The sequence below is a fragment of the Oncorhynchus gorbuscha genome, linkage group LG09 (genome assembly GCF_021184085.1).
Source record: "Oncorhynchus gorbuscha isolate QuinsamMale2020 ecotype Even-year linkage group LG09, OgorEven_v1.0, whole genome shotgun sequence".
NCBI classification, from domain to species: domain Eukaryota; kingdom Metazoa; phylum Chordata; class Actinopteri; order Salmoniformes; family Salmonidae; genus Oncorhynchus; species Oncorhynchus gorbuscha.
Genome location: NC_060181.1, coordinates 26,598,719 through 26,670,807, shown reverse-complemented (window position 1 = coordinate 26,670,807; position 72,089 = coordinate 26,598,719). Strand labels below are relative to the sequence as shown.

At 43.9% G+C, this 72,089-nt stretch overlaps 3 protein-coding genes across 7 annotated transcripts in view; all 3 read left to right on the top strand.

Moving 5' to 3' along the window:
- LOC124043337 (transmembrane protein 106B-like) overlaps positions 1 to 10,813 on the top strand; it is an 11,858-nt gene extending 1,045 nt beyond the window's left edge. The window contains exons 1-8 of one of the 3 annotated variants that reach the window (XM_046361854.1): positions 1 to 155; positions 2,814 to 3,005; positions 5,570 to 5,633; positions 5,754 to 5,913; positions 6,196 to 6,336; positions 7,620 to 7,669; positions 8,274 to 8,327; positions 8,637 to 10,813. The exon at positions 1 to 155 is cut by the window's left edge and continues 112 nt beyond it. In XM_046361854.1, coding sequence (XP_046217810.1) covers positions 2,822 to 3,005; positions 5,570 to 5,633; positions 5,754 to 5,913; positions 6,196 to 6,336; positions 7,620 to 7,669; positions 8,274 to 8,327; positions 8,637 to 8,778 — 795 coding nt within the window. In that variant the 5' untranslated portion in view covers positions 1 to 155; positions 2,814 to 2,821 and the 3' untranslated portion in view covers positions 8,779 to 10,813. Of the gene's footprint in view, positions 156 to 2,526; positions 3,006 to 5,569; positions 5,634 to 5,753; positions 5,914 to 6,195; positions 6,337 to 7,619; positions 7,670 to 8,273; positions 8,328 to 8,636 lie in introns of those variants that run through there. The other 2 variants (XM_046361852.1, XM_046361851.1) reach the window with 2 other exon arrangements.
- Positions 10,814 to 20,999: 10,186 nt separating this feature from the next.
- LOC124043335 (adseverin-like) lies at positions 21,000 to 37,751 on the top strand. Of its 3 annotated transcripts, XM_046361848.1 has the most exons (17): positions 21,000 to 21,306; positions 25,359 to 25,513; positions 26,646 to 26,807; positions 27,430 to 27,579; positions 27,775 to 27,867; positions 28,088 to 28,220; positions 28,340 to 28,428; positions 28,605 to 28,820; positions 29,088 to 29,209; positions 29,326 to 29,416; positions 33,806 to 33,976; positions 34,220 to 34,397; positions 34,737 to 34,855; positions 34,979 to 35,056; positions 35,152 to 35,212; positions 36,327 to 36,516; positions 36,623 to 36,794. In XM_046361848.1, exons 1-17 carry the CDS (start codon positions 21,114 to 21,116, stop codon positions 36,660 to 36,662), a joined length of 2,241 nt encoding a protein of 746 aa, XP_046217804.1. In that variant the 5' UTR covers positions 21,000 to 21,113; the 3' UTR covers positions 36,663 to 36,794. The 3 variants fall into 3 exon arrangements, with proteins under 3 accessions (XP_046217804.1, XP_046217805.1, XP_046217806.1); XM_046361849.1 differs by lacking the exon at positions 36,327 to 36,516 and having other exon boundaries at positions 36,623 to 37,751; XM_046361850.1 differs by lacking the exons at positions 34,979 to 35,056; positions 35,152 to 35,212; positions 36,327 to 36,516 and having other exon boundaries at positions 36,623 to 36,773.
- A 3,616-nt stretch (positions 37,752 to 41,367) lies between these two features.
- On the top strand, positions 41,368 to 44,674 carry LOC124042751 (ADP-ribosylation factor-like protein 4A). Its single transcript, XM_046360855.1, has 2 exons — positions 41,368 to 41,523; positions 42,333 to 44,674. Exon 2 carries the CDS (start codon positions 42,443 to 42,445, stop codon positions 43,049 to 43,051), a length of 609 nt encoding a protein of 202 aa, XP_046216811.1. The 5' UTR covers positions 41,368 to 41,523; positions 42,333 to 42,442; the 3' UTR covers positions 43,052 to 44,674.
- The last annotated feature ends 27,415 nt before the right edge of the window (positions 44,675 to 72,089 follow it).

Sequence of the window (72,089 nt, the reverse complement as noted above, 5' to 3'; positions counted from 1 at the left end):
ACAGTAAAGGCTTTCTTTTATCTAGCCCTGTTCTAATACGCATCCAGTAAGACAACATGTAGGGATGAAGGCCGTCACTTAGTTAACGAACACTTTTGAAAACATTTATTGTGGGACTTACCTTTCCCAACAAGGTACTCTTGAAGAAAACAAAGGTAAAGTATATGATTTAAAATGCTTTTATTATCGTGGCATTTCGGTATGTGTATGTACAATTGAAGTTGGAAGTTTACATACACTTATGTTGGAGTCGTTAAAACTCGTTTTTCAACCACTCCACAAATTTCTTGTTAAACTATAGTTTTGGCAAGTCGGTTAGTACATCTACATTGTGTATGGCACAATCATTTTTCCAACAATTGTTTACAGACAGATTATTTCACTTATAATTCACTATCACAATTCCAGTGGGTCAGAAGTTTACATACACTAAGTTGTGCCTTTAAACAGCTTGGTAAATTCCAGAAAATTATGTCATGGCTTTAGAAGCTTCTGAGAGGCTAATTGAGATAATTTGAGTCAATTAGGGGTGTACCTGTGGATGTATTTCAAGGCCTACCTTCAAATTCATTGCCTATTGCTTGACATCATGGGAAAATCAAAAGAAATCAGCCAAGACTTCAGAAAAAAATTGCACACCTTCACAAGTCTGGTTCATCCTTGGGAGCAATTTCCAAATGCCTGAAGGTACCATGTTCATCGGTACAAACAATAGTCCCCTGGTCTGATGGAACAAAAATAGAACTGTTTGGCCATAATGACCATCGTTATGGTTGGAGGAAAAAGGGGGAGTCTTGCAAGCAGAGGAACACCATCCCAACTGTGAAGCACAGGGGTGCTTTGCTGCAGGAGGGACTGCAGGCGGCACATCACAAAATGGATGGCATCAGGAAGGAAAATTATGTGGATATATTGAAGCAACACCTCAAGACATCAGCCAGAAAGTTAAAGCTTGGTTGCAAATGGGTCTTCCAAATTGACAATGACCCCCAAGAAAAGTTGTGGCAAAATGGCTTAAGGACCATAAAGTCAAGGTATTGGAGTTACCATAACAAAGCACTGACGTCAATCCTATAGAACATTTTTGGGCAGAACTGAAAAAGCGTGTGCCTGACTGAGTTACACCAGCTCTGTCAGGTGGAATGGGCCAAAATTCACCCAACTTATTGTGGGAAGCTTGTGGAAGGCTACCCAAAACGTTTGACCCAAGTTAATCAATTTTTAAAGGCAATGCTACCAAATACACTCAATTAGTATGTAAACTTCTGACCCAGTAGGAATTTGATGAAAGAAATATATCAAATAAATCAGTCTCTACTATTATTCTGGCATTTCACATTCTTAAAATGAAGTGGTGACCTAAAACGGAATGTGTGGTGACCTAACTGACCTAAACAAGGATTTTTTTACTAGGATTAAATGTCAGGAATTGTGAAACTGAGTTTTAAATGTATTTGGCTAAGGTGTATGTAAACCTCCGACTTCAACTGTATGTGTTTATATAAACGCAGCAAAAAAAGAAACGTCCCATTTTCAGGACCCTGTTTCAAAGATAATTAGTAAAAATCCAATAACTTCACAGATCTTAATTGTAAAGGGTTTAAACATGGTTTCCCATGCTTGTTCAAAAAACCATAAACAATTAATGAACATGCACCTGTGGAACGGTCGTTAAGACACTAATGGCTTACAGACGGTAGGCAATTCAAGTCACTGTTATGAAAAAATTAGGACACTAAAGAGGCCTTTCTACTGACTCTGGAAAAACACCAAAAGATACCCAGGGTCCCTGCTCATCTGTCTGAATGTGCCTTAGGCATGCTGCAAGGAGGCATGGGGACTGCAGATGTGGCCAGGGCAATATATTGCAACGGCTGTACTGTGAAACGCCTGAGACAAGACGGACAGCTGAGCTTCCTCGCAGTGGCAGACCATGTATAACAACACCTGCACAGGATCGGTACATCCAAACATCACACCTGTGGGACAGGTACAGGATGGCAACAACTGCCTGAGTTACACCAGGAACGCACAATCCCTCCATCAGTTCTCAGACTGTCCGGAATAGGTTGAGAGAGGCTGGACTGAGGGCTTGTAGGTCTGTTAAGGCATGTCCTCACCAGACATCACCGGCACAAACCAACCGTCACTGGATCAGACAGAAAAAAAGGCAAAAAGTGCTCTTCACTAACGAGTGAATTGTCAGATTGTCAGATTAATGTTTATCATCGAAGGAATGAGCGTTACACCGAGGCCTGTACTCTGGAGCTGGATCGAGGTGGAGTGTCCATCATCGTCTGTGGCGGTGTGTCACAGCATCATTGGACTGAGCCTGTTGTCATTCCAGGCCATCTCAACACTGTGCATTACAGGGAAGACAACGTCCTCCCTTGTGGTATCCTTCCTGCAGGCTCACCCCCCCCAGAAATGTCTGAGAACTTACAGGTGCCTTGGTAGAAGAGTGGGGTAACATCATCTCACAGCAAAAACTGGCAAATCTGATGCAGTCCATGAGGAGGAGATGCACTGCAGTACTTAATGCAGCTGGTGGCCACACCAGATAATGACTGTTAATTTTGATTTTTACTCCCCCTTTGTTCAGGGACACATTATTCCATTTCTGTTGGTCACATGTCTGTGGAACTTGTTCATTTTGTCTCGGTTGTTGAATTTTGTTATGTTCATACAAATATTTACATGTTAAGTTTTCTGAAAATACCACTGTTGACAGTGAGAGGACTTTTCTTTTTTTTGCTGTGTGTTTGTCTCAAACATGACAAACAAATGCGAACCGGTAACCTCTGACCCTCCAGCTGTCACCATGGGGAAAGCCCTCTCCCTCCTGCCCAAGCAGACATGCCATGAAGACTCCCAGGACAGCCTGACCACCACCCAGGAGGATGATGGGAAGAGAGAGGATGTGTCCCAGTTCCCCTACGTCGAGTTCACAGGCCGCGACAGCGTCACATGTCCCAGCTGCCAGGGCACTGGGAGGATACCTAGAGGTGAGTAACACACACCTATGTAGAGTTCACTGGCAGAGACAGCATCACATGTCCCAGCTGTCAGGGTACAGACCGAATACCTGGAGGTAAACAGGATTTAAGATGCTATACCATTTGAATGAATATGACTGGGTAAGAGTTTTGTTCTGGTCAGTGTCACAGTCAGACTGCACTTGATGATGTGTGTGATAAAACCACAAAGGTGCTCTCTTGTGGATAATGGATAGTGTGACTGAATCACACTGTGAGCTTGAGGGAACCAATGACTGAATTTGGCCTGTAAACTCACTGTAATCAAGCTGTGTTTGTGGTTCATGATTTTTTTTATTCCCGGTGCCTGGTGAATTTCCCCTCTGAGGGATAATGTTGTACAGTATTGCCTAGGGATGTGAATCTCTTCTTTCAAGCACGACTCAATAAGTATCTAGATAAATACATTAGCTCTGTCACAATACAGGAACGACACTTTTAGTCTGAAACGATTCGGTTTGATACGTGGAACGAATCGATTCAGTCAAATTAAAATCTGATCCTGATCAAGTTGGACCTCCTTGAGCTGGATCTGTCTGAGATAACTTCTCTGAGGTGTGTGTGTGTCAGCGAATGAGTTATATGGTGTGCAGGCAGTTGAGCTGAGCCATAGGGCAGACTGAGCATTTAGGCCTTTTGTCCTCCACTTTGTATCTGAAATCCCCATCGACTGATTAACTTGTCATTTTATCAGATCAAAAATGTGTTGAGAAAGTAATATGTTTATATTTGTGTAGAACTTAGCTATGACTAGCTACAATTTTTTGGTAGGACAAAATGTCCCGATATCAATACATATCTGCCCATTATAGCCTACTGTTTTTACAGTGAGGAAAAAGTGAAATTTTCCCACACTAAGTTCTCATAAATTGCCATTGTGCTCCAAATGTTAATTTGTGACATTGTGACAATAATGAGATCATTAGATGTGCTGCAAGTATTTCGGTGCAATTTTCGGGCCGATATATCTATCTTTCAGTAAAAGGCCAATATCAACCGATGATATCGGTGAAACTACATATCGATCGAGCCCTAAGTGTATAGTCTATCATTTGGTGGTTCAAACCAACTGCTAAAACAGGCTGTCTCCACTGGTGGGTGTGATGTGACATGCCGTAATATCCTCAAACAAGTGTATGAATATCTTGTTCCAAAGTTCAAATACTTTTCTGTTTTGTGTGACACAACTATGGTTACCGCGTGGGGTTTTGTAGCCTAGGGAGAAACTGTCAGGCAGTAAGGCTGTTGGAACTTGTACTCCCTTTGACTGTCATAATGCCAAGAATCATTATATACCTATATTCACAACAGTCATAAATTATTTCACAATTTAATGAAACCAATCTTATGGATAATAAACTATTTGAGATTTTATTTTCCCTCCCTAGGCGACACGGGTGCCAATAGCATAGGAGAAAAATCGACCAACACCTAGGAACACCACATGATGAAACACCGACCAAAACCCACACACATATTCTGGCACAACATGAACACAAACATGCACAATTATTAATAACCCCTGGGTTTTATAGGAAAAACACTGCAGCTTTGAAGTCACGCCTTCATGTCTGCATGACAAATAACTTGACTGTGCTACTTCACAGCTCTTTTCTCCTCCCTGAAGCACATGCATATTTGGAACCAGGCTAGCTCTGAGGTTTTGCTGTGTGTTTTCCTGCTGTCCTGTAATTACCTCATCTTTAAGCCTCCAAACCTTAATTATCAAGTAAACAGTTTTTAATTTATTTATCGAATATCGGTGGAATTATAGGCCGGTTTCGAACAATTGGTAAAATAGCCTTATTTGCCAATAATATCTGTGAAGTGATTTATCAGTCAGGTTCTTGCTATGAATGAATATAGCACAGCTTCAGATTTCATTAGAACTTTACAGAAGAGAGCTGCTCTTCTCCCGCTCTGACTATAGGCCTACAGTACAGCTCACAAAAATGGTTGGTGTCCTTGTTATGAAATTACAACTTCATGTAAAAATGACCAAATGCACTGACTGTTAAAAGCAATACAATTGTATGGTGAACCTGGCAATTGAAAATGTCACCCAACTAATAAAGACTATGATTTTACATTGCCATGGCCATTTTACAATATTTTGAATGCTGAAGGTGCTGCGCAGATATTAGAGGCTCTCGTTGGTGCGAGCAGCTGAGCTCTGTACAGTTATCTGACTTGGAGGTCAATGACTGACATGCTTATTTAAATAGCTACTGAAGGAGAGGCCGCATCAATTAAGGCACAAAAGATTTAGGTAATTTCGTATAGGGAAATAATATGTTATGAATTGCCGGTTCACTGTTTTTTTTACTCATAACATTTTTAACGATTTTCTGACTGATTCACGCCACATTTGGATCAGTTTAGGGTCCTGCGAACCCGATGCACTCGTATCTTAGGCATCGGTCCCTGGTTCAATGGTTTATCAGTCAATTGTTACATCCCTAGTGTTGCTGTTGTGCTGTAGTTGTGTCCGATGATTAGCCTAAGTGTTGTAAATGTTTCCTTGCATTATGCAGGCCAAGAGAACCAGCTTGTAGCATTGATCCCATACAGTGACCAGAGACTCAGGCCCAGGAGAACGTAAGTGGAATGTCGTGGTTGGGTTGGTATCTCTAGGCTAAACGTAGCTGTTCCTTTCTTGTTATGTTTGTCGTACCCTGCCATTCTGACCCTGCCTTTTGTTCTCCTGCCTCTCCACAGAAAGCTGTATGTGATGTCCTCGGTGGCTGTGTGTCTGCTGCTGTCCAGCCTGGCTGTCTTCTTCCTGTTCCCTCGTACCATAGACGTCTCCTACGTGGGCGTCAAGTCGATCTTCGTCAGCTATGACGAGGACAAGAGGATTGTCTATCTCAACGTGACGGTGAGCCTCTCCTCTGGTCTAACCACATGATGATTTGGGTCACGTTGTGGACAGTCACATGAGGAGACGGCTTTTCCTTATCAAACTGTACTATCCTAAAGTTGGGCAAATGAGTTTGGTCACAAATGTTGCAGGACTCTAGGTATTCTGCCATCCCCTGTCATTTTGTATTAACTTCTAAACTTCCCTGGTTTGCCACACTGGCTAACTCTGGCTTCAAACTGCTGTGTGTGTGTTGCTCTGAGGGTAAAATTATAAGGTATTCTTTCTTCTTCCTTCCAGAACACTCTGAACATCACCAATAACAACTATTACAGTGTAGAGGTGTCCAACGTCACAGCCCAGGTCCAGTTCTCCAAGACAGTGATTGGGAAGTCCCGCATCAATAACATCACTGCTATCAGTCCTCTGGGCATGGAGCAGGTACACAACTCTGTAATAGCATGGCAAAAGGGCGTTAACGGCGCACTAGCAACAATGTAAAAGTTGTGGTAACAACTCTGTAATAGCATGGCAACAGGGTGTTAACGGCGCACTAGCAACAATGTAAAAGTTGTGGTAACAACTCTGTAATAGCATGGCAACAGGGCGTTAACGGCGCACTAGCAACAATGTAAAAGTTGTGGTAACAACTCTGTAATAGCATGGCAACAGGGCGTTAACGGCGCACTAGCAACAATGTAAAAGTTGTGGTAACAACTCTGTAATAGCATGGCAACAGGGCGTTAACGGCGCACTAGCAACAATGTAAAAGTTGTGGTAACAACTCTGTAATAGCATGGCAACAGGGCGTTAACAGCGCACTAGCAACAATGTAAAAGTTGTGGTAACAACTCTGTAATAGCATGGCAACAGGGCGTTAACGGCGCACTAGCAACAATGTAAAAGTTGTGGTAACAACTCTGTAATAGCATGGCAACAGGGCGTTAACGGCGCACTAGCAACAATGTAAAAGTTGTGGTAACAACTCTGTAATAGCATGGCAACAGGGCATTAACAGTGCACTAGCAACAATGTAAAAGTTGTGGTAACAACTCTGTAATAGCATGGCAACAGGGCGTTAACGGCGCACTAGCAACAATGTAAAAGTTGTGGTAACAACTCTGTAATAGCATGGCAACAGGGCGTTAACAGCGCACTAGCAACAATGTAAAAGTTGTGGTAACAACTCTGTAATAGCATGGCAACAGGGCGTTAACGGCGCACTAGCAACAATGTAAAAGTTGTGGTAACAACTCTGTAATAGCATGGCAACAGGGCGTTAACGGCGCACTAGCAACAATGTAAAAGTTGTGGTAACAACTCTGTAATAGCATGGCAACAGGGCGTTATCGGCGCACTAGCAACAATGTAAAAGTTGTGGTAACAACTCTGTAATAGCATGGCAACAGGGCGTTAACAGCACACTAGCAACAATGTAAAAGTTGTGGTAACAACTCTGTAATAGCATGGCAACAGGGCGTTAACAGCACACTAGCAACAATGTAAAAGTTGTGGTAACAACTCTCATCATTATTGGACATGCAGCAGAAAGTCCTGTTTCACTAAATTCAAGAGCCAACAAGCCATAGCTGTTTTTAGTGGACTCAGACCCCTATTCCTGGTCCTGGTCCTAAGTTGCTCAACTTGTCACATTATGTATTTTGTCACTTCAAATACTTCCTCCTAGTCACCTTTTTGATCATAACCCTGTGTGTTGTTCCCAGGTTGACTACATGGTTCCCACCATTCTAGCAGATGATATGAGCTACATGTAGTAAGTACAGCACACCCCAGCACAGCACATAGCTTTTTGAGAACACGGAACCTGATAAAGACCTCATGGTCGAGACTTTGTTTCAATAAATCCTATGTGAGTACAGATTGCAGCCTGCTTTTAGTTTTTGCTTAACCTTGTCCCCAGGCTCATATAGAGCCTGAAAACAGTGTGGAACAAAGTCAGACTTGAAAGGGGCATGTTGTAGTTGAGGCGGGAGAGGGACAGCCTGCCATAGCTGGATTAAATTAATTTGGGTATATATAAACTGTATATGTGAAAATAAATTCTTAGATGCATACTTTCTGATTTCCCCAACTCCTTCATTGTTCATTGTTTAGCCTCACTTGTGCTGCTCCTGCTTTAAAATCCACAACATGGAGGGGAGGTTCAAGGGTTACGCTAGATGGTGATGGACTGAGTCATCAGCCAATGAAAATCCAGCGGGACCTTTTCCCGCTCTTGCCATAGTCTCCATTCAAGTCCATTTCTGAAACCCAATGAAACCAGACGGTTGGACAGAGTAAAAGCCGGCTGGTGGACAAATGTAACTTTTTGCTCATCACATGAAACTGACTGATGTGTCTGTTCCTCTGTGTCCTAGTGATTACTGCAGCCTGCAGACCATAAAGGTGCACAACATCGTTGTCATGATGCAGTAAGTACCTCCCTTTTATCATTCTCACAGGACCACGAAGACTGGCTCCCATGTCATACGTATTAATGTACTCGGAACAGTTAGTCAACCTTGTTCTGTGTGGTTAATGACCTCCCTTTATTAATAAGGAACTTTTCTGATACCGTCCTCTATTCATACAGAATGGAAATTGACCTAATCCCATATCCAACCAATATCCTCTTGTATTTTTCTATATTAACTGGATGTGATCACTTCCCTGCTTGTTATTGTCCTAAAGGGTACAAAAAAAGACATTTGCATTAAATGAAATCCTCTTGTTGTTTTCAGGGTGACGGTAACGACGATGTACTTTGGCCACATGGAGCAGGTCACGCAGGAGATGTACCAGTATGTAGACTGTGGAGGTAACACCACCACTCTGAGGGGGGCGCAGCCCAAGGTGTCTAATGCCCCAATACCCCCAGAGTAACCCCCTTGCCCTACCTGACCTGGAGAAGTTCCTTGGAAGCTAGTCTAACATCAGAGATCTTGCAGAACTACTGGTTGTTTAGGCTTGTGCTCCAACCCTTCTCTAACACAGCTGGTCAATTGAAGGTGGTATGTTCGAGCAGGGATACGTGTTTGCACCCAGTAGTTCTCCAGGAGGAGAGTTGGCCACCCCAGCCATAGATGGATCACTGTGTTTCTCCCTCCACCACCCCTCTACCGATGAAGACCCCACTGTAGATGTCATGTAATTCTGTGTTCGCTCACCATTGTGTTGGGAGTATATGCCAGGTGTGTGGTGGGGGGGGGGGATGTGTCTACTGACAAAAATATTTGTTTTTAATGTCTAAACACTAAGTACCATACTATTTCAGTACCAAACCATTATGCACTTTATTAATGCATTTAACATTCAACTTCTCATTGTGTTCATGGAAAATGTTACAAAGCCACTCCACACTCCTCCAAACCACTTGAACTGTAGATGTCTGAACTAATAATCCTCAAACTGTGGATGAGGATGACCTCAGACTTCTCTCACTAAGCTGGTCTCAAGTCTGTATCTCTATGATAGTCGAAGGAGTTGAACAAACAGATCTGGGACCAGTCGACTATTCTCAAAGCCGGACCTCACGTAACACATTAATAATGTGTATTATTATGACAGGTGAATCTAGTGTATTATTTAATTCTGCTGAAAAGTCAGAGGCACAGTGAGCCAAGTCTGAAATGACACCTATGACTATAGAACACACTACAAGGCCTCTGGCCAAAGGTAGTGCGCTATATAGGTTTCTCAAACTAATCTCCGGACATCGAAGCCCGTTCCGCTGCGCTTTGTTCATGGTTCCCTTCTAATCTGGGACTGATTTTAGACCTGGAACACCAGGTGTGTGCAATTGAATGATCAGGTAGAACAGAAAAGTAGCAGGCTCCGGACCTCGTAGAGAGAGTTTAATACCCCTGGTATAGGGGATAGGGTGCTGTTTGGGGGTGATGTCAGAATGTGCCATTTCTCATATGTATAATCTTGTAATGACCGGGCTCTCCTCTAGAGGGCTCTCTGTACAATCTTGATTTGGACCAGTTGTTTACTAATATTACCCTCTGTTGGGTGATCCAACTGTGTTAATGTGTGATCCATTGATTGAATTAAAAGGCTTATGTCCCTAAAATGGAGTCATTTAAAGAAATGAAGATGTTAAAAGTTCCTTCTACCACTCTGTTCCCAATTGTTACAACAACCAGATTGATTGATAGTGATTGATTATCAGTAATTGACCTCTTCCTTCTGAGTTCGTGCCTACGAGGGACTCGCATAATGTTTTGTGATACCAACCTACTGCTGACTTGAATTTGACCAACTTGGTTTTTACACGCATGAAGAGGATAACCTGCAAGGGACTTTGTACATTTTGATAAATGACTTCCCTGCGTATCAAACTCAGTTGGAGAGTTTAGAACTACCTAGATTTAATACCACGTTTGTAATATGATTCCTACCCACATTGCGGGAAACCTTTTTGAAATGTACAACTCAAATAGAAACGACCCTCTGTCATAGAAATATACCTTGAATTTCTTTATGAATTATCATACTTAGTAGTTTGCCGTTATCTAATTTGCAGTTTCCTGAGTTATCGTAGAGCACAACATTTAACATGTGTACAGTCGTTTGTTCCTAATCAATTAATATTGTACGGAAGAGTGGATCAGCTTTTGAATGAATGGTAAGATTGAGTGAAGACTTGCAGTACTACTGACACATCAACTAGAAAAGTGGTTGATCTGATTTAGGTTGTTCTTTCCTAATGTCTACTTCTGCTGTGGGGTACTGACATTTATTTTGATTAATGGTATTTGACAATGTAAATACAAGCACTTTTTTTAATGTAGTTGATGTTTTTATTATTTGCTTTTCATCGTGATACATTCAAAATGGGTGATCATGATTTGTCCTACCTAGTTTAATTGCGTGGTCACCCTTTCTGAAAGCGTGAATAAAGTTTGACATCTCATTTGTCTGTCTTGTATTTCCTTCTCTTTGTTCATGGCTTTTTAATTTAACCAACCTCAGAGGAACTGGTAAGAAATGGAACACTCACATGCAAATTAGCACATGAATCAGTGTGACATCACAATGCACTCATGAACCCATAGATTTGTTGTAATACTGGAATTCTGACTGCATGTTTGCAAAACTTGTCTCCTGAGCAGAAGTGAACTCTCACAATGTTACCATGGGGACAGTTGACAGCCAGTGGGGACAGTTTTTACATCATAAACACCATATGTGACGTCAAACACCTGTCTGCATAAATAGCCTGTTTCGGCGGCATTTGGTACATTTAATTTCCCTAGGTGGCTGAAGGTACGTTGGTAACCATGCACTTTCAGCCCAATTTGGAAGAGGATCTTTCTTTTGCCTTACAGCTAGATCATGGTAAGTTGATATTACTGATGACATGTTGATGCAAACTTGTATTGTAAATTACTTGTACACTGTCAGATGAGCTGTAACATGGCTGTAGCCTCAAGGTTGTTTGGCTTGACAGCAATGGAGCAAGAGTACCAATAGATCCTGGACCAGGCTAGTAACCAGGGTTTGAATCACCGGGCAAACAGGGAAATCTGGAGGAATTTGCATCTAGAGAGTAGCTGGCTTCAATTTAATATGTTCTATACCCAGGACTATTGTGCCCTGGGGCAAAGCACTTACCACCAGCTGACCCTATGCTGCTCCCAGCCTGTGGTGCGTGTGTCAGGTTGGGTCCTTTGCTTTGACAGCGAATATGAAAATAATGTTTCTGCGAATAGTATTGTATGTTACACATATTGTAGTTTATTTTTGCATTTTGTGTATGCAGGATCAGCAGTGACATTACTTGTGAACAATGCTGCCCCTTACAGTGCAGGTGGGGTATACCAGATGTACCACGCAGCACCATCGGCCTCCTGGCACGGTCTTCCTGTGTACCAAGGTTCCCCACCTCACCAGCTGGCCTTGATCACTTCAGAGACACACGGGGAGACTATTCCTATGGGTCCTGTTGAAACACCTGAGACAAGCCAGCATCAGGACGTTTTAGACTTGAGCCAGAGTTCAGAGTCTCCTGAGCCACTCAAGAGGAAGAGAAAGAAGAAGAAGAAGCATGCTGCACCTAAACAGAGGAACCCACATGGCAGATTTGATTGGACCAGCCAAGAACACAGCACTACAGAGAAGTACAAGAGGATAATGTCACTGCTGAGGAAAGACGGGGTAGAGGTGGTGGATGAGACAGGGACGAAGGGACTAACAGACACTGACAGTGAGTCTGACCAACATGTGCATCAAATGAGGAGAAAGAGAGCAGTGAGTAAAGGAAAAAAACAGAGCATCAAAGTGAAAAAAGCAACAGTGAAAAGTAGGAGCCAAAACCAGGCTAACCGACTAAACCGAGACAATGGCAATTTTCAGCAATCTGACATATTTTCATCTCTGCTGGAGACACATGCCGTTGGGCCTGCACTGGAGCGGTTATTCTACCTACCAGCAGAGGGCAATGATGAGGAAGACCTGCTCGCCGAAGTGTTGGAAGAGCTCTCAGGGGTTCCAAGATACCCAGACCTCTCAGAGGAAGCTTTGAGCAACCTGACCCTTTCAGAATATGCCACTCTCATGAACGTGTTCCCCCATCCGCAGCTTCCGCCCTTACCCGTACCCTTACCCGTACCCGTACCCGTACCCTTACACGTACCCTTACCCGTACCCTCCTTCCTCCTTCTGCGACCTGACGTCGGACCAGTCTATAGAAAGACTCCAGAGTTACTCACACCATCTACCCACTGCGACTGGGTCACCCATGGCAACCCCAGTGATGCCAGCTACACCAGTACAGTTGGCCATTTTGAGGCCCACCATCCTGCCTCTCCAGAACCTCAGCAGCCAGGTGATTCCGACTACACCAATACCTACAGCCGTTTTGGCAACCCTTTAGCTATAACTCCAGAACCCCTGCAGCCAGGGGACTACACCAATACAGGCAACCATTTGGAAGACCAATACATTGCCTTGCCTGACAATGTGGTTAGCCAATTTTTGGAGTCTGACTATATTTCCCCTGAGCCTGCCTCCTCCCCAGAGCCAGAGCTTCAGCCTTTAGTGCTGAGTGTAGAGAGGGAGCCAATGAAGAGAGAGGCCCAGAGACTGAGGCAGCAGACAGCCAGGATGACGTTATATTGCCTGGAGCACAACCCACTGGCCGACAGAGAGGACTTCACACTGGAGCGCTACCTGGACATGTTCACTGACGGAAACACAGTGACTGTGACTACGGAACAATAACCCCAGGAAATTGTATTGGGATTTTTCACCAATAAACATTTTGAATAAAGGCAACGCTCTGCTGTTGTTAATTCTAATCTAACGTACATTTGTTTGCACTTTATATAATCTGTTGTAGAGAATATAATAGAATATCATCATAATAGATTAGCTAGTGTACATACCGTCACACTGTTAGTCATTTTGATATCTCCATGTCTCAGGGAGATGAAATGTAGTTGGTGGATTTACGATTGATATCAGGCAGCAATGATGATAACATATCAAGATAAGATATCAGTGCTTGACATGGACTGAAATAGGTGCCGGTACTCATTTTGCTTGCTGCTACTGTTTATATTTAGGTGCAGGAGCTCCACAATACTTTTAAACTAATATTCTAGAAGAGGAATAGGGGCTCAAGCATTAGAAAATGTGAAATGTAGGAACTCCGGTAAGCTCCTACCCAAGTCGAGCACCGAGTGTTATGCCTATTCAATGGGTAAGATTCAGTATGGTGATGTTTGGAATTTAGCTGGTATTTATGATGTCGTAGCTGTTCTTTACAAAAGAAGGAATTAAACCTCTCAAAGATCCAATTCCCAGCAGATGTTGATGTTCCTCTCTACGTTGAAACAGTGCCAGAAAGAAGTTATTGAATTCCAGTACATGATTGATTAATAATGAGCCATCTAAGATACTTGTAATAGATGACACGACTGAGAACTTGTTTGTTTAACTGCACGTAATCACTAACTAGTGGAGTGGTCACAGCCTGTCTTTGTCTCTAACACAGACTTTAACTGTGTGTAATATCTGTCGTTAAATGAAGACCAAGGTGCAGCGTGGTAGGCGTACATTTTCCTTTTAATTATAAATGTTCCACTAAAAACAATAAACAACTCAACGAACATAAAGCTATGGAGTGCAAACACATGCAACAACCAAAGACAAGATCCCACATCTGAAGGTGGGAAAAAAGGGCTGCCTAAGTATGATCCCCAATCAGAGTCAACGATAGACAGCTGCCTCTAATTGGGAACCATACTCGGCCAACAAAGAAATATAAACATAGATTTCCCACCCTAGTCACACCCTGACCGACCAAATAGAGAATTTAAAGGATCTCTAAGGTCAGGGCATGACACTGCGCTACATTTGAAGGTACTACTTCTTGTAAACTTCCCCTAAATGGCCTACCTTGACATAAACATTGTAGCCTACCCCACCATTGTAAAGAACATGCTATGAGAAAATAACAATGTAAAGCTGAAGAGCAAATTGTTAAGTGACACTGATGTTTGAAATATTGTTTATGGTCCTAAGCAACAGCACTGTTTGCTCTATTTATTTTCTGAGATAGCTAGTATATTTTCCCTGTCCATCTTTGATATACCCGTAGAGAATGTTATGTTCAACAATACATAGAAAAATTGGCCAAATAACATATGTTAATGTGTATATTTTTCAATATTCATAAATTAATGTATGAACATTGTTATTGAAATCAAAATGCTACTCTTAGAGCAAGCGATAAATCTTCATGTGACACCAAATTTTGATTTGTAGCACTTACATATCAAATATTATGGAGACTTAAAGGAGGCCAAAATGTCATAAATATGCCAACTTTGATTATTTCTCAACTATGCTTTTAGATACAAATATCAACTATATGTCAACAATCCTTCCTCCAAAGGACCATTCTACACATGACCAAAAGTATGTGGACAACTGATCGTCGAATATCTCATTCCAAAATAATGGGCATTGGTCCCCCCTTTGCTGTTGAAACAGCCTCCATGTTTCTGGGAAGGCTTTCCACTAGATGTTGGAACATTGCTGCGGGCATTTGCTTCCATTCAGCCACAAGACCATTAATGAGGTCGGGCACTGATGTTGAGCGATGAGGCCTGGCTCACAGTCGGCGTTCCAATTCATCCCAAAGATGTCCAATGGGGTTGAGGTCAGTGCTCTGTGCAGGCCATTCAAGTTCTTCCACACCTAACTCGACAAATAATTTCTGTATGGACCTTGCTTTGTGCACTGGGGCATTGTCATGCTGAAACAGGAAAGGGCTGTCCCCAAACTGTTGCCACAAAGTTGGAAGCACAGAATCGTCTAGAATGTCATTGTATGCTGTAGCGTTAAGATTTCCCTTCAAGGGCCTAGCCTGAACCATGAAAAACAGCCCCAGACCATTATTCCTCCTCCACCAAACTTTATAGTTGGCTCAATCGATTCGGGCAGGTAGTGATTTCCTGTCATCGTCCAAATCCAGGTTTGTCTTTTGGACTGCCAGATAGTGAGGCGTGATCCATCACTCCAGAGAACACGTTTCCACTGCTCCAGAGTCCAATGGCGCCGAGCTTTACACCACCTCAGCTGACGCTTGGCATTGCGCATTGTGATCTTGGGCTTGTGTGTGGCTGCTTGGCCATGGAAACCCATTTTATAGAGCTTCCAACGAACAGTTATTGTGCTGATGTTGCTTCCAGAGGCAGTTTGGAACTCAGTAGTGAGTGTTGCAGCTGAGGACAGATGATTTTGACGAGCTTCAGCACTCGGCAAGAAGTTGACAAACAGCCTAGTTGGAAAGGTGGCAACCTGTGACGGTGCCACGTTGAAAGTCACTGAGTTCTTCAGTAAGGCCGCTCTACTGCCAATGTGTGTCTATGGAGATTATATGGCTGTGTGTTCAATTTAATAAACCTGTCATCAACGGGTGTGGCTGAAATAGCCAAATCCACTCATTTGAAAGGGTGTCCACATACTTTTGTATAATGTATTTATTAAGTGTTGTAAACTCCCCCAAATCATGATTTTTTAATCCTGGTTTTGTGAGCAATCACACTACGGCATCCACCCTCACAGCTGGCCATGTCCCTTAGTTGATGATGTGGTTGTTACTGACAAGAAGCACATGGCTGAGCTTTTTAATCACCACTTCATTAAGTCAGGATTTCTATTTGACTCAGCCATGCCTCCTTGCCCATCCAACATTTCAAGCTGATCCTAAATGTTATAGACCTATTTCTGTTTTTCCCTGTTTATCAAAAGTGTTGGAAAAACGTGTCAATAATCAACTGACTGGCTTTCTTGATGTCTATAGTATTCTCGCTGGTATTCAATCTGGTTTCCGCTCAGGTTATGGATGTGTCACTGCAACCTTAAAGATCCTCAATTATGTCACTATTGTCTTTGATTGTAAGCAATGTTGTGCTGCTATTTTTATTGACTTGGCCAAAGCTTTTGACACGGTAGACCATTCCATTCTTGTGATGGGCTTAAGGAGTATTGGTGTCCCTGAGCCTGCTTGGCCTGGTTTGCTAACCACCTCTCTCAAAGAGTGCAGTGTATAATGTCAGAAAATATACTGTCTCTGCCACTGCCAATCACCAAGGGAGTACCCCAAGGCTCGGCCCTAGGCCCCACGCTCCTCTCAATTTACATGAACAACATAGCTCAGGCAGTAGGAAGCTCTCTCATTCATTTATCTGCAGATGATACAGTCTTATACTCAGCTGGTCCCTCCCCAGATTTTGTGTTAAATGCTCTACAACAAAGCTTTCTTCGTGTCCAAAAAGCTTTCTCGACCCTTAACCTTGTTCTGAACACTCCAAAACAAAGGTTATGTGGTTTGGTAAGAAGAATGCCCCTCTCCCCACAGGTGTGATTACTACATCTGAAGGTTTAAAGCTTGAGGTAGTCACCTTATACAAGTACTTGAGAGTATGGCACATATCAAAGCTGCAGGCTAACGTAAAATCTAGACTTGGTTTCCTCTATCGTAATTGCTCCTCTTTCACCCCAGCTGCAAAACAAACCCTGATTCATATGACCATCCTACCCATGCTAGATTACGTAATTTATAGATTGCAGGTAAGGTTACTCTCTAGTGGCTAGATGCTCTTTACCATTCGTCCATCAGATTTGCCACCAAATCCTCTGTAAACTCTCTGTATACATGTCGCAAGACCCGTTCTGCCAGTCGCATTCTGTTAATGGTCCCCAAAGCACACACATCCCTGGGTTGCTCCCCTTTTCAGTTAGCTGCAGCTCGCGACTGGAACGAGCTGCAACAAACACTCAAACTGGACAGTTTTATCTCAATCTTTGCGATCAATGACTCGATCATGGACTCTCTTACTGACAGTTGTATCTGCTTTGCGTTATGTATTGTTGTCTCTTGCTTCTTGTCCTTTGTGTTGTTGTCTGTGCCCAATAATGTCTGTACCATGTTTTGTGCTGCTACCATGTTGTGGTACTACCATGTTGTTGTCATGTTGTGTTGCTACCATGCTGTGTTGTCATGTGTTGCTGACTTGCTAAGTTGTTGTCTTAGGTCTCTCTTTATGTAGTGTTGTGTTGTCTCTCTTGTCGTGATGTGTTTTGTCCTATATTTATATATATATTTTATTTTTAATCCCAGCCCCCATCCCCGCTGGAGGCTTTTTTGCCTTTTGGTAGTTTATTTTGGTAATGTATTTTTTTTTAAAGGTTAAATAAAATAAAAAAATCTAAATAAATCCATGATAAAGGATCCCTGACAGTCTCTTCTATCGCTCACCATCTCTTGACAGTCTCCTCCTCTTCTATCACTCACCATCTCTTGACTGTCTCCTCCTCTTCTATCACTCACCATCTCTTGACTGTCTCCTCCTCTTCTATCGCTCACTGTCAGGACCCGGTTACGAACCCGGGTCTCCGGAGTGAGAAACAGTCACTAAACCAACTAAGCCACGAATAGTCAGCAGAACCCAGAAGATGAGGCAGACACAGCAGTACTTGAGACGGTGTATTTAATGAAGTAAAAAGTGAAGTTCTTCAGGAAAACATGTAACTCCACAACCTCAAAAGGAATTCCAAAAGAACAAAGGCAATCCTCCATGACAAAAAGGCAAATCCACAAGGTGGAAGGCACAGCACAAAAAGCCTCAAAAGATACTCAAAAACAAACACACAAGAACAAAAAACAGAACTCCACAAGAGAGTCCACCGGGATCAACAAGAGCTCACAGAGTACTAGGGCTGGGTGCTAACATACAAACACAGAGCACAGAACTGAGTAAAACAAAGGGTTTAAATACAGTCAGGGGAAACGAGGCACAGGTGCAAATAATAATGGGGATCAAGGGAAAACAAAAGGTCAAAAGGCACAATGGGGGAATCTAGTGACCAAAAACCGGAACAACCCTGGCCAAATCCTGACAGCTCACCATCTCGACTCTCTCCTCTTCTATCGCTCACCATCTCTTGACTGTCTCCTCCTCTTCTATCGCTCACCATCTCTTGACTGTCTCCTCCTCTTCTATCGCTCACATTAATAGACACTAAGTGGAAACTGGTCACAAGCTTCACCGACATGAAAATAAAATTACTTTTAGGGGAAAAAAACAATACTCGAAACAGATTTGTTACACAACATTAACAGATCGGTCTTGTAATCGAACACTTACGTAGTAGTTAGTAGTGAGTAGTTGTACTACATACTATCATAGTATTTCAAGACTTGTGAGGAAAATGCTTGCGAAATGTGTTGGAATGGAGCAGGTATGGCTGGTAAATCTAAACGTTACGAAAACCATTGCAAACACCTTGAACTCCCCTAAGCCATAACCTTCAGAGACCAGTCTAATATTAAACAACTGATCCAATTGTGGGGATTTTTTTTCTGGTTCTCTATATTCATAAGTGCAGCGACAAATAACCACACACTGCTGAGCAGTGTTGAAACTACAAGATACACATCTTGTCACACACTGACCATAGTTTGCTTTGTATGTTTCTATATTTTGTTTGGTCAGGGTGTGATCTGAGTGGGCATTCTATGTTGGATGTCTAGTTTGTCTGTTTCTGTGTTTGGCCTGATATGGTTCTCAATCAGAGGCAGGTGTTAGTCATTGTCTCTGATTGGGAGCCATATTTAGGTAGCCTGTTTTGTCATTGTGGGTTGTGGGTGATTGTCTATGTTAGTTGCTTGTGTTAGCGCAGGTCTCATTATAGCTTCACGGTCGTTAGTTGTTTATTGTGTTGTATAGTTTGTATTCAGTGTTCAGTGCTTTCTTTAATTAAAAAAATCATCATGAACACATACCACGCCGCATTTGGTCCGCTCCTTACGACGATCATGACAGAATCACCCACCACAACAGGACCAAGCGGTGTGGCGGACAGGCAGGAGCAGCGCACGGAGGACTGGACATGGGAGGACGAGTTGGACGGTAAAGGACCCTGGGCACAGCCAGGAGAATATCGCCGCCCCAAAGAAGATCTGGAGGAAGCGAAGGCGGAGAGGCGCTGGTATGAGGAGGCAGCACGGTGACGCGGATGGAAGCCCGAGAGTCAGCCCCAAAAATGTATTGGGGGGGGGGGGGGGGGGGGGAACAGGAAGTGTGGTGAAGCCAGGTAGGAGTCCTGCGCCAACTTCCTGTGCTTACCGGAGGGCGAGAGAGACCGGGCAGGCACCGTGTTATGCTGTGGAGCACATGGTGTTCCCAGTGCGGGCATCGAGCCAGGTGCCATGAAGCCGGCTCTACGCATCTGGTCTCCAGTGCGTCTCCTTGGGCCGGCGTACATGGCACCAGCCTTACGCATGGTGTCCCCGGAACGCCAGCGCAGCCCAGTGCGAGCTATTCCACCTTGCCGCACTGGCAGGGCGACCGGGAGCATTCAACCAGGTAAGGTTGGGCAGGCTCGGTGCTCAAGAGCTCTGATGCGCCTGCACGGTCCGGTCTATCCAGTACCACCTCCACGCACCCGCCACCAGGGGTAGCCCCCCGCACCAGGCTGTCTCTCCGTCTCATCCCTACAGGTGCTCCCGCCTGTCCGGGCGCTGCCAGAGCTTCCGCCCCTCAGTCCAGAGGCACCAGAGCTCCTCCGTCCAGCGCTGCCAGAGCCTTCCTCTCCAGCGCCGCCGGAGTCTCCAGTCTGCCTGGCGCCACCTGAGCTGGCCGTCTGACTGGAGACTCCGGCGGCGCCGCCTGAGCAGGCTGTCTACCCGGCGTCGCCTGAGCTGGCCGCCGGAGTCTCCAGTCTGCCCGGTGCCGCCTGAGCTGGCCGTCTGCCCGGCGCCGCATGAGCTGGTCTCCCAGTCCAGAGCTGCGAGGGTCGCCGCTCAAAGGACGCTACTAAAGTGGACTAAGACTATGGTGAAGTGGGGGCCTCGTCCAGCGCCAGAGCCGCCACCGTGGACAGATGCCCACCCAGACCCTCCCCAATAGGTTCAGGTTTTGCGGGGGTACTGTCACGCCCTGACCATAGTTTGCTTTGTATGTTTCTATGTTTTGTTTTGTCAGGGTGTGATCTGAGTGGGCATTCTATGTTGGATGTCTAGTTTGTCTGTTTCTATGTTTGGCCTGATATGGTTCTCAGAGTCAGGTGTTAGTCATTGTCTCTGCTTGGGAGCCATATTTAGGTAGCCTGTTTTGTCATTGTCGGTTGTGGGTCATTGTGAGTTGTGGGTGATTGTCTATGTTAGTTGCTTGTGTCAGCACAGTTCTCATTATAGCTTCACGGTTGTTATTCGTTTATTGTTTTTGTATAGTTTGTATTCAGTGTTCAGTGCTTTCTTTAATTAAAAAATCATCATGAACACATACCACGCCGCATTTGGTCCGCTCCTTACGACGATCTCTATCGATCTGAATGCAAGTTATTTAAAGCCTAATATAACATTATGATGTGATACATTTATTAGAGCAGCACCTTAACTTGAAACACTGAGTATGAATAGAGACAGTAATATGCATGTACAGTAAAAACAAGTGTAAAAACCACACACATACTGTGTTTGTGTGTGAGTGTACTTTGGCAGCATCTAAGACACACCCACCCCTTCTCAGCCTCCAACTTATAGCCCTGCACACTGCTGCTATTGACTCACTCCTCCCCATGACCAAACAGAGAACAGAGCAGCACTCCGAGCTCCTCTCTCACCCTACGCTCATCTCACCACACCTGAGATCCACATCCAGCCGTCCCTCTTCTGCTATCAGACAACCAGAGGAACCATGGTGCTCTACCACAGGGAGTTTGACAAGGCAGGCAAGGCAGCCGGTCTCCAGATATGGAGGATAGAGAAGATGGAGCTGGTCCCTGTGCCTGAGAACCTGCACGGCAACTTCTATGTTGGGGACGCGTATGTGGTCCTCCACACTGTCAAACAGCGGGATAGCTGCTTCTACGATCTGCACTACTGGCTGGGTGAGAGAGAGTGTGTGTGTGTGTGTGTGTGTGTGTGTGTGTGTGTGTGTGTGTGTGTGTGTGTGTGTGTGTGTGTGTGTGTGTGTGTGTGTGTGTGTGTGTGTGTGTGTGTGTGTGTGTGTGTGTGTGCGCATTAGTGCGTGTTTCCTCAGGCTGTTCAGCAGGATGTCACATGCTGGATGATTTGTTTACTGACGGAGGCTTATCAAACATTGGAGATGAATGTGAACATATTTTAGGGAGTGCCTCATAGATGTTAACGTTTTATATCTACAGGCTGAAATCAACGGCATCATTTTATAATATTGTCATTAACATGAATAAATACATTGGCAAAAGAAAACAACTTAGCATCAAAGGCCATATGGTTCTAACAGTGTTATAACACAGTTCGTCATAGGATCATATCTGTGTCGATGTATTCATATAGGAGAAGAACAGGTTGCACATACAAGACAGAACAAGAGAGATGGTTTGGCTTGTATTGGAGAAGGAATGGTGACACCACAAATTCAGATATAGGATGCTAACGATGTTGAGAAAGATGGTTGAGAAATGGATACAATAATCACTATTATGTGGTTTTCAGTTAAATGTTTCAGTTAATACTCCGTGCCCATTCACACTCTGAATGGCACACATACGTAATCCATATCTCAATTGTCTCGAGGCTAAAATATCCTTCTTTAACCTGTCTCCCCCCCTTCATCTACACTGATTGAAGTGGATTTAACAAGTGACATCAATAAGGGATCATAGCTTTCATTTGGATTCACCTGGCCTGTCTATGTCAAGGAAGAAGAGGTGTTCCTAATGTTTCATACACTCAGTGTATGTGTTGTATGTGTTATTGTCCCCCATAGTAGTGCCACTGTCATTTCACAACTGTGTGAGCCCTCAAGGTGCTGTTGTCTGTTACTGTAGACAGAAGAAAGTCAACAAATTTTGTCATCAGCTGAGCTAAAAACAAAAAAAAAGGTTTAGCCTGAAGTAGGAAACAAAAGTTATTATCTGGTTAAAGGCCAGGCGAGTTGCCATATCCTGACGCTTCCTGGACAATTCTCCGATTTGAAGATTCTGAGATAAGGACATTCCAGGTAGAGGTCGTAAACTATATCAGTCATCTTTGCACACATCATGGGACGGTGATGTTTTCCCTTCCTATCAGGACTATAGCCACTGGAAAACAATCAAGGCGTTTCATGAACCTTTGAGTAAGTACTCTGTTCAGCTGTCTCAGAGGACACACTACCTGAAAGTACTGTCAGATTAAGGTAGATTATTGTAGAAACATGGTGTTGTACAGCTGTTGTGGTGGAGCTATGGAACCATGCAAGTCAAGTCTACTGATCTGTAACACTAGCTTCCTTCCTTGACACATCTCTCTCTCTTTCTCTCTCTCTCCTCCTCTCTCTTTCCCCACTCACCAACTCCCATCTGAATACGAACATCAATAGCACCACTAAAATGTTAGGTTGTCCTTCCTCTCCTCCCGCATCCCCCCATCATCATCATCATGAATCATTAACCAGTAACGATAGGTTTCCCTGCCATTTTGCTTGCTGCTATGGGCTTTAATTTCTTCCTCATTATGACTTGGTATGACATGGACTGTTAACCAGGAGGCATTCAAGGTATCCCGAACAGGATGCCAGATCCTGGGATTAAACATCTGTAGTGGTGTTTATTTTGTATTTAACCTTTATTTAACTAGTCAGTTAAGAACAAATTCTTATTTACAATGACGGGCTACCAAAAGGCAAAAGGCCTCCTGCAAGGACGGGGCTGGGATTCATAATAAAAAATATAGGACTAAACACACATCACGACAAGAGAGACACCACAACACTACATAAAGAGAGACACCACAACACTACATAAAGAGATACACCACAACACTACATAAAGAGAGACACCACAACACTACATAAAGAGAGACACCACAACACTACATAAAGAGAGACACCACAAAAACTACATAAAGAGAGACACCACAACACTACATAAAGAGAGACCTGACAGCGCATGCAACACATGACAACACAACATGGTACAGTAGCAACGCCACATGACAACAACTTGGTAGCAACACAACATGGCAGCAGCACAACATGGTACAGTAGCAACACCACATGACAACAACTTGGTAGCAACACAACATGGCAGCAGCACAACATGGTACAGTAGCAACACCACATGACAACAACTTGGTAGCAACACAACATGGCAGCAGCACAACGTGGTACAGTAGCAACACCACATGACAACAACTTGGTAGCAACACAACATGGCAGCAGCACAACGTGGTACAGTAGCAACACCACATGACAACAACTTGGTAGCAACACAACATGGCAGCAGCACAACATGGTACAGTAGCAACACCACATGACAACAACTTGGTAGCAACACAACATGGCAGCAGCACAACATGGTACAGTAGCAACACCACATGACAACAACTTGGTAGCAACACAACATGGCAGCAGCACAACATGGTACAGTAGCAACACCACATGACAACAACTTGGTAGCAACACAACATGGCAGCAGCACAACGTGGTACAGTAGCAACACCACATGACAACAACTTGGTAGCAACACAACATGGCAGCAGCACAACATGGTACAGTAGCAACACCACATGACAACAACTTGGTAGCAACACAACATGGCAGCAGCACAACATGGTACAGTAGCAACACCACATGACAACAACTTGGTAGCAACACAACATGGCAGCAGCACAACATGGTACAGTAGCAGCACAAAATATGGTACAAACATTATTGGGCACAGACAACAGCACAAAGGTCAAGAAGGTAGAGACAATAATACATAACGCGAAGCAGATACAACTGTCGGTAAGAGTGTCCATGATTGAGTCTTTGAATGAAGAAAGTGTTTGTTGCAGCTCGTTCCAGTCGCTAGCTGCAGTGAACTGAAAAGAGGAACGACCCAAGGATGTGTGTGGGTTTTGAATGTGGAGGATGAGGGTTGCAGTAGATATCTCAGATAGGGGGGAGTGAGGCATAAGAGGGTTTTATAAATGCGCATCAACCAGTGGGTCTTGCGACAGGTATACAGAGATGACCAGTTTACAGAGTGCAGTGATGTGTCCTATAAGGAGCATTGGTGGCAAATCTGTTGGACGAATGGTAAAGAACATCTAGCCACTAGAGAGTAACCTTACCTGCAATCTATAAATTACGTAATCTAGCATGGGTAGGATGGTCATATGAATCAGGGTTTGTTTTGCAGCTGGGGTGAAAGAGGAGCAATTACGATAGAGTAAACCAAGTCTAGATTTAACTTTAGCCTGCAGCTTTGATATGTTTTTATTTTACCTTTATTTTATTACTACTAAGAACAAATTATTATGTTCAAAGACGGCCTAGGAACAGTGGGTTAACTGCCTGTTCAGGGGGATTTGAACTTGCAACCTTTCGGTTACTAGTCCGATGCTCTAACCACTAGGCTACCCTGCCGCCCCAGTGTACCATCTAGCCATACTCCCAAGTACTTGTATGAGGTGACTACTCAAGCTTTAAACCCTCAGATGTAATAATCACACCTGTGGGGCATTCTTCTTACCAAACCACATTACCTTATTTTTGGAAGTGTTCAGAACAAGGTTAAGGTCAGAGAAAGCTTTTTGGACACTGAGAAAGCTTTGTTGTAGAGTGTTTCACACAAAATCCTGGGAGGGGCCAGCTGAGTATAATACTGTATCGTCTGCATATAAATGGATGAGAGAGCATCCTACTGCCTGAACTACAGTATGTTGTTGTAATGTATGGGTGGTGTGCAGCCATCCATACATTTACAATGGCAACATGCAAAGCTGGTAGACTCTGTTGCAGAGTGAAAATGCATTAAAGTACTAAAATAGAGCATACTATGAGCATTAGAGTCATAACATCAACCAGGCAGTTTTGTGCTGAAGTTGTGCTAAATTTCCTTTCCAAGTCTAAACTTGAATAGTCTCTCATTTCATACTAACATTTATCACATTGTATTTAAGTGCTGTACCACTCATGCTCTCTCCTCAGGTAAGGAGTGCAGCCAGGACGAGAGCACGGCGGCGGCCATCTTTACTGTTCAGCTGGATGATTTCCTAGGAGGGAAGCCTGTCCAGTACCGAGAACTGCAGGGGTTCGAGTCCACTGCCTTCACACGATACTTCAAGGGAGGCATCACATACAAAGTACGATATTGTTTTACTGATGCATTTTATTTCAATAATATTAGATTTGTTCCTTTATCTGTGTTACTGCTATTTACTACTAGAATATATGGTGTTATACTGAACCAGAACGCACACTTATTTTTTAGCAGTGAACATTCATTCCATTTGCCACATTTTACATTGACCCTGACCATGGGCAGCAACAGTGACTCGTGGGATGGAAAAGGAGCTTGGTGTAGAGGGAAAAGGAGCTTGGTGTAGAGGGAAAAGGAGCTTGGTGTAGAGGGAAAAGGAGCTTGGTGTAGAGGGAAAAGGAGCTTGGTGTAGAGGGAAAAGGAGCTTGGTGTAGAGGGAAAAGGAGCTTGGTGTAGAGGGAAAGGGAGCTTGGTGTAGAGGGAAAAGGAACTTGGTGTAGAGGGAAAGAGCTTGGGTAGAAAGGGAGCTTGGTGTAGAGGGAAAAGAGGGAAAAGGAGCTTGGTGTAGAGGGAAAAGGAGCTTGGTGTAGAGGGAAAAGGAGCTTGGTGTAGAGGGAAAAGGAGCTTGGTGTAGAGGGAAAAGGAGCTTGGTGTAGAGGGAAAAGGAGCTTGGTGTAGAGGGAAAAGGAGCTTGGTGTAGAGGGAAAAGGAGCTTGGTGTAGAGGGAAAAGGAGCTTGGTGTAGAGGGAAAAGGAGCTTGGTGTAGAGGGAAAAGGAGCTTGGTGTAGAGGGAAAAGGAGCTTGGTGTAGAGGGAAAAGGAGCTTGGTGTAGAGGGAAAAGGAGCTTGGTGTAGAGGGAAAAGGAAAACAGTTCTGTGTTCCACACATTGTTTGTTTTCTTGGTCCTGAACATTTCGTGGTTTTCCGTAATATTGCCTAATCGCTAGAAGGAAAATACTTGACACACTACCCTTGTTCAACCTCATTGGGTACTTATAGGCCCTGCCATTTCCTTTTGTATGTTGTTTCAGGGATGTTTGTGTTGGGTACTACGTAACTGTGTACCTTGTTTTGTATGTGATGTATAATACGTATGTACATCTGCGTCTTGAACTGCTTGCTTTTAAAATGAGCAAGACAAATTCCCTCGAGGGCAATAAAGTATTCTATCCTAATCTACTCTTTTCTATTCTACTCTATTTTATTCTATTCTATTCTATCCTGTTCTATTCTAGGCCGGAGGCGTGGCCTCTGGGTTCCATCACGTGGTCACCAACGACCTGTCAGCTCTGAGACTATTCCACATCAAAGGTCGCCGTGTCGTCAGGGCAACCGAGGTCACCCTCAACTGGTCCAGCTTCAACAGAGGGGACTGCTTCATCGTGGACCTGGGAGCAGTATGTTTTGATTGATTGATCTACCGATTGACTGATTAAGTCGTTGATGGATCGGTAGATTGTACTCTGGCCTTCCTCTATGTGAGAGTTTACCATATAGACATAGAACATGTATCAATGATATAGTGTCTATGGTAGTAACACTGCCTCTGCCAAGAGGTCCAGACTTTCATGGCACATATGGTAGTGCCCTCAGTGGCCCTGTAACAACAGTTAATTTGTTTGACTGTCACTATTCTGAGAAATCTGACTCATTGCCTAGACTTCACTGTGTAAGCAAACTTCAAATTCTGCTGAAACACAAACATTGTCCGTTCGGCTTGAGTTCTTATTAAATCCCAAACATATGAAGGCCTGTGGTATGTTGACTTAAGGTGGGTATCAAGATCATTTGATATACAAGGTATTCTACCTAATTAAATTCGAAAGCTATTCTCTTCTGTTTGAATATTGCCAGAAGCAGTGACCCAACAGTGACCCACTGGTTTTGAACCGGGGTTGTCTGATTGCCACAAGATTGTGTTAGTTAGCCCTCGAAGCTAAAGCCTTTATGCACCTGGAACTTCATAAAGTGTGCAACAGCCCTCTTTCCAACTGAACCATATCTGTTACCTGTCTCTAGGTTATATACCAGTGGTGCGGTTCAGAGTGCAACAAGTTTGAGCTCCTGAAGGCAGCACAGGTGGCTGCCGGTATCCGTGACAATGAGAGGAATGGCCGAGCAAAACTGGTTGTCGTGGAGGAAGGGAGAGAGCCGTCTACGTTAACTGAGGTGACAGATGTTCATTCAACACAACATTTAACTTTCATTCCCTAGTCTAGTGTTTGCACTCTTGAATTGAAATTAGCTGCAAAACTGTATGACAGTTAAGTAATCTACTTTTGTGTGCCATCATTTCGCTATCTCCATTGTCAATGTTATCTTCGTGGTTTCTGTCTTTGTGTTTTTACCTGTCAACCCTAACAGGTACTCGGCAACAAGCCAAATCTACCAGAAGGTGATGACAATGACGATATGGTGGCAGATATCTCCAACAGGAAGATGGCCAAACTCTACATGGTATGGTCACACTCTTACACACACACACACACACACACACACACACACACACACACACACACACACACACACACACACACACACACACACACACACACACACACACACACACACACACACACACACACACACACACACACACACACACACACACACACACACACACACACACACACACACACACACACATTCAAACTCATCTCGTTGTTGTTCCTTCCAGGTATCTGATGCATCCGGAGCGATGCAGGTGACCCTGGTCTCAGAGGAGAACCCGTTCTCTCAGAGCCATCTGCTGTCGGACGAGTGCTTCATCCTGGACCACGGGAAGAGCAGGATGATCTTCATCTGGAAAGGTACGTATTTAAACTGCTGAACATCTTTATATTGACAAATCATCTATATTCATCCCTCATCCCTCCCACCTTTTATGTACCTCTTCTTCTGCATGAATCATCCAACATCTCCCATAAAGGCCGTAACGCCAACCCCAGCGAGAGGAAGACTGCCATGAAGACTGCTGAGGGCTTCATCAAGCAGATGGGCTACCCACCTAACACACAGGTTCATGCTCGTTATCATCCATCTCGCATCAGTCATAAATGCTATGTTTGAATCATTTGGTTGAATCAACTCGTGACTCAAATATCATGTCAGTTCACGTCCTGCTAAACTGATCGGGACTGAAGGGGAGTTGATCCCCAACCCTGACGTTCATAGGAACAACTCTTTATCTCCAGATCCAGGTACTTCCAGAGGGTGGGGAGACTCCTATCTTCAAACAGTTCTTCCAGGGGTGGAGGGATAAGAACCAGAGTGAGGGGTTCGGGAAAGTATTTGTGACCGAGAGGATTGCTAAGATACATCAGGTGGAGTTCGATGCCTCCAAGCTCCATGAGTCCCAAAGCATGGCAGCCCAGCATAACATGGTGGACGACGGCACAGGGGACACTCAGGTACAGGACCAAGTGTTACCACCCCAAGACGTGGTTAGCCCACTGAGCTAAGGTCTAAGCTATAGGTCGGGACACTAACACAGGCCTTCAGGTATCAGGCAAGCTTCCTCATTACGCAAGTGTTACAAGGAGTGAATAAGCATATATCCTAATACATGCTAATGTACAAATGAGTCAGGTGTTTTATTCCACTGACAATCCCAATCACATAGAATGTTAAACAAATGATAGTAGAATAACCAGCCAGATGCATGTTTCATGTTCCAGATCTGCAGAGTGGAGAGCAGTGGTCGAGTCCCAGTTGACCCAAAGACGTATGGTCAGTTCTATGGAGGAGACTGTTACATCATCCTCTATACATATAAGAGAGGACAGATCATCTACACCTGGTGAGTCTGGTAGACCTGTACTTATATTTCCAATTAGATTGATTGGTTGGTTGATTGGTTGATTGGTTGGATGGGTGGGTGGATGGATGGATTGATCCCAATACTTCCTGTGGCAGGCAGGGGGCTAGCACCACTCTAGATGAGCTCACAGCTTCAGCCTTCCTAACTGTGGAGCTGGATCGCTCTCTGGGAGGGAACGCAGTTCAGGTAGGACTAACCCAAATTAAGATGAGCATCTCTTATTGTTCAATGTCTATGAATGTCCAATGGAAATGTGTGTTCTGCTTTATCCCAACCCCTCTGAAAGACACCCACACACACACTGAGGCTGAAGAGGTTGGAGCAGATTGCCTCGTTGGAAATGTGTCAAAACTGTATAAAGTTTGTAAATGGATGTATTTTATATCACAGTAGTAAAGTGTGATACTAGAGGATGTTGTTCTCTCCAGTCTACTGTGTAATAAATCCCCTAATTTGACTGCTGTTTCAGGGTTTACTTTCCATGCCTTCGGGGCAGAACGGAATCTTTTCTTTGTATCCCTTAATCTGATTCAATGATTTATGACCAACAGGTAGCACAGGGTGCTGCTTGTAGAGAGACACTGGGAGATTCTCAATTGGTTTTACTAACTCCCTTGTCCCCTCCATTTTTTGAAAAAGTTGAAAGGTAATCAAGAGGAGGGGAGGAAAGGAAATGTGGAAACAAATTCACTTGTATGAAATGAGACTCTCCTTCTCCACTCGTGCATCATCAAGCAAACCAAGAGAGTAGGACTGTAAGGTTCTATCTGCAAAAAGATGATTCTGAGATGTTTGGTTTTAAAGTTCCAACCACTCATTGGTTTGCATGGTATCAGCTATTTCTATCGTGGATTATTTTAAACTTAATTACATGAATTGGGGGAATTTACAGTGCTACTGTTGAAGTCGGAAGTTTACATAAACCTTAGCCAAATACATTTCAACTCAGTTTTTCAAAATTCCTGACATTAAATCAGAGTAAAAATTCCGTCTTAGGTCAGTTAAGATCACAACTTTATTTTAAGAATGTGAAATGCCAGAATAATAGTAGAGAGAATGATTTATTTCAGCTTTTATTTATTTCATCACATTCCCAGTGGATCAGAAGTTTACATACACTCAATTCATATTTGGTAGCATTGCCTTTAAATTGTTTAACTTGGGTCAAACGTTTCGGGTAGCCTTCCACAATAAGTTGGGTGAATTTTGTCCCCTTCCTCCTGACAGAGTTGGTGTAACTAAGTCAGGTTTGTAGGCCTCCCTGCTCGCACACGCTTTTTCAGTTCTGCCCACAAATTTTCTATAGGATTGAGGTCAGGGATTTGTGATTGTCACTCCAATACCTTGAATTTGTTGTCCTTAAGCCATTTTGCCACAACTTTGCTTGCAAGTATGCTTGGGGTCCATTTGGAAGACTCATTTGCGACCAAGCTTTAACTTCCTGACTGATGTCTTGAGATGTTGCTTCAATATATCCACTTCCATTTTCCTACCTTATGATGCCATCTATTTTGTGAAGTGCCTCCTGCAGTCCCTCCTGCAGCAAAGCACCACCACAACATGATGCTGACACCCCCGTGCTTCACGGTTGGGATGGTGTTTTTCGGCTTGCAAGCCTCCCCCTTTTTCCACCAAACATAACGATGGTCATTATGGCCAAACAGTTCTAATTCAATTTCATCCGACCAGAGGACATTTCCCCAAAAAGTACGATCTTTGTCCACATATGCAGTTGCAAACTGTAGTCTGGCTTTTTTATGGCGGTTTTGGAGCAGTGGCTTCTTCCTTGCTAAGCAGCCTTTCAGGTTATGTCGATATAGGACTCGTTTTACTGTGGATAATAGATGCTTTTGTACCTGTTTCCTCTAACATCTTCACAAGGTCCTTTGCTGTTGTTCTGGGATTGATTTGCACTTTTCACACCAAAGTATGTTCACCTCTAGGAGACAGAATACATCTCCTTCCTGAGCAGTATGATGGTTGCGTGGTCCCATGGTGTTTATACTTGCGTATTATTGTTTGTACAGATGAACGTGGTACCTTCAGGTGTTTGGAAATTGCTCCCAAGGATGAACCAGACTTGCAGAGGTCTACAATTATTTTTCTGTGGTCTTGGCTGATTTTTTATTTATTTTACATTTACATTTACATTTAAGTCATTTAGCAGACGCTCTTATCCAGAGCGACTTACAAATTGGTGCATTCACCTTATGACATCCAGTGGGACAGTCACTTAACAATAGTGCATCTAAAACTTAGGGGGGGTGGGGTGAGAGGGATTACTTAACCTATCCTAGGTATTCCTTAAAGAGGTGGGGTTTCAGGTGTCTCCGGAAGGTGGTGATTGACTCCGCTGTCCTGGCGTCGTGAGGGAGTTTGTTCCACCATTGGGGGGCCAGGGCAGCGAACAGTTTTGACTGGGCTGAGCGGGAGCTGTACTTCCTCAGTGGTAGGGAGGCGAGCAGGCCAGAGGTGGATGAACGCAGTGCCCTTGTTTGGGTGTAGGGCCTGATCAGAGCCTGGAGGTACTGAGGTGCCGTTCCCCTCACAGCTCCGTAGGCAAGCACCATGGTCTTGTAGCGGATGCGAGCTTCAACTGGAAGCCAGTGGAGAGAACGGAGGAGCGGGGTGACGTGAGAGAACTTGGGAAGGTTGAACACCAGACGGGCTGCGGCGTTCTGGATAAGTTGAAGGGGTTTAATGGCACAGGCAGGGATCCCAGCCAACAGCGAGTTGCAGTAATCCAGACGGGAGATGACAAGTGCCTGGATTAGGACCTGCGCCGCTTCCTGTGTGAGGCAGGGTCGTACTCTGCGGATGTTGTAGAGCATGAACCTACAGGAACGGGCCACCGCCTTGATGTTAGTTGAGAACGACAGGGTGTTGTCCAGGATCACGCCAAGGTTCTTGGCGCTCTGGGAGGAGGACACAATGGAGTTGTCGACCGTGATGGCGAGATCATGGAACGGGCAGTCCTTCCCCGGGAGGAAGAGCAGCTCCGTCTTGCCGAGGTTCAGCTTGAGGTGGTGATCCGTCATCCACACTGATATGTCTGCCAGACATGCAGAGATGCGATTCGCCACCTGGTCATCAGAAGGGGGAAAGGAGAAGATTAATTGTGTGTCGTCTGCATAGCAATGATAAGAGAGACCATGTGAGGTTATGACAGAGCCAAGTGACTTGGTGTATAGCGAGAATAGGAGAGGGCCAAGAACAGAGCCCTGGGGGACACCAGTGGTGAGAGCGCGTGGTGAGGAGACAGATTCTCGCCACGCCACCTGGTAGGAGCGACCTGTCAGGTAGGACGCAATCCAAGCGTGGGCCGCGCCGGAGATGCCCAACTCGGAGAGGGTGGAGAGGAGGATCTGATGGTTCACAGTATCGAAGGCAGCCGATAGATCTAGAAGGATGAGAGCAGAGGAGAGAGAGTTAGCTTTAGCAGTGCGGAGCGCCTCCGTGATACAGAGGAGAGCAGTCTCAGTTGAATGACTAGTCTTGAAACCTGACTGATTTGGATCAAGAAGGTCATTCAGAGAGAGATAGCAGGAGAGCTGGCCAAGGACGGCACGTTCAAGAGTTTTGGAGAGAAAAGAAAGAAGATTTTCCCATGATGTCAAGCAAAGAGGCACTGAGTTTGAAGGTTGTGCTTGAAATACATCCACAGGTACACCTCCTATTGACTCAAATTATGTCAATTAGCCTATCAGAAGCTTCTAAATCCATGACATCATATTCTGGAATTTTCCAAGCTGTTTAAAGGCACAGTCAACTTAGTGTATGTAAACTGGAATTGTGATACACAGTAGATTATAAGTGAAATAATCTGTCTGCAAACAATTGTCGGAAACATTACTTGTGTCATGCACAAAGTAGATTTGCCAAAACTATAGTTTTTTAACAAGAAATTTGTTGAGTGGTTGAAAAACGAGTTCTAGTGACTACAACCTAAGTGTATGTAAACTTCCGACTTCAACTGTATATTCTGTAGATAAACATTGAACAGAACCAGGCTATGTCAATAGCTGAATTTGGACAAAAATACAGATGGAACCTTTTAGCCCAAACTTTCAAAATTATGTTTACAGGGGAGGATTCCCAAAATAAATGTGTAAAGTGATACAACAAATGTAGCTAGTTGTGGCAGACATTGTATAGATAAACATTAAGTAGAGTATTGTTTTTAAATGTCTGCATGCTTTTCTCCACCAAGAAAACAACAGCTGATTCAAAGGGGTGTGGCATATTGTAAAACACTGTGCTAGATGCCGTGAGGATGCTCTTGTGCATCCTCTGTCAAAGAAGGTAATTGAGGAGTGGAGCAGACGCCTTCGTTTGCCTACTAACGAATTGACCACTTATCAGTTTCTGGGTCATGGAGGAGAGAGGACGGAGGAGTCCAGGAGAGGACGTTCTTTTTGGCCAAATGAGAATCTCCCACTGTATATGTGTTATAGTGCCCCCTAATGACTGTCTGTACAACATGGGTCTCTACCTTGCCCTCCAGCTATGGCTTCGCTATCCATGACCTCCTGTACCAAATTGCATATGCGTTAATAATCTATTTTGGTTTCCTAGGTGAGAGTGTCCCAAGGTAAAGAGCCTGCCCATCTCCTGAGTCTGTTCAAAGACAAGCCCCTCATCGTGTACAAGAGTGGTACCTCACGCATCGGAGGCCAGGCACCTGCGGCCCCCACACGCCTGTTCCAGGTCCGACGTAACCTGGGCACCATCACACGCATCGCAGAGGTTAGAATGTTCTCCCACACAGACACACACCTCTGGTTGTTTCATTGGCAGTGATGGAAGGTAAACACACATACATGGAGTTTACACACATGTTTCTGAAAAGGGTTTATGCACCGATCATGCTAAATGACATTTATGATGCTCGTTTGTCGTTTCCTGTCATCTAGATGGCGGTCAGCATTTCCTCAGCTTTTATTCTCGCCACTAGATCCCAGTTGCCTTGTCTGTTGTGTGTTGTGGTAGGTGGAGGCGGAGGCTGGCAGCCTGAACTCTAACGATGCCTACCTGCTGAAGATGCCCGCGGGGCAGAGCTACCTGTGGGTGGGTAAGGGCGCCATCGAGGACGAGGAGCGGGGAGCCCGGTACCTGAGTCAGGTGCTGAAGTGTCAGACACAACGCATCGTAGAGGGACAGGAACCAGGTGAGAACACAGATTCCTTGGCCTGGGCCCATATTCAGAAAGCGTCTCAGGGGAGGAGTACTAATCCAGTACCAGTTTTCCTTTTAACTCATAATAAGTAAGAGTATATGGACAGGGTCCTGCTATTGGATCAGAACTGCTGCTCTGAGAAGCTTTATGAATATGGGCCCTGATATGGCACCATGATAATGATGTGGGATGTAGTACTCAGGAGAGTCACCAGGGGGAACACTGAGACAAGGAAAGTTTTGAGGCAGATTGAGGATTTTAGTCCTAAAATGAATATCACCAGTTCAAGATGCACAGAAACTCAAGCAGATGTGTTATGTTTGGTTGTAGCGGACCTCTGGGCAGCGTTAGGGGGGAAGAAGGAGTACCAGACATCAGAGAGACTGGAGAGTAGCCGCACTCAACAACCTCGCCTGTTCGCCTGCTCCAACAAGACTGGCAGGTTCATAGTGAGTACCACACACACATGCTCACCCACACACACACGCACGCACACACACAAACACACAAACACACACACACACACACGCAAATAGATAGCTAGCTAGATAGATTATAAATGCTGTCTACAGATTGATGAGGTTCCAGGAGAGTTCAGTCAGGAGGACCTGGCGGAGGATGACGTGATGCTGTTGGACGTCTGGGATCAGGTATGGAGCTTGTTACCCTTCCCCAAATTAAAATGTTCAGCCCATTTTTACCTCTATGGAGGTTGAATTATATTGATGTTAATGTTTTGTGATAGGTGTTTATCTGGATTGGCAAAGATGCCAATGAAGTTGAGAAAACTGAATCTGTAAAATCTGGTGAGTTTTGGTCTTTGTCTTATGTGTGTATATGGTAGTTAATTTTTTGTATAGTAAGTTTAATGTGTAGTTTAATATGTCGCCTCTTCACTGTTGACGTTGAGACTGGTGTTTTGCGGGTACTATTTCATGAAGCTGCCAGTTGAGGACTTGTGAGGCATCTGTTTCTCAAACTAGACACTCTAATGTACTTGTCCTCTTGCTCAGTTGTGAACCGGGGCTTCCTGCTCCTCTTTCTATTCTGGTTAGAGCCAGTTCTGTTCTGTGAAGGGAGTAGTACACAACGTTGTACGAGATCTTCAGTTTCTTGGCAATTTCTCACATGGAATAGCCTTCATTTCTCAGAACAAGAATAGACTGACGAGTTTCAGAAGAAAGTTCTTTGTTTCTGGCCATTTTGAGCCTGCAATCGAACCCACAAATGCTGATGCTCCAGATACTCAACTAGTGTAAAGAAGGACAGTTTTATTGCTTCTTTAATCAGAACAACAGTTTTCAGCTGTGCTAACATAATTGCAAAAGGGTTTTCTAATGATTAAATTAGCCTTTTCAAATGATAAACATGGATTAGCTAACACCACGTGTCATTGGAACACAGGAGTGATGGTTGCTGATAATGGGCCTCTGTTTGCCTATGTAGATATTCCATTAAGAATCAGCGGTTTCCAGCTACAATAGTCATTTACAACATTAACAATGTCTACACTGTATTTCTGATCAATTTGATGTTATTTTAATGGACAAAAAAAACGTGTTTTTCTTTCAAAAGCAAGGATATTTCTAAGTGACCCCAAACTTTTGAACGGTAGTGTATATATATATATATATCAGTATTTCCCTTTTAATATACACTGAGTGTACAAAACATTAATGCTCTTTCCATGATAAAGACTGATCAAGTAAATCCAGGTGAAAGCTATGATCCCTTATTGATATCACTTGTTAAATCTTCTTCAATCAGTGGAGATGAGCATTGAGATATGGATTGTTTATGTGTGACATTCAGAGTGGCAAGACATAAGATTTAATTGCCTTTGAACTTGATATAGTAGTAGGCACGCACATTGGTTTGTGTCGAGAACTGCAATGCTGCTGGGTTTTTCACACTCAACAGTTTCCTGTGTGTATCGAGAAAGGTCCACCACCCAAAGGACATCCAGCCAACTTGATACAACTGTGGGAAGCATTGGAGTCAACAAGAGCCAGCATCCCTGTGGAAAGCTTTTGACTCCTTGTACAGTCCATGCCCCTACGAACCGAGGCTGTTCTGAGGGCAAAGGGGAGGGCAACTCAATATTAGGAAGGTGTTCCTGTCTGTTTTGTACACTCAGAAAAGAGTGTGTTCCCACTTCAAATACACTATGGTTTATCCCATTGATTGACAGTGTCTATGTGCTCCCTTCCTTACAGCCAAGACATACATAGAGACGGATCCGGGGGTTCGGGATAAGAGGACCACCATAGTGGTGGTGAAGCAGGGTCATGAACCCCCCACCTTCACAGGGTGGTTCCTGGGCTGGGACACGGCACGCTGGGACTCACACAACGTGGCCAGGACCATGAAGACACTGCAGATTTAGTATAAATGAATCCCAACAGTTATAACACTGTAATAACACAGTTTAGACATTTATAACATCTACTCTGTATTCAGCCAAGGGTTTCCAGATACGACTGTGAAATGAGGGTTAACTAGCCATTCAGACTAGTGTTGGGCTAAGGAAGCGCAAAGTACTTTACTTTTATTTGTATTTGTTTGCTGTACTTTTAGGCCTGCTATGTGTCATTTTATTTGTATTTGTTTGCTGTACTTTTAGGCCTGCTTTGTGTCATTTTATTTGTATTTGTTTGCTTTACTTTTAGGCCTGCTTTGTGTCATTTTATTTGTATTTGTTTGCTGTACTTTTAGGCCTGCTTTGTGTCATTTTATTTGTATTTGTTTGCTGTACTTTTAGGCCTGCTTTGTGTCATTTTATTTGTATTTGTTTGCTGTACTTTTAGGCCTGCTATGTGTCATTTTATTTGTATTTGTTTGCTGTACTTTTAGGCCTGCTATGTGTCATTTTATTTGTATTTGTTTGCTGTACTTTTAGGCCTGCTCTGTGTCATTTTATTTGTATTTGTTTGCTGTACTTTTAGGCCTGCTATGTGTCATTTTATTTGTATTTGTTTGCTTTACTTTTAGGCCTGCTTTGTGTCATTTTATTTGTATTTGAGTCATTTAGCAGATGCTCTTATCCAAAGCAACATACTGTAGCGAGTGAATACGTTCTTTTCTTTTTTCTTGCTGGTCCCCCGTGGGAATCAAACCCACAACCCTGGCGTTGCAAGCACCATGCTCTACCAGCTGAGCACACGGGACATCGTCTGATGTGCACTGCTTGGACATCTTTGTTTATTTTTTTTATTTTTATTTTCTCGTTACAAAGATGAAACCCGAAAATATATGATATATTATGTTGATTTGAATGCAGGTCTTTACATTTGGACTTCTGTAACTGTCTGGAAATAAATGTTGCTATTTGCTTTTTTTATGATAGAAAATGCGTAAAGCCTGCTGAGAGTTTCTGAAGTTGTTCTCAAATCTAGCCTAGCCTCACGAGCTTATGTGAAGGATTTGATCATCAGTCTGGTAATTACGAGGCTAAAAGTCTAACCCAGGGGATCTCAACATTTTTTGGCCCACAACACCGTTTTGATATCTGAATATTCTTGTGACCCCAACCGTGTGAAAAAAACAGCCAATGTTAACTTTTCTTATTTGACTCTGTGGCAGACAATTGAAAAACATTCTAACAGTATTTCTGATTGTCTTCTCAACTCACCATAACATACTTTTAATGGGAGGCTATGACAGTCAATTGCAAATCAGTCTGACATATAATGTCTCTAACATCACCATCACTAATGAGATGGGTGTGCTAGATGAATGTCTCGTCGGAGCATCTCATAGTCAGGGGTCTTGGTCAACAGTGGTCAAGCTCAGAATGTGTTCATCCCCGCTGACGCATCCAACCTGGGTCGATATTTGGTTTTAATGCAGATGAAAGCATGGTTTGCCTTTGAAAGGCTCTAAAGGACTATCAAGTCAGAACTACCTGACATGATGACTCCTTGCTGTCCCCAGTCCATCTGACCGTGCTGCTGCTCCAGTTTCAACTGTTCTGCCTTATTATTATACAACCATGCTGGTCATTTATGAACATTTGAACATCTTGGCCATGTTCTGTTATAATCTCCACCCGGCACAGCCAGAAGAGGACTGGCCGCCCCACATAGCCTGGTTCCTCTCTAGGTTTCTTCCTAGGTTTTGGCCTTTCTAGGGAGTTTTTCCTAGCCACCGTGCTTCTACACCTGCATTGCTTTCTGTTTGGGGTTTTAGGCTGGGTTTCTGTACAGCACTTTGAGATATCAGCTGATGTACGAAGGGCTATATAAATAAATTTGATTTCATTTAAATCAATCAATTAAATGTATTTATAAAGCCCTTCTTACATCAACTGATGTCACAAAGTACTGTACAGAAACCCAGCCTAAAACCCCAAACGGCAAGCAATGCAGGTATAGAAGCACGGTGGCTTGGAAAAACTCCCCAAAAAGGAGCTGCTCCGGTTCGTTGCTCTAAAGAGTTCTTTCCTCTGAATCCACTGATTTGGTCACTCATCTGTAGAAGGTTTTTCTATTTCCCCTGTATGCTTGCGTTCAGTTTACCAAAATGTCTCTTAAATAGGCAAGGACACACATTAAATCCATTGTGAATGACAACATTTCCTCTCTCAATGCGAAAACCCCCTTCGATAACCACCAAGCCTCTGTGTGAAATAAGACATTGTCATGCTCAGATCCCATGTCTCCACATAGTTTTGTGAACAGGCGTGATCGCCATGGATGTGGTTTGATGTAGTGTCCAATCTAAGTTACCTGCCGCAGTGCCTTCAGCCTTATTCTAAAATTGATTCAATAAAACAATTTCCTCAGCAATCTACACACAATACCCCATAATGACATAAGTGAAAACAGGTTTTTAGAAATGTTTGGAAATGTATTAAAAACAGAAAAACCTCATTTACATAAGTATTCAGACGCTATGCTATGAACCTCTATATTGAGCTCAGGTACATCCTGTTTCCATTGATCATCCTTGAGATGTTTCTATAACTGGATTGGAATCCGCCTGTGGTAAATTCAATTGATTGGACATAATTTGAACTCTTTGGCCTGAATGCCAAGCATCACTTCTGGAGCAAACCTGTCACCATCCCTACGGTGAAGCATGGTGGTGGAAGCATCATGCTGTGGGGATGATTTTCAGCAGCAGGGACAAGGAGACTAGTCAGGAACGAGGCAAAGATGAACGGAGCAAAGTACAGAGAGATCCTTGATGAAAACCTGCTCCAGAGCACTCAGGACCTCAGACTGCGGCAAAGGTTGACCTTCCAGCAGGACAATGACCCTAAGCATAAAGCAAAGACAATGCAGGAGTGTCTTCTGGACAAGTCTCTGGATGTCATTGAATGGCCCAACCAGAGCCCCGACTTGAACATCTCTGGAGAGACCTGTAAATAGCTGTGCAGCGACGCTCCCCATTAAAACCTGACAGAGCTTGAGAGAATCTGCAGAGAAGAACGGGAGAAACTCCCCAAATACAGGTGTGCCAAGCTTGTAGGGTCGTAACCAAGAAGACTCAAGGCTGTAATCGCTGCCAAGGGTGCTTCAAAAAAGTACTGTGTAAAGGGTCTGAATACTAATGTAAATATGATATTTCAGTTTATTTATTTGAATTTGCATGAATTTCAAAAAAACTGTTTTTGCTTTGACATTATGGGGTATTGTGTGTAGACTGATGAGGGGAGAAAACAATGTCATCAATTTTAGAATAAGGCTGTAACGTAACAAAATGTGGAAAAATTGAAGGGGTCTCATTACTTTCCGAATACACTGTAAGCTGGGGAGTTTCCTCTTGATTGCATAAATTCTTTGTTTAACAGCGTTATCTGACTTTGGCAATTGTTTTCACCATGTCAGTTGCAGGCGGTAATATCAGTCTCTGTAATAGTGTATGGTTTCGTAGTGGAGCGGACCTAGACATTCACCATGGTAATGGCTAAGTGCCTTGGTCAAGTGCTACCTTTTTTCCATGATCTGTGGGTGCACTGTGGCTGAATTTGATCTTTTAGATTTTAATCATTTTAATAAAGATTTTTAAGGTTAACCACATTACAATGATTTTGAGATATAAGGACAATATTATAATATATGTATTTTTTTTCTCCAGATTTTTAAAATTCTCCTATGACCCCATTTTCATATCAGGCGACCCCTAGTGTGGATAGCCTGTCAAATTAACTTGTAATTCATATCTGACAATATTCTAGAACTTGAAAACGTCCCTTTTGATCACTTTACGATATTGAAAGAGGGACATAGGCTTTCCAAAGGGGGATATCAGTTTCACTAATAAATTGAGTGCACCATCCTACTGGACACATATGTCAATTCAACATCTATTCCACGTTGGTTCAATGTCAAATTACATGGAAACAACGTTGACTCAACCAGTGTGTGACCTGTGGGATTTCACTGCATTCTCATTTCAAAGGTCAATTTCCCGCCATTCCAGTGTCTGGCTTCTGAGGAGCCTAATTTCAGATAGAACTATTGAAACCGCTAAGAGATCAGACCAGATCTGAGAGACCACCCAAACCACTGTAAATGTGTTATTGATGGTCCTCGCCTCCTTAAATAAAGAAATCACCCTGCTCTATGATCTTGCATGATTGCTTTTTTACTCACATTGCACAGATATTCGGATCTAATTATAAAATTATTTCTAAAAATCGTCATACATTGGCCCTATCTTTATTTAAAAATATAAAGTTAGGCAGAACACATCTTTAAAAAATATATATCTAGATCTTCATATTCTTCATATTCGTGACGTTTGTTGCAATCAAAGAATCTTGATTTGAAAAATGAGCTAAATCTATCACCAGCTACACGTGTAGCCTATAGATGAGTTCCAGATAAGAGACAGGCACGGCTCTCCACCAATCGTACAAGGAGAAAATGCTCCACCAATCGGACAAGGAGAAAACGGAGCGCGCTGGGACGTTAACCACCCAGAGCTCGCGCTAGAAACATTCTGGGTTGAACCTGGGGTGCGGGAATGGAATAGAGAGGGAGTCCGTCTACTTTTATCTTTCAGTAGTCGTGGGATCGTGATAGTGAGCAAGAGAGAGGAGATCATACATGAAACCCTGCAACGATTTCGCTTTCATGTTTTGGAAAGTCCATATGCCTACATCATAAAGGTAGGTGTGCAGTCTACAAATTATATATATTTTTTTCCATGCATGGAGATTATGCACAGTACAATATGTGGAATAAATTAGCCTATACCCAACCCATCGTCGGCAGTTTTTCATGACGGCTTGTCTACCTAGTCTGCCTGTTATTGAGTGCAAGATGATTGAGTAGCAAACTAGCAATAGCCTACTAATATATCAGAGCATTCGATTCATGTTTTTTTTTCTCATAGCACTTGTTGGCATAACACCTGTCTGCTTGTCAAGTCATTTGTTTTACCATTAGTGGTAGTAGGCTGATGTTGCCGTGTAACAGCTTCTTGATGGCCAGCAAGTCAGTCTTGTGTAGCCTAGAAAATTCTCTCAATTTAGGATTTGGCAGAATAATGCCATTTCATGCTCTTGTGCTAACGGCAATGATCATCAACCCCGAAGACAGTTCAAATAGGATTTTGGTTGGGAGCGCGCCGGCGTACTTGTCATTCAATGTCGATAGCCTACTGCCTATGAATGAGAATTAGCGTATGAAATCCACCGAGCTCCGAGCGCTAATCAATAGGCTACATGTGCAAATAGTCTCCTCTTATTCATCTCCTACGTCCCGAAATATTAGATGTAAAGCCGTAAGAAAGAGGGTGAGAGAGTGAATTATTTTTCTCATTGTAAGTGAATATACTAAGAGACTGTATAGGCCTAGGCTATATTCACTTACAGTTTAAAGCCCCTCCAATTATAAAGCAGTAGACTGCTGTTCGTTTGGTTGTTGAGTGCTTTTCACAGCTGCTTACATTGTATCCTCTCTCCTTTATTTCCAGGTGAATGCTGCAGCACAGCCCCCCTCTGAAGGGAATGAGAAGCCTTGTGATTATTTGTTGACGCAGCACCAGCGCGACACTCCCCTGTCTCCCTCAACGTGAATAACAAGATGGGGAATGGATTATCAGACCAGTTCTTCCCCAGCCTTCCTTCCTTCCAGGCCCTCCATATTGTCATCCTGGGTCTGGACTGCGCTGGGAAGACCACTGTCCTCTACCGCCTTCGCTTCAATGAGTTTGTGAACACGGTCCCCACTAAGGGATTCAACACGGAGAAGATCAAAGTGTCCCTGAGCGCGGGCGGTAAGTCCTGGCGGAAAGCGGCGTTCCACTTCTGGGACGTGGGCGGTCAGGAGAAGCTCCGCCCCCTGTGGCGCTCTTACACGCGGTGTGCTGACGGAATTGTGTTCGTGGTGGATTCCGTCGACATCGAGCGCCTAGAGGAAGCCAAGACGGAGCTCCATAAGATCACGAGGTTAGCGGAGAACCAGGGGGTGCCGGTTCTAGTGGTGGCCAACAAGCAGGACCTGAGGAACTCTCTGCCGCTTCACGAGATGGAGCGCTCTCTAGCGCTAGGGGAGCTGGGTAATGGAACGCCCTGGCACCTGCAGCCCGCCTGCGCTATCATAGGGGAGGGGCTACAGGAAGGTTTGGAGAAGCTCCACGCCATGATCAACAAACGGAAGAAGACACAGAAAGCTCAACAGAAGAAGAGATGATCTGAATAGTCGCGCGCGCACACACACACACACACACACACACACACAATTGCCATCTTGTTGGAGCTACACAAGGACTTAAGCTAACAATGGTGGTGGATGGGGACTCACCTGTTGTGGTGTTAACCATGAGCAGGACACGTGGTGTTGACTGTAGCATGATGTACTACAGTACCCACAATGCTCAGTGTCTCGTGGAGCCCTCAGTGATGGGTCCGCTGCTTGCCTGCCTGTTGGCTGAGTTGTATTAGTCATATGGAATGGGACTAAGTCTGTTCAGGGCTGTTGTCACTGTCCTCACTGGAACTGATGGAATAGATTTTCATGGACTTTGGATGGCAACTATCCTGGCTGGCACAGCATCACAGGACAGTGGACACTAATGTATGTTTAAAGGAAGTGTTATTCTATACCATGAGGCACACGGGGGTTCTCAGAGACAAAACAATCAGTCAGAAGTCAAATGTATTGTGTTCCGTCTACACTCTCAAGTGTTACAAATGTATGTAGCCTGCTTTTCAATCAGTTTGAAGCATGAAAACGCATTGAAATGATCGGTTTACCAAAGCCTGTGTTGACAATGAGATTACATGTGGAAAACACAAAGGACAATCAAGTTGCAGTCAGTCACTTGTTAGTGTGACCTCAAAGTTAGTCTTTACAATCAGTCAGTATTCTGTCTCCATGTTGCTCAATGGAAGTCGAGAGGGTCTAGATAGACGAGGTTAGCATAAGCTTGACGATTCACTGAGAAGAGAATACAGAGATGGATGTTTTTAAACGATATGTAACAACCTTGTTGTTTCATCAGTGTTAAATGATAAGAATCTACAGCAGTTGGGCTATTTAATGTGACTATCATTTGGGTTAGGTGGGAGGTAGGGGTAAAAAAAACAGCTGTCAGGCAGTGTGGTTGTCTTGTGTAATTCTGTTGATTTGACATGCTGGTTGGCTCAGCATACCCTGAATATTCTTTCCTGGCTTGGCTAGCTGTCTGATCTGGACCCTGTACTCCAAGTGTCAGGCATCTGTCAGATCCAGTCCTGGTACCAGCCTAAGACTGGGTGCAAGGACCTAAGTAGAATGAGGGTATCTGGAACGCACCCAAAATTTAGACAGATGGCGAAGTAGGGCTGGATCTATAGATTTAGCCCTTATTGGCTATCTACCTAAAACTTTGGGTGCGTTCCAGATACTCATTCTACTTAGGTCCTTGCAGTTTATAGGATTGTTATATCACGTTGATGTGGTTCCTAAGACATGAAATAGTTCCGCAGATGTAAAGATCTGATCACATCTCAGACTTGTGCAGAGTTTGTGTACCTGGAACGCACCCAAGGACTTCCATGTTGATAGACAGTCAAATAAAGGCACTTTATTGGTCTGTTTTCTGACCTTAGAACTTGCAGCAGATTTTTGTATGAGGTTTATTATGATACTTAAAGAAGTGAATTGTTGATATTGCTTCGAAGGAAGCGTTAAAAAAATATATTGTTATGCTGTTATCACATTGGAATGTCAGTTGTCCCCCTGTTTACTGTGTGTGAGGGGTGCTCATATTTATGTATTTGTTTGTATAAATGTGTTCACCTTGAATAAAGCAACAATTAAACACTAACATGATATTGAACAGTTTTAGTTTTTTTTCTCATCAAAAGTGGTAAATTAATTTTCTAGATGGCATCAGACATTGGGTAACAGGTTTGAATACTATTTTCAGAGGACGAATATTTACGTTGCGTTTCTGTCCAAGCTTAACAGCAGTTATATGGCATTTACACTGCATCAGGTGTTGGGGGCAAATAACATGTCCACTCACTATTTCCTCATGCAATAGGTTCCTGCCCTCATGTTCAGTGTAGAAACGGAGAATATCAAACTAGAGTGGCTGCACTGCAATCAGAATCAAGTGCGTCATTACACCGTCTACTTTACTGTTTAGACACACTATTTCACTTTTCACCAACCTGATCTCACTGCCTATGCCCCAAACCCCCTGAATTCAGTGGTGAATCAAATTCAGGTTCAACAGCCTCTCACTGTTAGCTAGAGTTGAGGCTGGTGTTCTAAGGCTCATGAATATTCCTGAGAAACACAAGGAAAAGCCTCATTTACATAATGGACAGGGTCCTAGTGGTGGGATTTTAAGCTGGGCACAAAACTGGATCAGGTGGTCTTGGGATCGAGGCTACTTACAGAAGAAACAGTATAACACGTTCTCATTACCAGCTATTGAAATGTCTTGTCTTATCTGGGGCTGGTTTCAATGGTGTTGGTGACTGTGTTTGGAGAAGAGACAAGCGGACAGTTCTAGCCCAGAAGAACCTGACCTCCTCAGAACAATAACAGACTAATAGAGGGGGCATTGGTCAGAGATGACCCAGTAAGGAGTGATCTCTCTGGAAGGGTTTCCCCTGTTAAGCCCTTTCCTGGTTATTGGATGGATGGAGGTGAGGGCACAGTCATATGAAGGGAGGGCACACACACATGCGCAGGCACGCCCACAGGTACACACACACAAACATATACACACACAGCGGCTCCAGGTCAGCGAGGTATCTATCTGACAGGTATGGATAATGGAGGTGAAACTGAAAATGGCTCACAGTTAATTGTTTCAGAGATAAAAAATTAAAATAAACTTTTATTTTACTCGACAAGTCAGTTTAGAAAAAATTGTTATTTACAATGACGGCCAAACCCGGACGCCGCTGGGCCAATTGTGCGCCGCACTGTAATGAAATATGCAAACAAATTCTCTCTGTATGCATGTTCTCTCAATGCATGTTTGTCTACAGAAAACCTGGTCCTGCACCAACATTTTAAAGAATTTAGTATTAATTTAATGGAGGAGTAACATGAATTTTTGCAACTAAATAAGCAGCAGGGAACATAAATAATATTGATTTGGCTTTGTAAACCTCCATACTACTCTGCTGTACGTTGGGATGAAACATTTCGATACTACACCTAACCAAGTTTTACTTCCTAATACATGTGTAAATGACTGAACGACCGGCTAGGGCCTTGCCATGTCAATGGTGGCACACACTTTCTGTGACATCCCTTCTCCAGGCGAAATGGCCGTTTGCCCAGTGCCCATGTCAATGTTTCCATCATAGTGACGTCAGACAGGTCTGTGTGGCACCAGAGGTTAAGGCCTCTCTGTTCCCATGGACAGGGGTACACACATACACACACACACACAGGGTTGGGTAGGTTACTTTCTAAAAGTAATCCGTTACAGTTACTAGTTACCTGTCCAGAATTGTAATCAGTAATGTATCTTTTGGATTACCCAAACTCAGTAAAGTAATCTGATTACATTCAGTTACTTTTATATTACTTTCCCTTTAAGGGGTGTTAGAAGAAGACAAAAACGCATATTACCAATTGATTGACATCTATTGCAGGATAAATCAATGTCAAAGTTTACATAGCTGGCCATATATGGATGTTCAATTTTACTTTATGGGTTGGTTATGTAGGCTTCTTCTAACCCATCGCTTTCTACTACATGTAATAATACGATTAAATTCTATCTTTACATTAAAAACCAAAGTCTATCAGAATTCCAGTCATTCCAATAAATGTTTTACCCCTTGATCTTCAAGAATAGTACTTGGAAATATGGAAGTATAGATTAACCAAATTGTTTTACCTGAACATAACCCAAAACATAGGACTTAATAGCCAGCTGTGGTGTAAAATATACTTTAAAGTACTACTTAAGTCATTTTTTGGGGTATCTGTACTTTACTTTACTATTTATATATTTGACAACTTTTACTTTTACTTCACTACTTTCCTAAAGAAACTAATGTACTTTTTACTCCATACATTTTCCCTGACAACCAAAAGTACATTTTTCATGGCAAGCAGGACAGGAAAATGGTCCAATTCACGCACTTATCAAGAGAACACCCCTGGACACCGCTACTGCCTCTGATCTGGTAGACTCACTAAACACAAATGCTTAGTTTGTAAATTATGTGTTGGAGTGTGCCCCTGGCTATCCGTAAATAGATAAAAACTAGAAAAGGTTAGATTAATATAGGGAGTTTGAAATGATTTATACTTTTACTTTTACTTTCAATACTTAAGTATATTTTAGCAATTACATTTACTTTTGATACTAAAGTATATTAAAAAAATATACTTTTGCTCAAGTAATACTTTACAGGGTGACTCACCTTTACTTGAGTCATTTTCTATTAAGGTATCTTTACTTTTACTCAAGTACGACATTTGGTTACTTTTTCCACCACTGTTAGCTGCCCTACTCAAAGCAAAACAAATCAGGTTTGATTTATCTAGTGGTCCGAATACAACAGGTGTTGTAGACCTTACCGTCAAATGCTTACTTACAAGCCCTTAAGCAACAATGCAGTTCAAGAAAGAGTTAAGAAAATATTTGCTAAATAAACGAAAGTAAGTAGCAGCAGTGTGTGTGTGTGTGTGTGTGTGCGTGGGGGGGGGGTCAATGTAAATAGTATAGTGGCCATTTGATTCATTGTTCAGCAGTCTTATGGCTTGGGGATAGAAGCTGTTAAGGAGCCTTTTGGTCCTAGACTTGGTGCTCCGGTACTGCTTGCCGTGCGGGAGCAGAGAGAACAGTCTATGACTTGAGTGACTGGAGTCTTTGACAATTTTTGGGGCATTCCTCTGACACCGCCTAGTATATAGGTCCTGGATGTCAGGAAGCTTGGCCCCAGTGATGTACTGGGCAGTACGCACTCCCCTCTGTAGCGCCTTACTCTATTGTTTATGATTTTGTCATCATGGTGGACTGATTGGGCTCAATGATTTGAGTTGAAAAAGAAATGCTAAGCTCATGGAATGGCATGCTTTGAGCACTACTGAAAAGGGCTATTTACATGTGAAAAATGAATGCCATATGCTGCATTTGCTGTAGGCCTATTGTTTACCTTTTTGTTGGTGACATTTAGATATCTTGATAATATGCAGCTACTTAAAGGGCAAATCCACAGATGAAACAATAACAAAATGGTCACCCGCCTCTATTTTGGTAAAAAGCTGAGGGATGGGCCTGGATAAATGTAACCACTCTCAGATGGAATAGACAGAGCTATGGATGCAAGGACTGACCATCCATGATATCAAAAGTATTGTTTTAACTATGTTATGAGGCTATACAGTGTTTGTTTACATTTACAATGTTTACAAACATTGGAGAAAAACAAGCTTATATTTTGGGTTCTCATGGAGTGTGACAGTTGAACATTTATAAGTTATATTCTTTCAGAATTAATGGATATGCATACAGTTGAAGTCGGAAGTTTACATACACCTTAGCCAAATTAAATTAAACTCAGTTTTTCACATTCCCTGACATTTAATCCTAGGAAAAATTCCCTGTCTTCGGTCAGTTAGGATCACCACTTTATTTTAAGAATTTGAAATGTCAGAATAAGAGTAGAGACAATGATTTATTTAAATTTCATTTCTTTCATCACATTGCCAGTGGGTCAGAAGTTTACATACACTCAATTAGTATTTGGTAGCATTGCCTTTAATAAATTGTTTAACCTGGGTCAAACTTTTTGGGTAGCCTTCCACAAGTTCCCACAATATATTGGGTGTATTTTGGCAAAATCCTCCTAACACAGCTGGTGTAACTGAGTCAGGTTTGTAGGCCTCCTTGCCCGCACACGCTTTTACAGTTCTGCCCACAAATTTTCTAAGGTTTGAGGTCAGGGCTTTGTGTTGTCCTTAAGCCATGTTGCCACACATTTGGAAGTATGCTTGGGGTCATTGTCCCTTTGGAAGTATGCTTGGGGTCATTGTCCCTTTGGAAGTATGCTTGGGGTCATTGTCCCTTTGGAAGACCCATTTGCGACCAAGCTTTAACTTCCTGACTGATGCCTTGAGATGTTGCTTCAATATATCCACATAATTTTCCATAATCATGATGCAATCTATTTTGTGAAGTCCCTCCTGCAGCAAAGCACCCCCACAACATGATGCTGCCACCCCCGTGCTTTACGGTTGGGATGGTGTTCTTTGGCTTGCAAGCCTCCCCCTTTTTCCCCCAAACATAATGATGGTCATTATTGCCAAACAGTTCTATTTTTGTTTCATCAGACCAGAGGACATTTCTCCAAAAAATACGTTCTTTGTTGTCCCCATGTGCAGTTGCAAACCGTAATCTCTCTTTTTTATGGCGGTTTTGGAGCAGTGGCTTCTTCCTTGCTGAGTGGCCTTTCAGGTTATGTCGATATAGAACTCGTTTTACTGTGGATATAAATACTTTTATACCTGTTTCCTCCAGCATCTTCACAAGGACCTTTGCTGTTTTTCTGGGATTGATGTGCACCTTTCACACCAAAGTACGTTCACCTCCAGGAGACAGAATGCATCTCCTTCCTGAGCAGTATGATGGCTGCGTGGTCCCATGGTGTTTATACTTGCGTACTATTGTTTTTACAGATGACCGTTGTACCTTCAGGCATTTGTAAATTGATCCCAAGGATGAGCCAGACTTGTGGAGGTCTCCAATTTTGTTTCTGTGGTCTTGGCTGATTTTCTATTAAGGTATCTTTACTTTTACTCAAGTACGACAATTGGTTACTTTTTCCACCACTGTTAGCTGCCCTACTCAAAGCAAAACAAATCAAGTTTGATTTATCACATGGTCCGAATACAACAGGTGTGGTAGACCTTACCGTCAAATGCTTACTTACAAGCCCTTAAGCAACAATGAGTTCAAGAAAGAGTGAAGAAAATATTTGCTAAATAAACAAAAGTAAGTAGCATCAGTGTGTGTGCTGATTCATTGTTCAGCAGAGTTTGAAGGTAGGCTTGAAATACATCCACAAGTACACCTCCTATGGACTCAAATTATTTCAATTAGCCCATCAGAAGCTTCTAAAGCCATGAAATACTTTTCTGGAATTTTCCAAGCTGTTTAAAGGCACAGTCAACAAAGTGTATGAAAACCTCTGACCCACTGGAATTGTGATACAGTGAATTATAAGTGAAATAATCTGTCTGTTAACAATTGCTGGAAAAATGACTTGTGTCATGCACAAAGTAGATGTCCTAACCGGCTTGCCAAAACTATAGTTTGTTAACAAGAAATGTGTGGAGTGGTTGAAAAACTAGTTTTAATGACTCCAACCTAAGTGTATGTAAACTTCTGACTTCCACTGTATGTACACTACCATTCAAAAGTTTGGGGTCACTTAGAAATGTCCTTGCTTTTGAAAGAATAACACATTTTTTTGTCCACTAAAATAACATCAAATTGATCAGAAATACAGTGTAGACATTGTTAATGTTGTAATGACTATTGTAGCTGGAAACGGAAGATTTTTAATGGAATATCTACAGAGGCCGTTATCAGCAACCATCACTCCTGTGTTCCAATGACACGTTGTGTTAGCTAATCCAAGTTTATCATTAGAAAACCCTTTTGCAATTATGTTAGCACAGCTGAAAACTGTTGTTCTGATTAAAGAAGCAATAAAACTGGCCTTCTTTAGACTATTTGAGTATCTGGAGCATCAGCATTTGTGGGTTCGATTGCAGGCTCAAAATGGCCAGAAACAAATAACTTTCTTCTGAAACTCGTCAGTCTATTCTTTTTCTGAGAAATGAAGGCTATTCCATGCAAGAAATTGCCAAGAAACTGAAGATCTCGTACAACGCTTTGTACTACTCCGCTCACAGAACAGCGTAAACTATCTCTAACCAGAATAGAAAGAGGAGTGGGAGGCCCCGGTGCACAACTGAGCAAGAGGACAAGTACAGTGCCTTGCGAAAGTATTCGGCCCCCTTGAACTTTGCGACCTTTTGCCACATTTCAGGCTTCAAACATAAAGATATAAAACTGTATTTTTTTGGGAAGAATCAACAACAAGTGGGACACAATCATGAAGTGGAACGACATTTATTGGATATTTCAAACTTTTTTAACAAAACAAAAACTGAAAAATTGGCCGTGCAAAATTATTCAGCCCCTTTTCTTTTCAGTGCTGCAAACTCTCTCCAGAAGTTCGTTGAGGATCTCTGAATGATCAAATGTTGACCTAAATGACTAATGATGATAAATACAATCCACCTGTGTGTAATCAAGTCTCCGTATAAATGCACCTGCACTGTGATAGTCTCAGAGGTCCGTTAAAAGCGCAGAGAGCATCATGAAGAACAAGGAACACACCAGGCAGGTCCGAGATACTGTTGTGAAGAAGTTTAAAGCCGTATTTGGATACAAAAAGATTTCCCAAGCTTTAAACATCCCAAGGAGCACTGTGCAAGCGATAATATTGAAATGGAAGGAGTATCAGACCACTGCATATCTACCAAGACCTGGCCGTCCCTCTAAACTTTAAGCTCAAACAAGGAGAAGACTGATCAGAGATGCAGCCAATAGGCCCATGATCACTCTGGATGAACTGCAGAGATCTACAGCTGAGGTGGGAGACTCTGTCCATAGGACAACAATCAGTCATATATTGCACAAATCTGCCCTTTATGGAAGAGTGGCAAGAAGAAAGCCATTTCTTAAATATATCCATAAAAAGTATTGTTTAAAGTTTGCCACAAGCCACCTGGGAGACACACCAAACATGTGGAAGAAGGTGCTCTGGTCAGATGAAACCAAAATTGAACTTTTTGGCAACAATGCAAAACATTATGTTTGGCGTAAAAGCAACACAGCTCATCACCCTGAACACACCATCCCCACTGTCAAATGGTTGTGGCAGCATCATGGTTTGGGCCTGCTTTCCTTCAGCAGGGACGGGGAAGATGGTTAAAATTGATGGGAAGATGGATGGAGCCAAATACAGGACCATTCTGGAAGAAAACCTGATGGAGTCTGCAAAAGACCTGAGACTGGGACGGAGATTTCTCTTCCAACAAGACAATGATCCAAAACATAAAGCAAAATCTACAATGGAATGGTTCAAAAATAAACATATCCAGGTGTTAGAATAGCCAAGTCAAAGTCCAGACCTGAATCCAATCGAGAATCTGTGGAAAGAACTGAAAACTGCTGTTCACAACCTCACTGAGCTCGAGCTGTTTTGCATGGAGGAATGGGAAAAAATGATCTCGATGTGCAAAACTGATAGAGACATACCCCAAGCGACTTACAGCTGTAATCGCAGCAAAAGGTGGCGCTACAAAGTATTAACTTAAGGGGGCTGAATAATTTTGCACGGCCAATTTTTCAGTTTTTGATTTGTTAAAAAAGTTTGAAATATCCAATAAATGTTGTTCCACTTCATGATTGTGTCCCAGTTGTTGTTGATTCTTCACAAACAAAATACAGTTTTATATCTTTATGTTTGAAGCCTGAAATGTGGCAAAAGGTCACAAAGTTCAAGGGGGTCGAATACTTTCGCAAGGCACTGTACATTAGAGTGTCTGGTCCTTCTGTAGCTCAGTTGGTAGAGCATGGCACTTGTAACGCCAGGGTAGTGGGTTCAATCCCTGGGACCACCCATACGTAGAATGTATGCACACATGACTGTAAGTCGCTTTGGATAAAAGCGTCTGCTAAATGGCATATATATATATATATACCTCTCAAGTCCTCAACTGGCAACTTCATTAAATAGTATCCGCAAAACACCTGTCTCAACGTCAACAGTGAAGAGGCGTCTCCGGGATGCTGGCATTCTGGCCAATTTTATTGTTTGTTTTCAGTGGTGCTAACATAATTTCAACAATGTTTCTAATAATCAATTAGCCTTTTAAAATTATAAACTTGGATTAGCTAACACAACGTGTCATCGGAACACCGGAGTGTATAATGGGCCTCTGTTTGCCTATGTAGATATTCCATTAAAAATCAGCCATTTCCTGCTACAATAGTCATTTACAACATCAACAATATCTACACTGTATTTCTGATCAATTTGATGTTATTTTAGTGGACAAAATATGTGCTTTTCTTTCAAAAACAAGAACATTTCGAAGTGATCCCAAATCTTTGAATGGTAGTGTATATATATATATATATATATATATATCTTCTTTAAGTTAAAAAAATAGATGTAGCAACTACAGATTACCCCTTTAAGTGTTTCAAACCTGTGCGAGTTTGAGCATATGTCCATTAGGCCTATAGATTTGATTTTTTTATCAGCATGAATTAGATTGAGAAATAAAAGCCCAATTTTTATTCCATAAACTGGGATCCGCAGTATGCAGCTGTTGCAAGAGCACATTTTTCACTGCCTGTTCACTGGTTTCAAAAACAATGTTTGATAGGCAGCATAAACACTTATTGAATTCAACCATTATTGGGTTCAAATACACATTTGGATGTGTGAACAGCCATCGACAACAACTACAATCCGTAAATCGCAAATAGACAAATGATAGAGCAGCAGTGTGATTCATATCAATGCGCCATGTAGATATCAATAAGTGATATCCGTATCGCCGTAGACTACCCTCCTGCTGTCATCCTTACCTCCAAGCCTTTATTCAAGTTGTATAATCTTTGGATGCCGACAGCAGTCGAACCACTGGAAGACATACATTGGACTGTAGCCTACAAAAGTTTCTTCCTGCGTTTTTTCCGTGATCGATCAAACACATTTGGTGTGTCATTTTAGCGGTCTCTGACATGTTGTCAGACTCGCTCAGGTGGAACAAACTTAAACTTGCGCCTTTTTTCAATTCTGATTTCAATGTCATCAAAGTGTCAAAGATTTTTTTTCGCAAACACGCTATCTGAAGTAATCAGATATTTAAAAAAAAAATCCCTTACACTACCGGTCAAAAGTTGTAGACTGCATACTCATTCAAGGGTTTTTATTTATTTTCACTATTTTTTACATTGTAGAATGATATTAAAGACATCAAAACCACTAAATAACACATATGGAATCATGTAGTAACCAGAAATGTGTTAAACAAATCTAAGTATATTTTCTATTTCAGATTATTCAAATATCCACCCTTTGCCTTGATGACAGCTTTGTACACTCTTGGCATTCTCTCATCCAGCTTCTTCTGGAATGCTTTTCTAACAGTCTTGGAGGAATTCCCACATATGCTGAGCACTTGGTGTCTGCTTTTCCTTCTCCCTGCAGCCCGACTCATCCCAAACCATCTCAATTTGGTTGAGGTGGGGTGATTGTGGAGGCCAAGTCATCCGATGCTCCACTCCATCATTCTCCTTCTTGGTAAAATAGCCCTAAGACAGCCTGGCGGTGTATTGGGTCTATCAGGAATCAAGGTAAAACCCAGATGCTTCGAATATGTCGAATTGACAATGGTTTCATATTCCAACAGTGGCAGGCAACAGACAGGTCAAGGCAGGCAGGGGTCAGTCAACCAGAGGTGGGGCAACGGTACCGGACTGCAGGCAGGCTCAGGATAGGCAGAGATCAACAATCCTATCAAGGCACAAGGCGAGGCCCAGATGCAGACACAGGAGGCAGATGGTTGGAGTCTTACAATGTTTATGAATCCAAAAAGGCGTAGGCAAGAGAATGGTCGTGTACAGGCAAAAGGTCAAAACCAGTTCAGAGTCCAATAAGTACCGAAGGGCAGTGTCACGCCCTGGTCTTAGTATTCTGTGTTTTCTTTATTATGTTGGTTAGGCCAGGGTGTGACATGGGTGATTTATGTGTCTTGTTTTGTTTAGGGGTTTTGTAGTCTATGGGGTTCTGTTCAGTTGAGTGTTCTAGGTAAGTCTATGGTTGCCTGGAGTGGTTCTCAATCAGAGGCAGGTGTTTGTCGTCGTCTCTGAATGGGAACCATATTTAGGCAGCCATATTCTTTAGGTATCTTGTCGGTGGTTGTTCCTGTCTCTGTGTTTTGCACCAGTTAGGACTGTTTCGGTTTTTCCACATTTTCTTATTTTGTATAGTGTTCACGTTTTCATCTTTCATTAAAGATGTTTATAAATAACCACGCTGCATTTTGGTCCTCCGATCCTTCTCGCCTCTCCTCTTCAGAAGAAGAGGAGGAAATCCGTTACAAGCAGGCAGATTCAAGGTCAGGGCAGGCAAGATGATCAGGCAGGCGGGAAAGTAGTCCAGAGTCAGGCAGTGGTCAAAACCGAGAAGACTAGCAAAAGACAATAGAAAAAGGAGTACTGGGAAAAAACACACTAGTTGACTTGACTAAACATACAAGATGAACTGGCACAGAGAGACAGGAAACACAGGGACACCTGGAGAAGGTGGAGACAATCACAGGGACAGGTGAAACAGATCAGGGCGTGACAAATCCAGAGGTGGGGAAAGGCAGGTGGTGTCATGCCCTGTCCGTAGAGATCCTTATTATTCTCTATGTTTGGTTAGGTCAGGGTGTGACTCGAATGGGAAAGTCTATGTTTTCTATTTCTTTGTGTTTGGCCGTGTGTGGTTCCCAATCAGAGGCAGCTGTCTATCGTTGTTTCTGATTGGGGATCACATATAAATTGTCATTTTCCTTTTGGGTTTTGTGGGATCTTGTTTTCTGTGTAGTGTCTGGACCTGACAAAACTGTGTGCTTTCGTTTTCAAGATTGTTATTTTTGTTTGAGTGTTTTTTGAAAATAAAAATCATGAACACTTTCCACGCTGCACTTTGGTCCAGTATTCCTTCTACCAACGAGAGCTGTTACAGGTGGGCTCAGTCAGGACAGGCAAGGGTCAAAACCAGGAGGGCGAGAAAGACGAGAGACTGGAATTAGCAGGAGCTGAGGACAAAAACACGGGTTGACTTGACAAGCAAGATTATCTGGCAACGGACAAACAAAGAACACAGGTATAAATACACAGGGGATAATGGGGAAGATGGGTTACATCTAAAGGGGGGTGGAGATAATCACAAGGACAGGGGAAACAGATCAGGGTGTGACAGGGTCATTGTCCTGTTGAAAACCAAAGACACACACAGTTTATTTATCACATTGGGGTGTAGGGTTCAGTCGTTCCCATACCATCCTATCATTCTCCCTATTATCCTACTTTCCTGCTTCCCTGTACCACTACAACACCTTCCTGGGCCCTTGCCCTCTAATCTTTTGATGTAAGTAATATGGTATTAGTGGGCTAAATAAAAAAGCATGGTCTCCAAGCCCCTTCAACTTGAGCTGCGCTTGAAATCAAATTGTATTTGTCACATGCACCGAATACAACAGGTGTTGACCTTACAGTGAAACACTGACTTACAAGCCCTTAACCGACAATGTTTTAAGAAGTTAATAAAAATAAGCATTCAGTAAAAAATGGATAAGTAAAAAATTGAAAATATAAGTAACAAATAATTAAACAGCAGCAGTAAAATAACAATAGCGAGGCTATATACCGGGGGTACTGGTACAGAGTCAATGTGGAGGCTATATACAGGAGGTACTGGTACAGAGTCAATGTGCAGGCTATATACAGGAGGTACTGGTACAGAGTAAATGTGCAGGCTATATACAGGGGGTACTGGTACAGAGTCAATGTGCAGGCTATATACAGGGGGTACTGGTACAGAGTCAATGTGGAGGCTATATACAGGGGGTACTGGTACAGAGTCAATGTGGAGGCTATATACAGGGGGTACTGGTACAGAGTCAATGTGCAGGCTATATACAGGGGGTACTGGTACAGAGTCAATGTGCAGGCTATATACAGGGGGTACTGGTACAGAGTCAATGTGGAGGCTATATACAGGGGGTACTGGTACAGAGTCAATGTGGAGGCTATATACAGGGTGTACTGGTACAGAGTCAATGTGCAGGCTATATACAGGGGTACTGGTACAGAGTCAATGTGCAGGCTATATACAGGGGTACTGGTACAGAGTCAATGTGCAGGCTATATACAGGGGTACTGGTACAGAGTCAATGTGCAGGCTATATACAGGGGGTACTGGTACAGAGTCAATGTGCAGGCTATATACAGGAGGTACTGGTACAGAGTCAATGTGCAGGCTATATACAGGGGGTACTGGTACAGAGTCAATGTGCAGGCTATATACAGGAGGTACTGGTACAGAGTCAATGTGGGGGGGCACCGTATAGTTGAGGTAATTGAAGTAATATATACATGTAGGTAAAGTGACTAGCATAGATAATAAACAGAGAGTAGCAGCAGCATAAAAGAGGGGTGGGGTTAGAAGCTGTTATGAAGCCCTGGACCTGGACTTGGCGCTCTGGTACTGCTTGTCGTGTGGTGGCAGAGAGAACAATCCATGACAGGGTGGCTGGAGTCTTTGACAATTTTTAGGGCCTTCCTCTGACCCCGCCTGATATAGAGGTTGTGGATGGCAGGAAGCTTGGCCCCAGTGATGTACAGGGCCGTACACACTACCCTCTGTAGTGCCTTGCGATCGGAACCAATGGATTAGTCCTAAAAGTGCAGACTCTGAGATAAATCAAGCACACCTGCTGACCAGGTCCCTGCGTCATGGGCTTTCTTCCTGCCCTCAGAACAAGCTGATTCAGAAGCTATATGTCAAACCCTGTTCCAGTCACACCCCCTCCCTGACCCACTCCCCCCACACCCTCCAGTCCTCCTGCGTGACACTGAACAAGGCCTACACTATGGTCATAAAAGAGCAGCTCGAAGCCATAAAAAAACACTCTGCACATGGTCATTAAGTGTTTCCGTGGAGGAATGTAATGGTGAGCCAGATCTGGACTGTAAATGCTTTCATCTGCACCAGATGTTTTACTGTACTGTACCAAACTCACATCCCCATGAAGTCCCAGTCACCATGTCCACCCTTTACTTCCTCATTTCATTTCATGCCATTTGTATTTATTTAACCAGAATAGTCCACTCACTCAAAATTAGCACTTTTATGTTCAAGTTAACAGATAGGCTTTTTGTGTAGTCCACCAACAGACGGGTCTGATTTGATGACTTCCTGTGGTTGAGGAGATGGACAGGTATTACCAGAATAATCTCTGTATTATGGTATTTCTATCACTATTACCAGTCATTTGAAGCCTGTCTGTCTCACAGGTCTGGCACAGTCAATACTCCAGAGCTGTGAATGTTGGAGTGGAATCATTCCTGTTGGATGGGTGTGTGTGTGAAGCTCCGCTGTTCCCTCACCTCCAGTGTGTGTGAACTGTGGCAGCCAGGGTGTGGCTGGGGAGGCCGTTGGGCAGAGGAAGGGACTCACTGATAAGAGAGGAACCAGAGTAACCACTCCCTGCAGCATGGCTTTCCTGAGAGGAGGCCTACATCGGCTCGCCCTTGCTAACACTCAGGACATTACAGTAGAGCTTTTCACACTTTGCAAAGTGTAGGGAAATGTTTTTCCTTCTTTACAAATGTGGCCTATTGTCTTAACTTTCCCCTCAGTTTTCTCATGCATCAGCGCAATTTTTCTACTGGCATCAATAATAACAATTTAAGACATTTTAGACCATGGTAATTTTTGGAAACGCACAGTGTAATGTTGTGAAACATCAATTATCCCCTCTCGTTTGTTTTAAGGTGAACAAATATCAGATTCAAAATAGTTTCTGTGCTTAAATACTCCTTAATAACAACTAATGGCTGTGTAAATTGCATAATAAGGCTCAATGAAGCGTTTTTTTTTTATAATAGCAGGAAATGAAGCTCATTGTTGAGTAGATAATATCAGGGAGCAATAAGCTCTGGAATCTGTGACCTGTCTTCTGCAAGGTGAACCTTTCAAATGCCCTGAGGGATTGAAACCTAACTCAGATATTTTCTCATATATTTATTAGATTTTGAGTTGAACGGCAGTGCAACGTCTGACTCATGTCAACACAACATGCAGAATGTTATCTTTCAAGTAAACAGACTGGCTCAACTAATGTGTGTGTGTGTGTGTGTGTGTGTGTGTGTGTGTGTGTGTGTGTGTGTGTGTGTGTGTGTGTGTGTGTGTGTGTGTGTGTGTGTGTGTGTGTGTGTGTGTGTGTGTGTGTGTGTGTGTGTGTGTGTGTGTGTGTGTGTGTAAAGGTGAAAGGAGGAACACCTCAGACCCAAACAGTCTTACTTTACTCCGTTACATAACTAGATAATGAATTTGGATGTCCCAGCATTATTATTTTCCCTCTTTAGTGGATAGTTTAACAATAGCAATCGTCTCTCTATTTAACTTCAATTACAGGCAATCTTAAAGCATTAAGAGGGTGCTGCCGTTGTTTATTTTACTGAATACTATTTTGGTCTGTTTCTCACCACATGGCTGTGCTCCACATGCAATGTGATCAACAGGAGGCGTTGACACTTGTCTGACTGTTTCTGAAAGAAAGCAGGCTTCACTTTCTCCTTGAGACAATGGGAAGAGAGGGGGGGGGGGGTGGGGGAGGTTATTGGGGGGTGGCTAGATAGTCATAGACTTACAACCTTCAAACGGTGTTGTCCTAGGAATAAGATGTCAACCCGAGTCACTATAAGTATGGGTGTTAACCCTGGTGTCCAGGCTAAATAAACAACATGTAGTAGTATGGGTGTTAACCCTGGTGTCCAGGCTAAATAAACAACATGTAGTAGTATGGGTGTTAACCCTGGTGTCCAGGCTAAATAAACAACATGTAGTAGTATGGGTGTTAACCCTGGTGTCCAGGCTAAATAAACAACATGTAGTAGTATGGGTGTTAACCCTGGTGTCCAGGCTAAATAAACAACATGTAGTAGTATGGGTGTTAACCCTGATGTCCAGGCTAAATAAACAACATGTAGTAGTATGGGTGTTAACCCTGGTGTCCAGGCTAAATAAACAACATGTAGTAGTATGGGTGTTAACCCTGGTGTCCAGGCTAAATAAACAACATGTAGTAGTATGTGTCATGCAGGTGAAAGAGGACCCAAAAGCGACTTAACAGAAACAGAGTTTATTTAAGTCCAAACAGGGAATAACAAAAATCCTCTAGTCTGTAGAGGGGAATAACTGGAGAAGCGGCCACAGACTGCAGGTCGCTTCGGGTAGGCGCAGGCCGTAGTTGATAGAGACACCTGCTCACACGCAGCATCTGATGAAGGCAAAAAACACGACAGGACAGGGCGATACACAATCACAGCAAAAACACGACAGGACAGGGCGAAACGCAATCACAGCATGGTGAATACTAAACAAGGAACCGACGGGACAGGAACGGAACACAAAGGAATAAATAGGGACTCTAATCAGGGGAAAGGATCGGGAACAGGTGTGGGAAGACTAAATGATGATTAGGGGAATAGGAACAGCTGGGAGCAGGAACGGAACGATAGAGAGAAGAGAGAGCGAGAGAGTGAGAGAGGGAGGGGGAGAGAGAGGGATAGAAGGAGGGAAAGAACCAAATAAGACCAGCAGAGGGAAACGAATAGCATGGGGAGCACAGGGACAAGACATGATAATAAATGACAAACATGACAGTACCCCCCACTCACCGAGCGCCTCCTGGCGCACTCGAGGAGGAATCCTGGCGGCAACGGAGGAAATCATCGATGAGTGAACGGTCCAGCACGTCCCGAGACGGAACCCAACTCCTCTCCTCAGGACCGTAACCCTCCCAATCCACTAGGTATTGGTGACCCCGTCCCCGAGAACGCATGTCCATGATCTTATGTACCTTGTAAATAGGTGCGCTCTCGACAAGGACGGGAGGGGGGAGGGAAGACGAACGGGGGTGCGAAGAAAGGGCTTAACACAGGAGACATGGAAGACAGGATGGACGCGACGAAGATGTCGCGGAAGAAGCAGTCGCACAGCGACAGGATTGACGACCTGGGAGACACGGAACGGACCAATGAACCGCGGAGTCAACTTACGAGAAGCTGTCGTAAGAGGAAGGTTGCGAGTGGAAAGCCACACTCTCTGGCCGCAACAATACCTTGGACTCTTAATCCTGCGTTTATTGGCGGCTCTCACCGTCTGTGCCCTGTAACGGCAAAGTGCAGACCTCACCCTCCTCCAGGTGCGCTCACAATGTTGGACAAACGCTTGAGCGGAGGGAACGCTGGACTCGGCAAGCTGGGATGAGAACAGAGGAGGCTGGTAACCCAGACTACTCTGAAACGGAGATAACCCGGTAGCAGACGAAGGAAGCGAATTGTGAGCGTATTCTGCCCAGGGGAGCTGTTCTGCCCAAGACGCAGGGTTTCTGAAAGAAAGGCTGCGTAGTATGCGACCAATCGTCTGATTGGCCCTCTCTGCTTGACCGTTAGACTGGGGATGAAACCCGGAAGAGAGACTGACGGACGCACCAATCAAACGACAGAACTCCCTCCAAAACTGTGACGTGAATTGCGGGCCTCTGTCTGAAACGGCGTCTAACGGGAGGCCATGAATTCTGAATACATTCTCAATAATGATTTGTGCCGTCTCCTTAGCGGAAGGAAGTTTAGCGAGGGGAATGAAATGTGCCGCCTTAGAGAACCTATCGACAACCGTCAGAATCACAGTCTTCCCCGCAGACAAAGGCAGACCGGTAATGAAGTCTAAGGCAATGTGAGACCATGGTCGAGAAGGAATGGGGAGCGGTCTGAGACGACCGGCAGGAGGAGAGTTACCCGACTTAGTCTGCGCGCAGTCCGAACAAGCAGCCACGAAACGGCGCGTGTCACGCTCCTGAGTCGGCCACCAAAAGCGCTGGCGAATAGACGCAAGAGTGCCTCGAACACCGGGATGACCAGCTAACTTGGCAGAGTGAGCCCACTGAAGAACAGCCAGACGAGTGGAAACAGGAACGAAAAGGAGGTTACTAGGACAAGCGCGCGGCGACGCAGTGTGCGTGAGTGCTTGCTTAACCTGTCTTTCAATTCCCCAGACTGTTAACCCGACAACACGCCCATAAGGAAGAATCCCCTCGGGATCAGTAGAAGCCACAGAAGAACTAAACAGACGGGATAAGGCATCAGGCTTGGTGTTCTTGCTACCCGGACGGTAAGAAATCACAAACTCGAAACGAGCGAAAAACAACGCCCAACGAGCTTGACGGGCATTAAGTCGTTTGGCAGAACGGATGTACTCAAGGTTCTTATGGTCTGTCCAAACGACAAAAGGAACGGTCGCCCCCTCCAACCACTGTCGCCATTCGCCTAGGGCTAAGCGGATGGCGAGCAGTTCACGGTTACCCACATCATAGTTGCGCTCAGATGGCGACAGGCGATGAGAAAAATAAGCGCAAGGATGAACCTTATCGTCAGACTGGAAGCGCTGGGATAGAATGGCTCCCACGCCTACCTCTGAAGCGTCAACCTCGACAATGAATTGTCTAGTGACGTCAGGAGTAACGAGGATAGGAGCGGACGTAAAACGTTCTTTTAGAAGATCAAAAGCTCCCTGGGCGGAACCGGACCACTTAAAACACGTCTTGACAGAAGTAAGAGCTGTGAGAGGGGCAGCAACTTGACCGAAATTACGAATGAAACGCCGATAGAAATTAGCGAAACCTAAAAAGCGCTGCAACTCGACACGTGACCTTGGAACGGGCCAATCACTGACAGCTTGGACCTTAGCGGAATCCATCTGAATGCCTTCAGCGGAAATAACGGAACCGAGAAAAGTAACGGAGGAGACATGAAAAGAGCACTTCTCAGCCTTTACGTAGAGACAATTCTCTAAAAGGCGCTGTAGAACACGTCGAACGTGCTGAACATGAATCTCGAGTGACGGAGAAAAAATCAGGATATCGTCAAGATAGACAAAAACAAAAATGTTCAGCATGTCTCTCAGAACATCATTAACTAATGCCTGAAAAACAGCTGGCGCATTGGCGAGACCGAACGGCAGAACCCGGTACTCAAAATGCCCTAACGGAGTGTTAAACGCCGTTTTCCACTCGTCCCCCTCTCTGATGCGCACGAGATGGTAAGCGTTACGAAGGTCCAACTTAGTAAAGCACCTGGCTCCCTGCAGAATCTCGAAGGCTGATGACATAAGGGGAAGCGGATAACGATTCTTAACCGTTATGTCATTCAGCCCTCGATAATCCACGCAGGGGCGCAGAGTACCGTCCTTCTTCTTAACAAAAAAGAACCCCGCCCCGGCCGGAGAAGAAGAAGGCACTATGGTACCGGCGTCAAGAGACACAGACAAATAATCCTCGAGAGCCTTACGTTCGGGAGCCGACAGAGAGTATAGTCTACCTCGAGGAGGAGTGGTCCCCGGAAGGAGATCAATACTACAATCATACGACCGTGTGAGGAGGAAGGGAGTTGGCTCGGGACCGACTGAAGACCGTGCGCAGATCATGATATTCCTCCGGCACTCCTGTCAAATCGCCAGGTTCCTCCTGAGAAGTAGGGACAGAAGAAACGGGAGGGATGGCAGACATTAAACACTTCACATGACAAGAAACGTTCCAGGATAGGATAGAATTACTAGACCAATTAATAGAAGGATTATGACATACTAGCCAGGGATGACCCAAAACAACAGGTGTAAACGGTGAACGGAAAATCAAAAAAGAAATAGTCTCACTGTGGTTACCAGATACTGTGAGGGTTAAAGGTAGTGTCTCAAATCTGATACTGGGAAGATGACTACCATCTAAGGCGAACATGGGCGTAAGCTTCTCTAACTCTCTGAAAGGAATGTCATGTTTCCGAACCCATGCTTCGTCCATGAAACAACCCTCAGCCCCAGAGTCTATCAAGGCACTACATGTAGCACCCGAACCGGTCCAGCGTAGGTGGACCGACAAAGTAGTACAGGACTTTGATGGAGAGACTTGAGTAGTTGCGCTCACCTGTAGCCCTCCGCTTACAGATGAGCTCTGGCTTTTACTGGACATAAATTAACAAAATGTCCAGCAACTCCGCAATAGAGGCACAGGCGGTTGGTGATCCTCCGTTCCCTCTCCTTATTCGAGATGCGAATCCCTCCCAGCTGCATGGGCTCAGTCTCAAAGCCAGAGGAGGGAGATGGTTGCGATGCGGAGCAGGGAAACACCGTTGATGCGAGCTCTCTTCCACGAGCCCGGTGACGAAGATCTACCCGTCGTTCTATGCGGATGGCGAGAGCAATCAAAGAGTCCACATCTGAAGGAACCTCCCGGGAGAGAATCTCATCCTTAACCACTGCGTGGAGTCCCTCCAGAAAACGAGCGAGCAGCGCCGGCTCGTTCCACTCACTAGAGGCAGCAAGAGTGCGAAACTCAATAGAATAATCCGTTATGGACCGTTCACCTTGGCATAAGGAAGCCAGGGCCCTAGAAGCCTCCCCACCAAAAACTGAACGGTCAAAAACCCGAATCATCTCCTCTTTAAAGTTCTGGAACTTGTTAGAGCAATCAGCCCTTGCCTCCCAGATAGCTGTGCCCCATTCTCGAGCCCGGCCAGTAAGGAGTGAAATGACGTAAGCAACCCGAGCTCTCTCTCTAGAGTATGTGTTGGGTTGGAGAGAGAACACAATCTCACACTGCGTGAGAAAGGAGCGGCACTCAGTGGGCTGCCCGGAGTAGCAAGGTGGGTTATTAACCCTAGGTTCTGGAGGCTCGGCAGGCCAGGAAGTAACAGGTGGCACGAGACGTAGACTCTGGAACTGTCCAGAGAGGTCGGAAACCTGAGCGGCCAGGTTCTCCACGGCATGGCGAGCAGCAGACAATTCCTGCTCGTGTCTGCCGAGCATGGCTCCTTGGATCTCGACGGCAGTGTAACGAGCGTCTGAAGTCGCTGGGTCCATTCCTTGGTCGGTTCCTTCTGTCATGCAGGTGAAAGAGGACCCAAAAGCGACTTAACAGAAACAGAGTTTATTTAAGTCCAAACAGGGAATAACAAAAATCCTCTAGTCTGTAGAGGGGAATAACTGGAGAAGCGGCCACAGACTGCAGGTCGCTTCGGGTAGGCGCAGGCCGTAGTTGATAGAGACACCTGCTCACACGCAGCATCTGATGAAGGCAAAAAACACGACAGGACAGGGCGATACACAATCACAGCAAAAACACGACAGGACAGGGCGAAACGCAATCACAGCATGGTGAATACTAAACAAGGAACCGACGGGACAGGAACGGAACACAAAGGAATAAATAGGGACTCTAATCAGGGGAAAGGATCGGGAACAGGTGTGGGAAGACTAAATGATGATTAGGGGAATAGGAACAGCTGGGAGCAGGAACGGAACGATAGAGAGAAGAGAGAGCGAGAGAGTGAGAGAGGGAGGGGGAGAGAGAGGGATAGAAGGAGGGAAAGAACCAAATAAGACCAGCAGAGGGAAACGAATAGCATGGGGAGCACAGGGACAAGACATGATAATAAATGACAAACATGACAGTATGGGTGTTAACCCTGGTGTCCAGGCTAAATAAACAACATGTAGTAGTATGGGTGTTAACCCTGGTGTCCAGGCTAAATAAACAACATGTAGTAGTATGGGTGTTAACCCTGGTGTCCTCGCTAAATAAACAACATGTAGTAGTATGGGTGTTAACCCTGGTGTCCAGGCTAAATAAACAACATGTAGTAGTATGGGTGTTAACCCTGGTGTCCAGGCTAAATAAACAACATGTAGTAGTATGGGTGTTAACCCTGGTGTCCAGGCTAAATAAACAACATGTAGTAGTATGGGTGTTAACCCTGGTGTCCTCGCTAAATAAACAACATGTAGTAGTATGGGTGTTAACCCTGGTGTCCAGGCTAAATAAACAACATGTAGTAGTATGGGTGTTAACCCTGGTGTCCAGGCTAAATAAACAACATGTAGTAGTATGGGTGTTAACCCTGGTGTCCAGGCTAAATAAACAACATGTAGTAGTATGGGTGTTAACCCTGGTGTCCAGGCTAAATAAACAACATGTAGTAGTATGGGTGTTAACCCTGGTGTCCAGGCTAAATAAACAACATGTAGTAGTATGGGTGTTAACCCTGGTGTCCAGGCTAAATAAACAACATGTAGTAGTATGGGTGTTAACCCTGGTGTCCAGGCTAAATAAACAACATGTAGTAGTATGGGTGTTAACCCTGGTGTCCAGGCTAAATAAACAACATGTAGTAGTATGGGTGTTAACTCTGGTGTCCAGGCTAAATAAACAACATGTAGTAGCATGGGTGTTAACCCTGGTGTCCAGGCTAAATAAACAACATGTAGTAGTATGGGTGTTAACCCTGGTGTCCTCGCTAAATTCTCAACCTGGCCCTCAAACTATCATGACCATCACCTAATTATTCCCACCTCCCAATTGGCTCATCCAACCCCTCTCCTCTCTTTTCTCCTCCACTTTGGTGCTGTGAATCAGAATTTATTCTCTTCTCAATTGACCGTAGTACTTTTAGGGTTAAATTAAAGCTGGAGGGACTGTGTGAGTTTGCAGTTGGCACTTTGGTGGGTCTGGGAGCAGGAGTTCTGAAGAGTCACACCAGACAGGAAGTAAGGTCACTCACCAGCTTGTCCTGTTCCCCGTTCCTGTGATAAAAGAGCATATGATTTAATTTGTACAGTACATTGGGCCCTTTCATCTCTCCTTTTAGTGGGGAAAATCCAAAACCAAACCTAAGATATCAAGACGTGCCCACGGCAACCCTTGGGAAAGAGGTTATCTGAACTCAATTCGACTTTCTGGTTAAATAAATACATTTAACATTAACTATAATATGGACAAATTAATAAAGTTATGTTTTGTTGGGGAAATAACTAAATTGTTTATCACCATGTTCAGGATCCAACCTGATTTCCAGAAGCATAATGCACGCAATAATAATATACAATATATATTTCTATGACTTAATAGGGCGAGGCAGACAGGACGTTGATTCTCTGTTTGTCTTTAATGGCTCCAGACTCTTAGGGTCAGAGTATTTCTGAGCTTTATTAGAGGAAACTCTGGTCTGGACAGGATCCAACCCGCGCTCCCTCACACTGGCGGAAGCAATAGTTGAAAAAGGGTGGGTGAGGATGGGATGGAGGGACGTTTGAGGATGGGTGATGAGAACTAAGAGGGGTGGGGAGGAACTGGAGGAAGGGAGTGGTAGAAAGATAGGTGAGGAGGGGTGAGAAGAGCTAGAGGGGAAGGGAGAGGTGATGGTGGGAGGGACGGGGGTAGAGCAGTATGTAGGTAGAGAGGAGGTCAGTATAACAGGAGCTTGCAGAATCAGAATCATTCCTATACATTGTGGGGATGTCCTGAGCTTCCTGCTCTTTGTCCCGACCCCGGCTTCGACCCACAGCCCACTGGGTAACACCGGGGTTAGGAGGTGCCGTCTTTGACATGTTCCTCAGACAGAGGGCAGCCCACTGGGTAACACCGGGGTTAGGAGGTGCCGTCTTTGACATGTTCCTCAGACAGAGGGCAGCCCACTGGGTAACACCGGGGTTAGGAGGTGCCGTCTTTGACATGATCCTCAGACAGAGGGCAGCCCACTGGGTAACACCGGGGTTAGGAGGTGCCGTCTTTGACATGATCCTCAGACAGAGGGCAGCCCACTGGGTAACACCGGGGTTAGGAGGTGCCGTCTTTGACATGTTCCTCAGACAGAGGGCAGCCCACTGGGTAACACCGGGGTTAGGAGGTGCCGTCTTTGACATGTTCCTCAGACAGAGGGCAGCCCACTGGGTAACACCGGGGTTAGGAGGTGCCGTCTTTGACATGTTCCTCAGACAGAGGGCAGCCCACTGGATAACACCGGGGTTAGGAGGTGCCGTCTTTGACATGTTCCTCAGACAGAGGGCAGCCCTCTGGGTAACACCGGGGTTAGGAGGTGCCGTCTTTGACATGTTCCTCAGACAGAGGGCAGCCCACTGGGTAACACCGGGGATAGGAGGTGCAGTCTTTGACATGTTCCTCAGACAGAGGGCAGCCCACTGGGTAACACCGGGGTTAGGAGGTGCCGTCTTTGACATGTTCCTCAGACAGAGGGCAGCCCACTGGGTAACACCGGGGTTAGGAGGTGCAGTCTTTGACATGTTCCTCAGACAGAGGGCAGCCCACTGGGTAACACCGGGGTTAGGAGGTGCCGTCTTTGACATGTTCCTCAGACAGAGGGCAGCCCACTGGGTAACACCAGGGTTAGGAGGTGCCGTCTTTGACATGTTCCTCAGACAGAGGGCAGCCCACCGAGAGGAGACTGACAGGATTTAAGATTTTCTCTGGATGTCCCACCATTACAACTGCAACTCTGTTCAACTCTGAGGACGAGGCTCAAAGGGATGTTGTTATATACTTCTATCCAGCTATACTGAGCCCAACATCTTTCTATCTACAGTATAGGGTATCCCTAAACCGCGAGTAGCCAAACTAATGAAACTGATCTAAAAATGTAGTTGAAGGTGTGATGGCTTCATAATATGAAGCATATATGCTCTAACTTGTCTTGCCATTACCTTCCTCCACCTCTCTCCACCAAACCCACTGGGCACAGACGTCAATTAAACGTCTATTCCACATTGAAATGACGTGGAGACCATGTTGATTCATCCAGTGTGTGCCCAGTGCGAACCTTGTGTAATGTCATGTTCATCATTCCCTGTGCTTGCTGGTAATACTTTTTCAAGGCCTGTGTGTGTTCAAGGTGTTTACAGTTTTCTTTCAGACACTTATTAAACCAACAGTAAAAAGTCACAGGTAGTAAAAGGCATAGTACCAAACTGCTTTTTAATGTTCCTTCTTCTCCCTTCACAACCATGGATACATCTCACACCCTCCACATTCCCCCTGGCGTGATGGTGTGACTCAGAAAGTCTGCTAGCTCGGCCCTTAAAAGCAACAATGATTCAAACTCACAATGATAAAGGCAGAATGATTTTCGAGTGTTTAGAGACTACCAAAGATCCCATTTCCTTTACGCCTTCTTCGATTGGTACCATTCTATTCCACATAGAGAGAGTGTGAGGTTTATGCATATTGGAGAGCGAGGGGAAATGGCTAGGCTTGGGTTATGCAACACTTGTTGACACAATGATCAGGCAAACCCCAGGTAGGCAGATCACTGTGAAAACACGCAGTCTAGAGTTAAGCCTCCCAACAGACACAGTAGACACACAGAGTATGTATGTACAGTGCCTATTAGTACACCCCAAACAGGGACACACCAGCTAGGCCTGCTGGAGGGCGATGGATGTGCTGCTCAGAGAGCAATGTTTTCTCTGGAAACACACACCCAAGTGTTGGATAAGTGTTGAGGAGAGACTGACTGTATCACTTCTTTTTATAAGAAACATTAATGTGTTGAAAATCCCAAATTGTTTGCATAGTCAACTTACACACAGTTCTGACACACACACTTACCCCACCAGACATGTCACCAGGGGTCTTTTCACAGTCCCCAAATTCAGAACAAATTCAAGAAAGTGTACAGTATTATATAGAGCTATATTGCATGGAATTATCTTCCATCTCATATTGCTCAAATAAACAGAAACCTGGTTTTAAAAAACAGATAAAGCAACACCTCACGGCACAACGCCTCTCCCCTATCTGACCTAGATAGTGTGTGTGTATGTATTGACATGTAGGCTACATGTGCCTTTTTTAAATTGATGTAGTTCTGTCCTTGAGCTGTTCTTGTCTATTAATGTTCTGTATTATGTCATGTTTCATGTTTTGTGTGGAGCCCAGGAAGAGTAGCTGCTGCTTTCACAACAGCTAATGGGGTCCTAATAAAATACCCCCCCAGATATATTTCCCGTGACTGTGCCTCAAAACCAAATGTTTTCCTGGCCCACCACTCCACCCTGGACTTGAACAGCCTCTATGACCAGGTCCACCTCTACAAGGCAGCAGTGCCCACCTTTGCCCGAACTCTAAAGGACATCGCTCTCAAATGTATCCCCAACACTTCACACAGGAGCAACAGATCAATAGACACCCCACCAAGACCTGCGAAACTCCCTCCCAGACCTGCAGGACCTACACATAGACCTACACATAGAGGACCCACACCAAGAGGAATTACATCCAGACCACAGCACCCCCAGACACATCCACACTCCCACCCCAACCAATCAACACCCCCCCACGTCAACCATGCCCACACCCCATTTAGGCCCCCTCAGATCAAACCTATGCCACTCCTGCCCACCCCATGCACCCCACACCCGCAAAGAGGGCCTCAACATGGAAGCCACACCTACGCCCAGGTAGTGAGCAGGCAAACAGTCCCAACCCCCACTCTCACACTCGCCCAAGCCAATGGCATGTACCAGATGCTCAGCAGGCTCTGCTCACACTTACTGGCCTGAGGCCAAACCATGACCAACAACATTAGACACTCTATGGAACAAAAAGCCTTCACTATATCATCCTGGAATATCCAAGGCCTGAGGTCATCTGCCTTTGGCCTAAAGACCAGGAACCCGGACTTCACCAAAGAAATCGGTAATACAAACATTGTCATCATGCAAGAAACCTGGTATAGAGGAGACGGACCCACTGGTTGCCCTCTAGGTTACAGAGAGCTGGTAGTCCCATCCACCAAACTACCAGGTGTGAAACAGGGAAGGGACTCAGGGGGTATGCTAATTTGATATAGAGCAGACCTAACTCACTCCATTAAATTAATCAAAACAGGAACATTGTACATTTGGCTAGAAATTCAAAAGGAAATTATCCTAACATAGAAAAATGTCCTCCTGTGTGCTACCTATATCCCCCACTAGAATCCCCATAATTTAATCAAGACAGCTTCTCCATCCTGGAGGGGGAAATTAATCATTTCCAGGCCCAGGGACATGTACTAGTCTGTGGCGACCTAAATGCCAGAACCGGACAAGAACCTGACACTCTCAGCACACAGGGGGACAAACACCTGCCTGGAGGTGACAGCATTCCCTCCCACATATGCCCCCCTAGGCACAACTATGACAACATAACCAACAAAAACGGGTCACAACTCCTGCAGCTCTGTCGCACGCTGGGTATGTACATAGTCAACGGTAGGCTTCGGGGGACTCCTATGGTAGGTACACCTATAGCTCATCTCTTGGCAGTAGTACTGTAGACTACTTTATCACTGACCTCAACCCAGAGTCTCAGAGCGTTCACAGTCAGCCCACTGACACCCCTATCAGACCACAGCAAAATCACAGTCTACTTAAACAGAGCAATACTCAATCATGAGGCATCAAAGCCAAAGGAACTGAGTAACCTTAAGAAATGCTATAGATGGAAGGAATGCAGTTTGGAAACCTACCAAAAAACAATTAGGCAACAACAAATTCAATCCCTTTTAGACAATTACCTGGGAAAAACGTTCCACTGTATTAGTGAAGGTGTAAACTTGGCAGTAGAAAATCTTAACAGTATATTTGACCTCTCAGCTTCCCTATCAAATCTAAAAATCTTGAATAGAAAACTGAAGAAAATTAACAATAATGACAAATGGTTTGATGAAGAATGTAAAAATCTAAGAAAGAAATTGAGAAACCTGTCCAACCAAAAACATAGAAACCCGGAAAACCTGAGTCGACGCCTTCACTATGGTGAATCACTAAAACAATACAGAAATACACAAGAAGGAACATCATGTCAGAAATCAGCTCAATGTAATTGAAGAATCCATAGACTCTAACCACTTCTGGGAAAATTGGAAAACACTAAACAAACAACAACACGAATAATTATCTATCCAAAATGGAGATGTATGGGTAAACCACTTCTCCAATCTTTTTGGCTCTATAACAAAGAATAAAGAGCAAAAACATATACATGATCAAATACAGATCTTAGAATCAACTATTAAAGACTAGCAGAACCCACTGGATTCTCCAATTACATTGAATGAGTTACAGGACAAAATAAAAACCCAAAAAGGCCTGTGGTGTTGATGGTATCCTCAATGAAATGATCAAATATACAGACAACAAATTCCAATTGGCTATACTAAAACTCTTTAACATCATCCTTAGCTCTGGCATCTTCCCCAATATTTGGAAGGACTGATCACCCCAATCCACAAAAGTGGAGACAAATTTGACCCCAATAACTACCGTGGAATATGCGTCAACAGTAACCTTGGGAAAATCCTCTGCATTATCATTAACAGCAGACTCGTACATTTCCTCAATGAAAACAATGTACTGAGCAAATGTCAAATTGGTTTTTTACCAAATTACCGTACAACAGACCATGTATTCACCCTGCACACCCTAATTGACGACCAAACAAACCAAAACAAAGGCAAAGTCTTATCATGCTTTGTTGATTTCAAAAAAGCCTTTGACTCAATTTGGCACGA

Excerpts from the sequence above, each read along its gene's own strand:
- LOC124042751 (XM_046360855.1), top strand. The coding sequence starts at position 42,443 with ATGGGGAATGGATTATCAGACCAGTTCTTCCCCAGCCTTCCTTCCTTC.
- LOC124043335 (XM_046361848.1), top strand. The coding sequence starts at position 21,114 with ATGGTGCTCTACCACAGGGAGTTTGACAAGGCAGGCAAGGCAGCCGGT. Across the intron at positions 27,868-28,087 it reads AGATGGCCAAACTCTACATG|GTATCTGATGCATCCGGAGC; the intron begins GTATGGTCACAC and ends TGTTCCTTCCAG. Across the intron at positions 35,057-35,151 it reads TGTTGGACGTCTGGGATCAG|GTGTTTATCTGGATTGGCAA; the intron begins GTATGGAGCTTG and ends GTTTTGTGATAG.